This window comes from Camellia sinensis, chromosome 3, assembly GCF_055761805.1.
Source record: "Camellia sinensis isolate YWXY chromosome 3, ASM5576180v1, whole genome shotgun sequence".
In the NCBI taxonomy this organism is placed as follows: Eukaryota; Viridiplantae; Streptophyta; class Magnoliopsida; order Ericales; family Theaceae; genus Camellia; species Camellia sinensis.
The window spans coordinates 178,508,912-178,581,000 of record NC_138963.1 but is presented as its reverse complement, the minus strand read 5'-3'; the positions used below and the strand labels follow the sequence as shown (position 1 = coordinate 178,581,000).

Below are 72,089 nucleotides of genomic sequence, written 5' to 3'. Positions count from 1 at the left end.
TGGCTACCAAATGGTTTTAGTCGCCAAAAACCCTAACCTTTGGCTACTAAAATTTTTTTTGTCACTAAAACCCCTATATTTGGCGACTAAACTGCCTTTTAGTCGCTAAAACCATTGCATTTGGCGACTAAACTCTTTTAGTCGGCAAAAGTGACCAATTTTGGCGACTAATTCCATTTTAGTCGCCAATTCTACGACTTTCAGCGACGAAAATTCCCATTTTAGTTGCCAATAGTGTTTTTTGTGATAGTGGTTATACAAAAGTACCCAAAATTATATATAAAAAACAATATATGATTTATATTCAATTTTTATATGGTAAAATTCACACTTAATCTCAACCACACATTAGTTTTCTAAATCAATTCATCACCTAAACTATCTATTATTCTTTTAATATTTATATTTTCAAAATCCACCAAAACAATGCTCTGGCCGAGCTTATCATCATCCTCGTTGTTGCCATATTCACCACCTCCATTAACCATTATGCAATTCTAGTCTAGTTTTTTATCTTTGTAAATATAAAAGACAATGTTGTAGAAATAAAAAGGTACCGTTAGAGTTTTAAAGAGTTAAAAATGAAAAATAAAAAAATGTGTGATTTTAGGATTTCTTATTCCATATATGGGTGTTAATTTGTTTTTTAAATCCATAAATTATGGAACAGTGTTATTATTTAAAATTTTATTTATTGATGGGTAAGTCAATTAAATATTTTTAATTTTTTACAAATAAAAAATTTGAAAATTTTGTTTAAGAAATTTAAAAAATGGCCAAATCATAAATAACAATATGAGACGCATTATATATATATATATATATAACTCATATCTATATTATCAATTCACATATATCAAAAGAAATAATAACAACAATATGAAAAATACACAAACATCCACCAAAAAACAAAAAAAAAAAAAAACTTCAAATCAACTCCCAAAACAAAGATAGTTAACAGATGTATATTTATTATCAATTTAGTTGAAAAAAAATACATTGGAAACAAAGTCATATAAAGAAGAAAAAAAATAAAAAATACTCACACGAAAATATAAATTTACAAAAAAAAATAAAAATAAAATTACAAACAAACAAACAAACTTGAAATAAGTTTGGACTATTGGCAAAGAGAGAGAATAACCATTGCATCATTACATTTGGAGAGGAGTTAACTAGGCTGGAAAAAAAGATCAAATGTTGAGTATTTTAAAAAGAGAATTGTATTAAATTTTGAATTTGATTGGGTTTTTAAAATTTTAGATTTATATTATTTTCGGAAAATGTGAGAGGGGGTTGAAGGTGACTTACTTTGAAATTCAAAATCATAGATAATTTTAATGTCTTTATTTATTTATTTTTTATTTGAATTGTTTTGATCAACATTATTTTTGGAAAGAGTAAGGGTGACTTATCATATTGTTTTGAATTTTTAAAATTCAAAATTGGAGATGATTAGAACTTTTTTTGTTTGTAAATTTTTGACTTAAGGAACTAACCAATAGATTTTTTTTTTTATTTCTTTAAAAATTAACAAATTAACAAAATTAGTTTAAGAGTTTGGAGCTTCCACAATCATTGTTCTTAAAAAGACATTATCCTTATATATATAGATTTGGTTAAAATTTATTTTTGACTTCTCATCTACAAAAATTAACAATAAACATAAATTAATTTTTTAAACACTGTAAAAAGGTAAATAAAGAATTACATTATCAATAATAATAATAACAAAACATATTTTTATTTATCATGTGACATCTCACCACTGCATTGATGATAAACATTAATAATAAAATTCATTACAATAATACAATAATAATATATCAAATGATAAGTAACATGTGATCACAATAATTTTTGATAGTTATGCAAAAATACCCAAAATTATATATAAAAAATAATATATGTTCCATATTCAATTTTTATGTGGTAAAATTCATATTTAATCTCAACCACACATTAGTTTTCTAAATCAATTCATCACCAAACTATCTACTATTCTTTTAATATTCACATTTTCAAAATCTACCTAGACAATGCTCTGGCCGAGCTGCTCATCACCTTTGTTGTTGCTATGCTCACCACCCCCACTAACCATTATGCAACTCCGGTCTAGTTTGCTTTTTTTTTAATTTTTTATTTTATTTTATTTTATCTTTGTAAATGTAAAAAGACAATGTTGTAGAAATAAAAAGGTACCGCTATAGTTTTAAAGAGTTAAAAATGAAAAATAAAAAAATGCGTGATTTTAGGTTTTCTTATTCCATATATGAATGTTAAATTTTTTTTTAATTCCATAAATTATGGAATAGTGTTCATTATTTAAAATTTTATTTATTAATGGGTAAGTCAATTAAATGTTTTTAATTTTTTACAAATAAAAAATTTGAAAATTTTGTTTAAGAAATTTAAAAAATGGCCAAATCATAAAGAACAATATAAGATTCCTTATTCTATAAAAAAAAAAAAAAACTCATAACTATATTATCAATTCACATATATCAAAAGAAATAATAACAACAATATAAAAAATACACAAACATCCACCAAAAAAAAAAAAAAACAAAACAAAACAAAAAACTTCAAATCAACTCTCAAAACAAAGATAGTTAATATATTTATTTATTTATTTATTTATTTATTACCAATTTAGTTGGAAAAAAAATACATTGGAAAAAAAAGTTATATAGAGAAAAAAAAAATACTCACACGAAAATATAAATTTACACCAAAAAAATAAAATAAAAATCACAAACAAACAAATTTGAAATAAGTTTGGACTATTGACAAAGAGAGAGAATAACCATTGCATCATTACATTTGGAGAGGAGTTGGCCGGGCTGAAAAAAGATCAAATATTGAGTATTTTAAAATGGGAATTGTATTGAATTTTTAATTTGATTGTGATTTTAAAATATTAGATTTATATTATTTTCGTAAAGGTGACTTACCATATTATTTTAATAAAAGTGACTTACCATATTATTTTGAATTCGAAATTCAAAATCACAGATAATTAGTATATTTATTTGTTTTTTATTTGAATTGTTTTGATCAACATTATTTTTGGAAAGAGTGAATATGACTTATTATATTGTTTTGAATTTAAAAAAAAATTAATAAATTAACAAAATTAATTTGGGAGTTTGTAACTTCCACAATCATTGTTCTTAAAAAGATATTTTTCCTAATATATATAGATTACCCGTAAAAAAAAAAAAAAAAAAAAAAAAAAAAAAAAAAAAACGTACTGTAAGCATCGTCATAAAGGTGATTGATAAATGGATTCTATTGTGTGCAGTTAGATGCTCATATCATATCACAATGAAGATCATCTGTTGGTTGAAATGCCCACATATGCCACTGCAATCATCTTGACTCTTGATGCCGATCGACTTGGTACAAGTGGGATTTACCTTCCATTAATTAACCACTTTGAGGGGCTTGGATATTTTATTAATAATAATAATAATAATAAAAGTTAATTACGCTTAGTATTCATATATTTTTACAATAATCTTATTTTAGACTCTTCACTTTTAATTGTGAGACTCAATCTTTTATAATTTAAATCAAATTGTAATATCACTTTTTTATTTATCTATTGTTAATGAAATTAGTGAAAATTAAAAATGAAGTGAACAAAAATTAATGTGATATGAATCACACCAAAAAAAAAAAAAATGTTGCATTAATGTAGTTTATTGAGTACTTTTCCAAATAGTTTGTTGGTAAAGTTCATGCCAACTTTAGCTATCCCTGAACTTAAACTCATTACATTTTGTTTAAAACTTTTCAATCCTTAGTGATTTTTTTTAAGAAAATCTAAAAAAGAAACCATTGTCTTTTTGTCTTCAGGAATTTTTTTCCCTTAATTTCTTAATTTTTTTTTCTTTTCAAGTTTGTTTGGTCAAATAAAACCTATATGTGTAAATGTTTTTTAAAAAATTATTAAAAACAAAACTAAAATTAACAAAAAGTCAATCTCAAACACTCATAATAGATATATTATTTAATTACAAAAGTCACATTATGATATTATGCTAGTGATAAACTCATATAAAATTTCTATTCCTAAATCATTTTCCTTTTCCTTTAGGATAGGTATATATAATTTTGGTAGAAAAGATAAAATTTATAATTTTATATTGAGTGATTGATGAATATTAAGAGACATAATGATTTATAATTAATAAAGGATATGACAACGTCATAGACAACGAAATAATTTTTCATATATGTATAGATGTATGTGTGTGCGCCTGTGCAAGGAATGTGAGAGTGAAACCCATAGAAAAAAAGAGAGAGAGAGAGACTAGCAGTAGAAGTTGGAGAAGGATCAAAATGGCAACAGCACATTCAACAAGAAGTCACCCACTCCTATGCTTTTGTATCTTCCTCAGTTCTATGCTCTCTCTTTCTCATGGGAGGCTTACTCCCAATTTCAAAATCCGAGCCGTTAATCTTGGAGGTTGGTTGGTCACAGAAGGATGGATCAAACCATCTCTCTTCGATGGCATCCCAAACAAAGATTTCTTGGTTTGTACACAAACAAAAACATCCAAAATTTCTTGGTTTTGATTCTCATCTTCTAAATCTTGTTTTGAATTTTGACGATTAGGATGGCACTGGGCTGCAGTTTAAATCGGTAACGGCCGGAAAATACCTTTGCGCCGAAACAGGCGGAGGTTCAATCATAGTTGCCAACAGGACTGTTGCTTCTAGTTGGGAAACATTCAAAGTAATTTTTTTTTTTTGTCGAAAAACACAGATGACTTTATGTTTTCTTTGCTGGGTCTGAATTAAATTTTGTAAAATTACTTTAATTTCTCTGTTTGTTGTCATTGTTGTGGTGAAGTTGTGGAGGATCAATGAGACGAGCTATCAATTAAGGGTGTTCAACAAACAGTTTGTTGGAGTAGATAGTGGTGGAAATGGGATCGACCTGGTAGCTATGGTTGCAGACACTCCAGGTAGATTCGAAACGTTTGAGATTGTCAGAAATTCTGATGATTTGAACCGTGTTCGGATAAAAACTCCTAATGGCTTCTTCTTACAGGTTTCCCTTTATTTCTTCAATAATTTAAGCTTTGCATTCATTTTTAAACTCAGGGTAAATTCAAATTATAGTTTGGTCAGAAGTGTAAAAGGTTGATAGTCACAATTTTAAAAAGATAATACAAGCAAAACGAATAGTGTAATTTGTCTTTGTTGCTTTAATCAAAATTATAAATTATATTATCTATATATATATATATATATTTTTTTGTGTGTGTGTAATTTTATGTAATTAACTATATGGATCCACTTCAAACAAGATAATTCTATGGAGTTACAGAAAAGCATAAAGTTAAAGCCTATGTTATTGGTTGTCAGCATCACTGGGGCAACCAGATAAGAATCAGATTCAGCAACTTCCGCGAATGGGTCTCATTCAATGTATGTGTCAACTGAAAATTCATAAAGTTAGTGGCATTTGAAAGGGATTTTCTTTCCTCTGTACTTTAAAAAAAATAAAAAATAATAATAATAATAAAGTCTCGTTTGGTAAGTAATTTTTTTAATTAAAAAGTTAAAAAATTATTAAAAAAATTTAAAAGTCAACAATTTATATTTAAAAGTCAAATATTTCATTTCTCTTTACTTTTTGCATATCTTTTTGTAAAAAATTAAAAAATCATTCCAGACATACTAATTTTTTTTACATCATATTTTAGTCGAAAAGCCAAAAAATTACTGAAAAAGTCTGTTTCCAAACGAGGCCTGAGTGCTTGCTTGGGCATAACTAAAAAAATGTATTTTTTTTATATACATACATTTATTTGCGTCACATCAATCAATATCTCTTCTCTATTTTTCTAATCACTTTCTATACTTTTCTGTATAATTTTTTTTTTAAAAATCAAAAAATATACTTATTTAGAAATCCCAAACCATCCTTAAATAAGTCAGTGTATTTTGAAAAGTAAGAATTGTGCTATAAACACAGAAAATTTTCATAGAATTGTTCACAGATGAGAGACAGAAGACTAAAATGTCTCATCTATGAATAATTCTATAAATTTTTTTTTGTATTTATAGCTTTTTCAAAAGAAAAATGTTAAGGATTACAATATTTTATTAATATTTCTACCAAATATTTTACATGAGTGTGAGACTCACACCATATAGATCCTACAGTCATATGAAATATTTGGTAAAAATATTAATAAAATATTTAAAATATTTAAGATTACAAAAATCTTCCCAAACTAACGTGACAACAAAAATTTTATAACTAAAAGTTTTTTTATTTTTTTAAAGAGAACATAACTAAAAGTTATGTGACTTAAAATATTCATACAATTTTTATTATATATATATATATATTAAATGTATAAATATTTTAATTTTTTTAGAAAAAAGTTATATGCACCAATTGATATACTACTTAGTGATGTGATATAAAAATATTTTTGTTTTTTTTTTGTTTTGTTCTATTATTATTATTTTTTTGGTTTGTTTTGTTTTAGAGAACATAACTAAAAGTTATGTGACTTAAAATATTCATACAATTATTATATATATATATATATTTATATAAAATGTATAAATATTTTAATTTTTTTAGAATAAAGTTATATGTACCGATTGATATATTAATTAGTGATGTGATACAAAAATATTTTTGTTTTGTTTTGTTTTTTTGTTTTTAGTTTGTTTTGTTGTAGAGAACATAACTAAAAGTTATGTGACTTGAAATATTCATACAATTTTTATTATATATATTTTTATATAAAATGTATAAATATTTTAATTTTTTTAGAATAAAGTTATATGCACTAATTGGTATACTAATTAGTGATGTGATATAATTTTAAAAGTTTTGAATTTTTATAATTTGTATAATGGGTGAGTCCATAGTTTTGAAGTGACAATATTCAAGCATATATTAGTATACTAATTGGTGTATGTAGCACCACTAATTTTTTTAACATGTGTTTAAGAACACGCGTTAATAGAATCGTTGAAAAAAAAAAAAGGAATCGTTTTGATAAATATAAATTCATATTATTTTCATTAAAAGGAGGATTCTCTCAAATCTAAAATCTAAATTGGAGGAGAATGTTTGGGTCTGTGAGTCACGGATCTTATTTCGATGATCCGAACAGTTCATTTTGTCGGACACCTTATATATTTCATTCATAAAAAAATTAGATTATTATGATAATTACAACTTGTTCAATTTATTATTTTTATCATAAAAAAATGTATGATTTATTTTTTAAAAATACAATTATTGTCCATTTTTTTAATGAAAAACACGATAAAGTGAATAAGTTACAATTATCAGATTAACCTAATTTTTTTTGTAGATGAAATACATGAAATGCTCAACAAAATCAATAGTTCAGATTATCAAAACAGAACCGTAAGGGTCCACAAGCCCAAATAGCCCCATCCTCCTTTTCGTTATCCTAACCACCTAAACAGCCTCCATCCTCCTTTTTGTTATCCTAACCCAATCAGAAATGGAAAAAATAGTTTTTTGCACTTTATTTTATTTGTTTATTCATAAATTATCTAAACATACCTTAGAAGGCCAAACTTCATAAAATAGCGAGGGCAATGGATTGTGATGATTTCCAAAAACAACCCCGCTAGGTAGTTCGAAGAATTAGAGGCTCGAGTGGCCTGTAATCACAAAACGACGTCGTTTTGCCTCTTTTTTTTTTTTGTCTTTCCTTTCTTTTCTTCTTCCTTTCCATTACTCGCAGAAGAAGAAGAAGAAGAGAAGAGGAGAGGAGAGGAAAGAAATAGAGCAGAGAGATTCAAACCCACAAATCCATGAAACACACACACACACACACACATATAGATTTGGAAAATCAAAAGCCAAATCCATAAAATACACACACACACACACACACACACATTTATACCTATATATACTTATCCATTTATACTTATTTATAAGGAACATAAAATTATTAAAAATAAAAAAATTCCAGACAGATTGGGTCATCCATCTCCTCTTTGAGCAAGAGCACAGAGATGACAAAACTCAAAAGAGAAAGAACATATTAATTTATAACACATACTAGTAGGAAGTTGTATAGTATTAGACAATTGGCATAGCACAGCAAAATGTTTATAGCCTTCTCTCAGTAGAGCTTGCTAATCAATGCTCTCACTCCATCCCACAAACCCAACAACAAGAAGATCTTGATTCCTCTGAATTCCATACCCATCTATGAAACACACACACACACACACAAACACACACAAACACACACATATCTATATATAAAAAGAGAAGAGGAGAAGAGAGAGGGCGGCGACGGAAGTGGTGTAGCGGCGATAGTGCAGCAGTGATGAAAGAGGAAGGGTAGGGTGACGATGACGGCGATGACGTGCGAAGATCAGCTCCCCCTCCCTCTTTTTTCTTTAACTCTCTCTCTCTCTCTCTCTCTCTCTCTCTTCCTTCCTCCTTTTGTTTCACAGATAAAAGAGAGGAAAAAAAAATCAAAACAACGTCGTTTTGATTTCGGGCCACTCGAACCTCAAAAATTTCGAGCTCTGAAGCATTTTTCTAAAAAAATTGCCAGTTTGTCTAAGAGTTTAGGAGAGGGAAAAAAAATGTTAAAAATGTAAGAATAATGACACGGTTTTATTTTAACATTGATAAATTACGATGGACTACAATGGCATTTTCAAACACATAGCCACATAAATCTCATTATCTACAAAAATTGTTACTTATTGACTTTCTCAATAAGAATTTGTAGGTAAAGACAGAGAATCTCGTGACAGCTGATTCAATAGGAGATGGTAGTTGGGGAAATGACGATCAATCTGTTTTCATTGTTACAAACACTGGGGGGCTACATGGTGAATTTCAATTAACGAATGGTTATGGTCCAGTGAATGCACCACAAGTTATGACAGTAAGTAGTACGTTATTCATTTAATTAAATAATTAGTTTGTTATTAAGGCAGGGTAAAAATGCCACTAAAAAGTGGTTTATTACTTGGAAGGAGGTGTATTTAAAAATAAAAAAAAAAAGAAAAAGAACTGATTAGAGGGATGTATATAATTTCCATCATAATTATATGTCAAGAAAATTTTATGAGTTGTGTACATCTCAGGAGCATTGGAATACATTCATAGTTGAAGATGACTTCAATTTCATATCAAGCAACGGAATAAATGCAGTAAGAATTCCTGTAGGGTGGTGGATAGCTTGTGATCCAACCCCTCCACAGCCTTATGTTGGGGGATCCTTGCAAGCCTTGGATAATGCTTTCATTTGGGCACAGTATGTCTCTTAACTCTCGATTGATCTAAAACTAAAAAACTGCAAGTCACAACAAATGAATCTTTGTACAAAATTTCATGTTGCCCTATCCCCAACACATTCGCAATCGTGGTGCGAATTTTGAAACACAATGGGCTTAGCTAAGCATCAATTTTGAGTGTTTCAATACTGACTTGTCCAAAAAATTATTTGTTTCCGCATTAGACATTGTAAAATTAAATTAGGCATATTTCTAAGCATGATAGGCTAGCCATGGACAAATCAACACCCTAAATATATATATATATATATCTCTGGTGATATTTGATTCATAAAGGTCTTCTGTTTGTAGAAAATATGGAATTAATGTCATTATTGATCTACACGCTGCACCTGGTTCTCAAAATGGCAATGAGCATAGCTCTTCTAGAGATGGGTCTCAAGAATGGGGGCTATCGGATCAAAACATACAAGAAACAGTTAATGTTATAGATTTTCTGACCTCCAGGTACAACCATTCTTAATTACTTGCTTTTTGGACCATACTTGACTTTCATAGAACAATATGGTAACAATTGGTCTCTTATAATTTTTTGTTTTGCACACATATAGGTATGCTAATAATCCAAGCCTTTATGCGGTTGAGCTGATCAATGAGCCTCTCTCACCTGGAGCATCTCTCGATAGCCTGAACAAGTACTATAGTGCTGGTTACAACGTTGTTCGAAAGTACTCCTCCACGGCTTATGTGATCATGTCAAACCGTCTAGGAGCAATCGACCCACAAGAACTTTTTCCTATTGCCAGCAGCTTAGAGGGCTCGGTCATTGATATCCATTTCTACAATCTCTTCTCCAATAGCTTTAACAACATGAGTGTTCAACAAAACATTGATTTTATCTACAACAATCGATCAGCACAGTTGAATCAAGTTACTACATCGAATGGACCCCTCACTTTTATAGGTATACAATCCCAAAATGCCAAAATAATCTGTTTTGTTTTTTGTTTCCATTTTTTTTCATATTTGTATGATTTGAATTTGCAGGGGAATGGGTTGCTGAGTGGAAAGTAAGTGGGGTAGCAAAAAAGGGTTACCAAAGTTTTGGTAAGGCCCAGTTGGAAGTGTATGGGAGGGCTTCGTTTGGGTGGGCTTATTGGACCCTGAAGAATGTGAACAATCACTGGAGTCTGAAATGGATGATCAACAATGGTTATATCAAGCTTTAATTGTGTGTGTGTGTGTGTGTGTGTGTGTGTGTGTGTGTGGGGGGGGGGGGGGGGGGGGGGGGGGGGGGGGTGGGTGTGGGTGAAATGATTGTAATTTGGGTGAATTTGACTTTTTCATGGTGGGCTTGGCCCATTGGTTATTTGCGTTTTGTTAGAGTTAAATGTAGCAGTAATGCTTTTACTTTATTTTATTTTTTCAGTGAAAGCAAAATTCAATCCTAACAATTAGTAACAAATAATAGCAGTTTATTATGAATGTTAAATAACAATAATTATTATTATAATAAGAGCATACAAAATTGGCATTTTTATAGCACAATTAATAACACAAATTGACAAAAATTCAATACTATTCCTTGTTTGACTACTCTTAAAATAGGCAACAAAACAAAGCATCTTCCTCTCACAATCAATTAAAACAAATACAAATGATCCTCGTATATTTAATGAACTGATATCAAGAATGTTACAACACTAAAGCATCACATCCTATAAAGACATATATGTACACATATATACATATGTGGTAGTTCTTGCCACTCCATTAACAAAGAGCTAGGAGTGGTTTTTAAATAAAAATGACAAAAATATGGTCGACAAGGAAGCTATTAATTAGCATTTTTGCTTCTTGTTTGGTATATGTTGCCTGCAGGAAGGCCGATCCCCATTTTCGTGTCCGAGGTGTTAACCTTGGAGGCTGGCTCCTTGTAGGAGGATGGATTAAACCATCTCTTATTCATGGCATCCCAAACAAAGACTTAGGCATCGTTTGGGAACAGACAATTTTAGTAATTTTTTGACTTTTTAGTTAAAATATGAGGTAAAAAATTAGTATATTTGGAATGAGTTTTTAATTTTTTTACGAAAAGATGTACAAAAAGTAGATAGAAAAGAGAATTTTTAATTTTTTGGTATAGGTTATAGACTTTTTGACTTTTAAGCTAAGATGATAACATGCCAAACAAGGCCTTATTGATTTGTATATCTATATCTGTAGAAGTTATTATATATAATCATATGATTTTTTTAATTTTTATTATTGTTTACCTCCTATATGAGGCCACACATCTTGTGTCCCAAATTGTCTCTGTCGTAATGCATTTCTTAGCATAATGTGAGAATCTCAAAACATAAAATTTTCATGGTATAATTATATATGACTTAAGATATATAGAGATAAAGTAACAGAAAATTTCATATCTTTAGGAATCCACACATAAGAAATATATTACTAGATGAATTTTATAATTTTCTTTTTCACTTTTCTATGTTGATTAACACAGTAAATGATATGCACATGTTTGTTGTGTAAACTTACGTTAAAAAAATTAAAGAAAAAAAAAAAAAAAACACTTGTTGATAAATTTTAAATAGTTGTACATTTAAATTTTTTTGATACATTTATTATTGTTACATCATTTTCGTAACAAATTTTGTATAAATATTTTGATAATTTATTATTTTTTTCTTCTAAGTTGAATAAATATATGAAATAAGCAAAATGATCCACAATAAAATTTATACATAATTTTATAAAAATTGATACGCTTACAGAATTTATATATAGAATTTTATGACAACAATTATTTGACAATGACATTGTTAAAATAGAAGTCATCTTAATGAACTTTTTAGTTTTAAAGACAATAACATTCTCGAAAATACAATTTATTTATAAAATGATAGGTCCCGAAGACTATCCCACCATTCTAATTAAAAATTAGACATGCTAATAATAATTTATCCCCTTAATTTTGTTACCTTAATTTCACCTTCAATAATGTGAAATTAGAGATACTAAAGATGAGAAAGAGAGAGAGAAGTGTGAGACTATTTTATATAGGAATAAACCACGTCATTAAGGGTAAATTAGAGGGACAAAATTAAGAAGGTAGTAGTACTGTATATATTTATAAAGGAGAAATTTACAATGTGCATCCTTTCAAATGGTGCACATTGTAAAAAAGTTAAGATTTTTATGATAAACGCTATGATTGCTTGTGATGTATGTTATGACATTTTATAATAAAGTTATAATATTTTGTTGTAAAGTTATGAATAGTAAATTTATAATGTGTATCCTAAAATTAGGAATAATAATATTATAACATTTTGTGATTTTTGTTATGACACTTTAAGATTTTGTTATGATATTTTTTAGTGAAAAAAAGTTATATTTTTATAGTGAAAAAGTTATGATATTTTGGATTTAAGTTATGAAATTTTGTAAAAAAATTATGAAAGACATATTATAAGCACCTTTCCCGTTTATAAAACACTGTTGATGAAAGAAATCCAAAACAATGCATCATTTCAAAGTCACCAATTAACAACACCTAACAACACCACCTCCCAAGTGGGTGGAGGTTGTGTTTTGATATTAACATTATTTCTTTGCTATTAAAGTTTGGCAACCAACTTGTAAACGCACGCCCCCAACTAACCTAACTTCCCTCCCACACTACCGGATGAGTCCTTATATACCACATCATCAATTTTTCATACACTTTTTTTTTTTTTTTTTTAACGATCAGAATGTTTTATTAATGTCTTTCTTAATTCGATTAAAGATAGATCATCCACATTGGAACTAATAATTTATTTATTTATTTTCTTTTCACACACTGCTACTATATATTATTAACAACAGTATTTTGGAAATTTTCTCCTTCTCTTGTGCAAATTTTTTTGAATAATAAAACCTATATATACATATATTGTACAAATGTTATTTTTTGTTTTCAGATAATCTGTTTTTACTTGAGGGATGTTATGTATGTTTTGGATTCCAGACAAATTTTACTGATATTTTCACCTCTTATATACGAATTTACACAATAAATATTATGTGTATATGCAAGATTCATCAATAATTTTTGTTTCATTGTATTTTTTTCTTCTGTGAATTTAGGTATAGACTACAAGTTTTGAAGAAGAAGAAAAAAATCAAGGCTGTGTTTGGTGTGAGTTTCTAATTAATTTTTCACTCTTATATTTGAATGTTATGTTTGGTTTAAGTTTTTAAATCATATTCCAAAATCAAGTTAAAAACACATTTTGAAAACATGTTTAGTAAACTAGACAGTTTTTGAATTTTTGGTCTATCCGATTATCCGCCCGGACATTCTCCTGGATGCTCGGCCGGTTGACTATAACAGTAACTTCCTTTTTTTTTTTTTTTTTTTTTTGCAATTGTCAATCGCCACTTGTTATTTGGAAAAAAAAATTATATTTGTTTTTGATATTTTTTAAATATAGAAATTATTTTTTTAGACCAAAATGACAAATTATTTTTTTGAATTGAATTTTAAAAAGAGTTTGGTTATGAGTTTTGAATAGAATTTTTAATGGAGTTTTGAATTGTGTATTTGATAGAAAACTTTGCGGAACATAAATTAAAAATCATTAAGGATTCAATTTTATACATGAAAACTATATGAATTTCTACTATCAAAATAAGCAAATACATACCTTGATCCATGATAGTATGAAATCCTCTTGCAAGAAAGAGAAATCTTAAATGAAAGACCTTAATCTTTAAGTTCTTTACTTGTCTAAGATCTTCAAACCACTTCTCTCTCTAGGCTATGGGAGTTTTCTTGTGGTGACAACTTGAGTTTTTGATGGAGAGTGTGGTTTGGCACCTTACACTATTTATACTAGTATTCTTCTCAACAAAGAATCCATTCATTCAATGAATTTCATTACATAGATTAATGTATTTTATACATTCATAATACATAATGCATCTTCTATATTAATGAATTCATTAGATAGATTAATGTATCTTATATATTCATAATAGATAAATAATGCATCTTTAAGATTTATTGATAATGAATCTATCACATTCAATGCATTATCATTAGTCTTCTATACATTATGTATATATAGGTGCATTCATCCATAATTAGTCACTATCTAATTGATGTACATGTATCTTATTTAATGAGATGAATCTAGTATAATCATGCATAAGCCACATTAAGCCATATTTAGGAAAAATTCTTACAGTATTTGGTTTTGAGTTATAAGTTTTTCAATTAAGTTTTGAAATTTTTTTCAAAACTCATAACCAAACAACTTTTCTAATTTCATATGTCATATAAAAAATTCAAAACTCTTTTTAAAACTCATAATCAAACAAATTTTTTTTTTTCAAATCATAATTCTGAAACTCATAAACTCAAAATACAACTTTATTATCAAATCATGATTCTAAAACATTACCAAACGTTATCCAACATTTTCCTTTCGTACTTCAAAGCAAAAAAAAAAAAAAAAAAGAACACGTGGGACAAACTCAAGGCCGGCCTTGAGATTTATAGGGCCTTAGGCGGGCTTTGAAAGTGGGGCTCTTATACATATAATTTTTATAAAAAAAATTATGGATAAAATAAAAAGTTACCCATAATTGTTTTATTATTTAATTTTTACAAAAAGTTTCCTTATACATATAATCATTAAAATTTATTTTCATATATTAAGATATAAAAAAATATTACAAAGACTCAAGAAAGATAAAATAGGGTCTTATTGTATTATAGTTTAACATTGATATTTGATAATGAAATGATAATATTATTGTAATATGATATCTGATAACACAATTATAATCTACACAAATCACAATCCACTAATTATTTGATAACAAAAAACAAATTATTGGAAAAAAAAATTGGGAGAAAAAATTAAGGTAAAATTGTTCAATTAAATTATGATAAAGAGAGAGGGTAAAAAAATCAAGGCAAACAAAATTAAGGAAAAGAAATTAGGATAAAATTATTAAATTAAAATATGATAAAGAAAGATGGTAAAAAAATTAAGATAAAATTATTTGTTCTATTAAATACTTGACATTAAATTCTATTTAGACTCATTACATCATATTTATTTGTCTAGATTAATTATATTAAATTTTAATTGTACCTCACAATGATTATATATATTTTTAATTTGACCCAACAGATTTTTTTAAGGGGCCTTTTAGAGTGGGTCTCAAACAATAAAAAAAGATTAGACTTTAAACTTTTAATCTAATATAAAACAAATAAATTTGGGACCTTATTTTGGGCCAAAATTTGGGGGCCTTAGGCGCAGGCCTTAGTGGCCTTAGCCAGGGCTGGCCCTGGACAGACTAGTTATTGGGAGTAGGTAGGTAAGAGTGTAAAAATGCCTCGGGGTGGGCCCGGCCCGTTTGGGCCCGAGCTGAGACATTGGGCCATCTTTTTGAAGTCTGCCTTGGCCCGTGGACCTGGTCTATTGACCTGCTTAAGGCCCACTCAAGGCTCGGCCCAGCTCGAGGTCCAACGCCTTTTTTAGTGAAAAATAATAAAATTTTAGTTAAAAAAACAAAAAAAACAAAAAAAATTGTTCAGGCCCGCCCAAGCCTTAACCCAAGCCTAGGCCAACTGGCCCGGCCAATCGACCCGCTCAAGGCCCAAATACTCCCTGGGCATGGGCCTAATTTTTTAGTTGGTGGGCTAGCCCGGCTTAGCCCGAATTTTGGCAAGAACCCAAAAAGTTCGACAGAGGCCGAGTTGAATGAAATTTACACCCCTACAGACAAGCTACTAATCAAATGCACAAGGTGTCGCATAAGAATATGCTTTGGCATTTTTCTCCTTTTTCTTTGGACAAACCCTGCCGCGGGGGGGGGATGGTGTTGAGATGCAAAATATATCTTCTTCTCTCATTTGAGTAGTAATATATAAATAAAAAATTATCTAAAATAATGTGATAGTCTTTAAATTCTTTTATTTTAAAATCAAAAAATTTAATTAGAATAATTTTTATTTTCTAAAATATCATTCATTATATCATTCTTATATAAAATTTTATATGATATTTTTATTTGTAAATTATTTTTCTTAACGTTTGTAATTGTATTAATTTCTCTTATCCTTACGGGCATTGGTCACATTTCGTGTAATTTATTAAGTCTTTTTATAATATATATATATATATTGGATAAATTATAAATGCACATTCTAAATTCTTTTTAAGATACGATTTGTCTATTATCATTTTGAAAATTACATCCCGCTCTTAAAATTTCTAATTTCATAACAAATGACATATTTTATTAATAAATCATCAAATCAATTAATAGTTTTAATGATGTCCGCAATTTATTTCAAATAATAATTTAGGTAATTTTATCATTATATAGGAGAACAATTACGAATTTCATTTTTTCAATAAATTTTACCAAATAAAAAATTCTAACAAAGAAATATTTATAATTTTTTAAACCACAAGAGATAATTTGTATTTTAAATAAATTTCAAAGGATGTATTTATAATTTATCCATTATAATTTGTAATTGCTGCCCTTCCAATAGTGAAGGCGCAACACCCACTAAAAAAATAGTATAGTGAAGGCTTAAAAGGGTTGCGTAAAAAACAATTAGGTTTCATAATTCGTGTTCAAATATATATATATATATATATATATTATGAAAAAGAGCTCTCCATCCGTAAACGTCGCAATTACATATTTTTCGCTTTTACATGTTTCTTATATTACATATTATTCATGAATTAAGGTTTATGAGATCACCCACCTCTATCACTACTCATCCATCTTTCCCAAATCTCATTTTCAAAATCTTGAAAATCTTTTGGCGGCAATAATCCGACAATGACGTTGACAATCATTTGATTACCTACACTTCTCCGACAATGACAATGAGTGAAAGTTTTTCCGGCAATTACAATTCCATGAGATGAGAGGAGTATAATAATAAAAATTCAAAGGAGATTCATAGTTTTGATAGTGTTCTTAGTTCAGAGGAGATTGGCCTTGTAAGAGTAAGTTTCTTGAAAAAAAAGACAAAAATAATAAAAAATATTAGTCATTTTTTCAGGATTGAACTCCCGAACATATGACCGAAATTTGTGAACACATGCTCAAACATTGTTCATTTGTTTGGGAACAGGTGATCGAATATTTCTTATTTGTTCGGGAACAGATAACCGAAACTCGTGGAGATTGCAGAATTCACAAAAGGAGAATTTTGAATCAACAACAAAAAAATCCTACATTTATTTGCTCAAGTCATGAACAAGTATGTAGAGATGAAGTAATTACCTTCGTGGATTTGTTAGGATTTTGGAAGAGAGAGGCTTTTTGGGGTGTGGGGGTGTGCATTCAATTGAATGGGTGAAATGTTTTCACAAGAATAATTTTGATATTATTTGAGAGGAAAAAAGAAATTTTAAGAGTTTTAAAATTTATTAATAGAAGTCCAAAAAAATTTGAAATTTAAAATAATTAATGGAGTGTTAATAGCAACACTCTTATGAAAAAGAACTCTCCATCCGCAAACGTCACAATTACAGATTTTTCGATTTTACATGTTTCTGATGTTGCATATTATTTATTTTGTAAGCATATGAAACTCTTTAGAAGAGGGGCAAATATCTCGTATAAATGGAAAAAAAGAAAGTGTTGGACCATTTTAATATCTTATATTTATTTATTGATTTATCTTTTTAATAAATGAGATTTCATTACTTTGGTAACCTCTTGGTCATAAATGGAGGTTAAATAGAATTCATGAACTTGGTTAATAGTCATTATTTTGGTGTAACAATTTTCTCTTATTTAATGGTCATTATTTTTTGATGTAACTGTAAGGTCTTAATGGCCTATAAATAGTCCATCTCATCTACTCTTTTCTACACCACTAACACATCAACTATTTTCTATACAAGAGAGATTACTAGCAAAGAAAGGTGTTTTATTGGTGGAGCTTTGGGTTCACCTTCTTGTGCAGAGTTGGCCTGAATCATACGACAAGTGGTCGAGCTGTTGTATCCTAGAGGGGACAAGTCATAATTTTGTGACTACTGCATCGGTATTTGGATTCTTCCTACTACAGTGGGCATGATCTCCTTAAAAAAAAACGAGATATCCGTGCCTCAGCCTGATCTATTTGTATCTCATTTTCTTTGCATCATTTATCAATAAAATATAATTTTTTCTGGTATTTTCACCAACAATTTTAAGGAGATCAACCATGGAACAAGTACCAGAAAAAATCAATGATGGAATTGGAGATCTCAACAAGCTTTTCAAGTTCAAAGGAGTTCATTTTAAGATGTGGAAATGAAAAATTCTTTTTTACCTTAGCCTTTTGAAAGTTACATATGTTCTTACCGAAAAGAATCCAAACAAAATCCCAACTGAGGAGATGAATGATGAAGACTACGAAGCACATAAAGCAAAAGTGGCTTCCTACAAACAGATAAGTATAAATGTCATTTTTATCTCTTAAATTGCCTTGCTGATCAATTTTTTCACCACCAGAAAGTAATTGTAAATCAATGGATTATCAGTAAGAAATGTGTCTTCCGATCACAGTTCTTACTTATATTAAAATACACTTCTCACTTCCATTTTATTGATTTGCATTTATTTTTCTCATTTCTCATTTATTTATTTATTTCTTGAAGTTATATTTGAATCGTATATTTAAATAAAAATAATCTCTCCGCAAATTTCAAGGAAATATATAGACAAGACAAGCGCAAATAAACATGCAAAGTTTAATCAATTTACTCCAGTTACTTTATAATCAATTCACTCCAGTTGCTTTATATAAATAAATAAATAAAAAAAATCATCAAAATAAATATAACAATATCATAGAGTACGCGTAGCAAAGATCAATGTTGAGAACCATAAACAATATTTTACTCTTCAGACTCCTGCTCGTATTGCTGGAGCAGTTGCTTGCACCCGGACATGCGCTGATCCCTCACAAAACCCATTGCATTGGCGAAACGGTTGTTTGAAGCAATCCCATTGTTTCGGGTAAGTATCACACGAGCACGGTCACGCCCTGGATCTGCCGTTGCACAGTCTCTCTGTGGGCTGCTAACTAGCATGGCATCACAGAGCTGGTCGCCATGGTCCTCTTTGATCATGATCTTGTACTTTCCTGTTGAGTCTGTTGTTCCATCAATGCTGTATAAGAGTTTGTGTGTGTCCCTGTCTTTGCGTTCGATTTTAACCTTGGCACCTATTTGACAGATGTAACAAGAATCATTACCTTGGCACCTATCCATGGCTTCTGAGAATACATTGACAGCAATGACTAATTCTCATGACAAATAGGCTTTCCCTTATTCTCATAAAAACCTATGCCCTTGTTTGTTTTGGGAGATAGAATGGAGAGGATTGATAGTGAGGGGATTAATAGTAAGGGGATTAATATTGAGGAATTGTTAAATTATTTTTATATAAAATAATAAAACAAATAAAAAAATATAAAAAAATAAACATTATATTTAAAAAAAATTCCCAATATATAAAAAATAAAAAAATTTCTAATCCCCTTACTATTTTTCTAATACCATCTGTACCTCCTCCTTACCAATCCCCCTTCCTCCTCCTTACTAAAATCAAGGGATTACTGATCCCCTCCATATCTTTCCAAACAAACACCTCATTTTCAATCCCCTCCTCACTATCAAACCTAATCCCCTCCCTATAACCCCAAACAAACAGGCCTATGGGTTCACAATATGTTTCAATCATATTATTACTTTTCTAGTCAGAACATCTGAAAATCATACGTATGCAACCACCCTAGTCCTTACCCTGCATAATCTCTACCTCCATTGTTTTATTATCAATTTCTCTCTCAATAAAGAATTTGGTGATACCGTTAAAAAGACTCAATGACACAATTTGAATTATTTAGTAGTCAAATCTAAATACGTCAGTTCAGTAGATAATTTTATCCTAATTCTTGTAAGAAAAATGATATACAGGCCTACTTCTTAGATCCATTTTATAGAATGAATGATGTGTTAAAAAGGTGATTAGTTGACAAATTGAGAATATTTAATTATCAACCAATTATCTTCTTGACATGTCCCTACATCTAGAAAGTAAATATAATTTTTGAACCTGAATAGCAACGCTCTTTTTGTAATTATTTGGGTTGGTTTTGAAAAATCACTTTAATCAGATATCGATAACTATGTGATCAAAATAGTTTTGTATGAAATTAATGGATGGTGAAAAATAAACGACTGAAAAAAATTTGATTTGACCACATAGCTATCCATATCCGATCAACGTGAATTTTTATAGGCATATAGTACTCGACGAGTTTTACACATTGAACGGTTCGGATTATCAAAACGAGACCTGTGGTGCGGCCTCACGAGCCCAACATTACCATCCAACTTAATGAATATATATATATATCTAATTTTCTTTTTTGTTCCTTTTTTTGACATCAATTCAGTACCTATCAACTCGTTGGTTTTTGTATTAAAATATTGTGTAAATTAATTTTTTTTATGTTTTTAATTTGTGAATAGTGATAACTTTTTAATTTTTTTAATAATTTTTTGACTTTTTAAATTTTTTCTGATATGCCAAACCAAACCTAAATTTATTAGATATGAAATTCAATCTAATACCTCAATCACATCACATGAAACAAACACCACCCTCACGGTACCCGTCAATTAGGCCAGTTAGGCCACCGGACTTTTAATAATGCAATAATACTTGAGACCACTAATTAGTGCTGTCACTAATGATGTGGCAGTGGGTCCCCACAGTGTGTGCTGTGCCTTTTTTTTTATTTTTTTTTTATTTTCCACCTCACTAGTGGTAGATTTAGAGCTCATTATTTAGAGCTCTAAATCATTTATGTTAATAATGTTATTTTAATCAAACGCTTTTACTAAACAAAAATCAAAAAATAAAAAATAAAAAAAATCGTTACTTATATAGGCCTAAAAATAAAGCTGCTTTGAGTTCATATGTTTAAATCATAATTAAAAATAAAAATAATAAAAAAAAGTGAAGCCTCATATACTTGTTTGTTTGTTCTTGTTTTTGTGTTTGTTTTTATTTTTATTTTTTTTATCTCCTATATTTGTACTGGGATCAAATAAAAAAATATTTGTACCTGTGCTAGAATGTTCTAAATAAAAAAGTATATTAGAAAAACATCATCGTAAAATATTACTGTAATTAATTAGTACTTTGGCATTTTGAAAATTAAGAAAAATCAAAATTAAATAAAAAATTTATTACTATTTAAAAATTTAAACAAACAGTAGTTAGTAATTGGGATGCCCCTTTAAACACACACATATATGCATGAATTTATACTAGGATCAATGATGAATGTATGCAGATTTGGTGATGTTATATGTACCAATTGATATATTAATTAATGTATTAATATATATTATAGACTATTTTGAAAAGATGATTAAAAGCCATCTTCCAACTTTTACCTATTTTGAGTCATATTATCTTGCACAACTTTCACACATTTTTTCAGAAAAAATAAAAAAAAATCAACTTTTAACAATCTTCCCCAAACAACTCATATTATTACTGATCTCACCGATTTTATAGTAATTGATATACTAATTGATGCATATAGCATTATTCATGCAGATTAGGGGTGGACATTTGTTAGGCCGGGCCGGGTTTGGGTTGGTCTAATATTACATAATAAGAGATTTTGTGATCGGGTCTCTATATTTGCCCAAACTCAGTTCAAAAAATAATTATAAATCCCAAGTCCACCCATTATGCTATATGTTAAATTTTTTTTCAAAACATTCCATAATTAAATTTAATTATAAATTATATTTTTTACATATATATATTAATAATATTATAAATTAAAGAATTTTGCATATAAATTAAAAATTTTCTTAAATAAATTCAATCAAATATCACCACAAACGTGGAATTCAATAAATTAATAAAAATAAAATTTAGATCTTAACAAATATATATATATATATATTAATATATTATAATTAATTAATGTAATAATGACGGAGCTAGAATAGATTAAAAATATAAATTTCAAGTCCAATCCATTAATATATTGAGTTGAAAATGTCCATCCAACTCGAGATGAGCTAAAATAATCTTTTTATGCCTTAAAAAAAATTAGACTGATGAGCACTCCATTGAAGATTCATTCCCAAGAGTACGAAAATTAATGGAAAACGAGCAGAAGAGAAATGAAAAGGCTGTTAGGATTGGGAATTCCGCCCAAGACTTTCCAGAAAATATACCAAGTAGTAAAACACACCCACATTCTAGGAGACACTATATTTAACGTGGTTCGACCTCAATGTCTACGTCTACGGGAGAGTAACAGGTTATCACTATAAAATGGAGAGATTACAGAAAGATTACAATAGAGGAGGAGCTCACACTATCCTCACTCAGCCACTCTCCCGTCTCCTTCGCTCACACCGAGAGAGACGGTCTCTCCGCTTCACATCTCTCACTCTCTTTGGTTTGCTTAGTTTGTTCTCTCGGTTCTCTCTCTCTCTCTCCAACCCCTTCTCCTCACCTCAATTTATACACAATTGAGGGAGGATGTAATTGGTCACCACCTACCTGCTTCTACTCTCTAGTGGGTTGGAGTTGGTGAGCCATCCCCACTCTTTCCAAGTGGGTTCTTCAAGTGGTGCATTATCACCCACTCAACACGGGGTGATATATTCAACAAATCACCCCCTCAACCCATGTGAGGTGATCCACTGCACATATTGTTGCTAATCTTGTCATGCCCAAATTTTAACAGAATTTTCATCTCCTCATTGAGACGCTACATCCCCTGAAGCTAGAGATAATACACCAGAGATACAAGAGGAGGAGGGAAACCTACATCTTCAACTCAACTCACACAACTCTCTGATTTGGAGAGAGCCTCTGCTCCTATCTCCTACAGATCTCTTCCATACTTCCTGTCTCGGATGTCTTCACCTACTATGGTTGAACTGGCGTAACCAAGATATCCTGCACCCCCTGATTGGATGCCTTTAACTGACATGCATCACCTCGCACGACCAGTCATTGAAGCAACAGAAAACTCATCGTTTGTTCCATCAACGTCCTCGATTTTCTTTGCTCAGAGCTTTTCCGCTAAACTATTAGCCTTTGCCCTCTGCACTTCTGAACAACCTCCTAGCATTTCCATATACGCTCGTTGTTTGTGCTTTTGCAATCCCTGATTTGCTGTCCAGCAGATTGATGGTTGACAATAGCTCCATTTGTCAAAGTATCGTCAGCTATGCAATTTCTTGCATAGTGCTCGCACCTATGGCTTCTAGTCTCCCTGCATCGAGCTCGCTTAAAAGATCTGCATCAACTCTATCCTCCGCTGCCATGGAACTAAATAAACCACCATAGAGAAAAAAAGACTTGCCACGCGCGTACTTTTGCGTTTTACCCGTCTCAATTTCTCTATCTGGAAGTTCCTGTGAACTGTCAACAACCCGTTGCTACACACTCTTCTTGCGCCTCTGTATGATACTCTAGCGTACCCTTGCACTGTTGCACGTCTGCATTTGTGCTTCTGTGCTTAGTATGCTCCTCTACAACTATTGTTCTACATGTCCACATACCATCAGTACCTACTCATATACAGTAGCTCCAATAGCCACAGCATTTCCTTGAGCCTGTACTTGTTGCCAAATCATTTATCCGTCGATGAATGGACTTTTTGATTGAACCAGATCTTCCGATCAACTCCGGAGATAATCATCTCTACAATCCTCTGATCACTCTCTAACCAATCCTGATCTCATTGGATTTGCTATTTGATCAAGCCTGATCTTCTTTGGTCTCCAATGATCTATCTCGATCTGTATCTGGTTGTCCAACCTGGTTAGAATCTGCCCATTCTAACCTCTTCAATGAATCCGCAGCGTTCCATAATATTCGGCAACCTTCCTTCGATTATTAAAGATGACAAACTCCTATGTTTTGATAATCTTTAAAAAACCGTTTAGAATTTCACTATTCTGACCTCGCGGTTGCGTTTGGAACGGTCCGTTTAGCTAGGACCACCCTTCGCTGCACTTCCGAGGACCGTACTAAAAACTTTTCCCAAAAGTTGGGCCACACCACAATTTTCTGAAAATTCTGGGCCACATTACAATTTTCAGAAGTTCAAGGAATATTCCATGTTCCAACAGAATATTCCATCCACTGCACCTGACGCCGTCTGCCACTTTAATCTTCTTTCCTTTTAGAGAAACTCCAATTCCAAAATTTGACTATATCGATGTGTCCGGAATACTCCAAATAGTTGAAAAATACTATTGGATCGTCAGAAACAGACTTCGAATGGCTTAGATCAAGCCAAAACATTTTGGACGCCTCAGATCTACAGCTAAAACCTTAGCCGTGAAACACTGGATCCTTTCTTCTGCGGTTGTACCTTAGCCGCGCAACACTGGATCATTCCTCCGCATACTAACGTGGTAGATGACGCAACGCTGACTGGCTGCTGGCGTGGCAGACGCATGGCAGTCGTTGGCTAATGACGGTGCCATGTGGTGATGACGTGGCGGGCTGACGTGGCGCTGACGTCACGCGCACGCGCGCCACACTCTCTTTCTTCCTTCCGCCGTGCGTGGGGCGCGTGTTTGAGAGTGTACTGACGCGTCGGTTCATTGAACGGCGCGTGAAGCCCGTGCTTAAGACTAGGCCTCACGCGCCATATTCAGGTGGCGCGTAAGGGCGTGTTCAGTGTCCTCTGGGGCTCTTCTTTGCATTTTTGGACTCTTCTCGTCGAGACCTTGCTCTTGGGATGCTCAAAAATAGATTTTGAGCATTTTCATTTTTGGGCAGTTTCGAAAAATACACTGTTTTTGTTCCGAAAATGACCGACGAGGCTCTGATACCACTTGTTCGGATCGGGGATCCCGCCCAAGACCTTCCAGAAAATATACCAAGCAGTAAAACACACCCATACCCTAGGAGACACCATATTTAACGTGGTTCGGCCTCAATGCCTACGTCTACGGGAGAGTAACAGGTTATCACTATAAAATGGAGAGATTACAGAAATATTATAATAGAGGAGGAGCTCACACTATCCTTACTCAGCCACTCTCCCGTCTCCTTCGATCACGCCGAGAGAGACTGTCTCTTTGCCTCACATCTCTCACTCTCTTTGGTTTGCTCGGTTTGCTCTCTCGGTTTTCTCTCTCACCAACCCCTCCTCCTCACCTCAATTTATACACAATTGAGGGAGGATGTGATTGGTCACCACCTACCTCCTTTCACTCTTTAGTGGGTTAGAGTTGGTGAGCCACCCCCACTCTTTCCAAGTGGGTTCTTCAAGTGGTGTATTATCACCCACTCAACATGGGGTGATATATTCAACAAAGGCAATAAGGAAAGGAGTTGGGTCTCAGCACGCGTCCAACTTAGCTTTCTTGAAGTTGCATTATTCCAATCAGGAGTCACCGCGTCAATCAAGAGTCAACGAAAGGAGTGCGGTGGTGCTTTGTTTGGAAAGAGTTAATGTGGTTTGTTTCTAGAGGTAGAATGAAAGAAATTGATAGTGAGGAGATTAGTAAAACTATATTTGTTTTGATTACAGTTGTTAGTGTAGGAATTATTAAATTATTTTTATATAAAATAAATATAAAATAATAAAATAAATAAAATTTTTATTTTTATTTAATAAAAAATACAAACACATTAAACATTAATGTTAAAAAAAATGCCCAATAAGTAAAAAAAAAATTACAGTTGACCAATTGACCGGCCGGACTTTCGGGTAGACGTTCGGTAACACCCTAAGTCGAACGGACTAACTTTTAATACCACCTCCTCGCCTGGATTGTTAATCTGCTCGCCAAAGCCTTTCACAATCTGAACGGAATACCAATCTGGAGCACCATAAATGAAACAAACATGATATATGGTTATTGTTTATCATTGTTTGTCTGCTCCAAATTGCTATAGTGACAAACAAATGAACCTTAAGGCAATTGTAGATAATGTAAAGAAATGGATCTCAAAAATTTTCTTAAAATTTTTACTAAATATTTCATATGGATGTAAGACCATGAGTCTTGTGTGTATCTTACATTTATGTGAGATATTTATTAAATTTTTTGAGATTTTTAATATTTTTTTTTAAACTTAAATAAATATGACAACTGTAGAGGAGCTAATATGTGTACAGCTGGCAAGGCAATGCCGGAGGTAGGGGTGGGCACGGGTCGGTTGCGGCCACTGAACCTCCAATCCACTATCTGTCTGCCAGATTGGTTGATTGAAGCAAATCAATCCGCATCCGTTCGCCAATCCGACGGATATAGATTGAGCGGATTAGCGGATGGATGCAAACCGATTTGGCCGTTTAAAATTTTATAAATTTTCAACATAATTCAACTGGTGCACTTTTTCAAAAAAAGAAGAAGAAAGTATTACCGTCAATGACTTAAAAAAGTATTACAATCACTGCATGCCTCATTCAAAGGAAGAAAAACTTTAGAATATTACAATTACTGCATGCCTCATCCACATAAAGTATTACATGAAGTATTACAATTTGCGGTTATTAAAATACAAAAACAATTCAAACCATCAAAACCATGAACAGAGCTGCAGTAGAAATTGTATGCATTTATATTGTTACATCTATATCTATTTTTTGAAAACAAAAACTAACCAGCATATATTATCTTTTTTATTTATTATTTTTAGAGTTTGGATTTAAAAACCAAAAAATATAGATCAATAATACATTTATTTTTTTCAATTAAAAAAATATATTAAAGTTGAAAACTCTTTTTCAATAGAATATATTCAACAGAATATTTAAACTTTTTTTGAATTAAAAACACAAACAAAATATCTAAATAAATTCAAAACACAAAGTCTTACAAATTACTAGGGGTGCTCACGGTTTGGCGGTTCGGTTGCGGCTAAAGAGACCTAAAATCCGCCATCCGTCCAAAATTTGGCGGATCAATTTGGTTCGGTCAATTTGGACTGATCGGTATATACGCTACTCACCCCTAGTCCGAGGAGGTTTCATTGGGATTTGAAAAGGTTGCATAAAGTGACAATTGTAAGGATCGGACGTGCTCCGTTCTACCGCTTTGGTTTAATGCGCATTTTCTGAACATCGCGTAGTTGGTTAATTTTTTTGTTTTAAAAATGTTATTCAAAATTAAGATTTTAATTTAATTTTTAAGTTCAATAATGCAGTAATTAATTAAACTATTAAAGGTAATACTCTTTTATATATTTTTTAATTATGAATCAATCATATTATTTAAATATTTGAGTCTAAGAAGTAAGTTTATATATTATTTTTTTGGGCAAATTACAAATAAAATTCCAAAGTTTAGCGTGTTTTGCAAATTAAACCCCAAGTTTTTAATTTTGACAATTAAAATCCTAAAGTTTATTCCGTGTCACAATGTAAGCCCCCCGTTTATCTCTGTTTCATGAAATAACGGAGAAAGCCATTTTTGGCTCCTAAACCAACCCAAAACGATGTCGTTCCTTATTACACCCATATAAAAGGCCCCAAATCCTTCATTTTACCGATTAGGGCTACCATTTGCCTTAATTTCTTCGATTTTGTTGATTTAGGGGCATATGAACGACAAATCCACTACTGAACAAAGCTCCATTTTCAACCATTGCGAAATATGAGTGAAGGAAACAGTTGGGGTGGAAACAATTGGGGTGAATCGACTCGTTGTAGCTATGGAATGAGAGCAAAAATCCGAACTTCATGGACCCATGAGAACTCAGCTAGGAGGTTTCTTGGTTGTCCAAATTATGGAGTAAGTTTCCCACTCCCGTAAATAATATGAAATTTGTGTATATTGTTGTTCCCTAAAACCTGACTTTGATTTGTATTTTGTAATTTATTTACGTATATATATATATATATATATATATTTTTGGATTTTTCAAAAAAAGGGGCTTGTGGCTTCTTCTCTTGGTATGATCGACCACTTGTTCTCGTGGTAGACAAGTGTTGCCGAAATTGGTGGACAAGGTTGCAAGCTTAGAGGAAATGGTAACTGAGATTGCAAGATTGGAGGAAGATGTTCAAACTTATCATCGTAGACAAAAATGGATTGTAGGTGGATTGATTGTTGCAGTGATTGTAATTGGAATGTTAACAGTGAGTAATTAGGAAATGTAGGTTACTTAGTTAGTTAGTTAGCATTTTTGGTTTAGGAAATGTAATGCAACTATGCAGTTGCCAATTGAACTTAATGTATAATTTTGAATGAAATGATAAATCATTGTTTTGTTTTTAATGTGTGTTTAGATTGTGGTAATGTTTGTTTGGTTGTATACATTTTGTAATGAATTTGATGCATTTGTTTGCCAATGCTCTGAATGTGTTTGACAAAATATCCAAGTGAAAGAAAAACAAATTACAAGCATGTAAAAAATGGATTACAAGCCATTGTTTACCTTGTTTCAAACCAATATATAGCACAATCCAAGCATGTATACTAACCATTCAATTAGTCAACCTGTTCCACCTGTTCAACTTGTTCCAAGCATGTAAAAAACCAAGTACGTAAAAACAGATTAGAAGTCATTGTTCAACCTATTCCAAACCAATATACAACACATTCCAAGCATGTATAATAACCATCCAATTGCGTACATCATTGATGTCAAGCATGTATAATAACCATCCATATATTGCTCCAAACCACTATACATCTTTCACCATTACAAAAATAAGTAGTTCACCACAAAAATAAGCAGTTCACCATCCATAATTTGTCTTCACGTCATATGACCATTACATAAAAAAGCAATTCATAATTACAACATTCAGTTCACTATGTCTCTATTAACACTAGCTTGACTACCTAAGACTTGTTCAACTTCATCCCTTCTCATGGTTGCTACTGGTGTTGATGTCCTCTTTGTTGATGCCCTTTGTGGTGGCTGTTGCTGTTGTCTACTAGTTGATGCTTCCCCAGATATTGCATCTGATCTGAATCTTATGAAAGTTTGTCGACTCCTCACCTGTTAACAAAAAATTGTTAAACCACAGTTTGAGCATACATGGAGATCAATTACAAGTAGAGTATACCAATACATTACTTACATTCTTTGATGAACTTGCAGTTCCATCGTTTTTACCCTTGACAGGCCCCATTGTATGTTCTTTGATTATGACCATGTACACCACACTTGGAGCATTTCAAGCTGGTACACTTCCTCTACAACTTGAATTAGTTCTGAGGCTTATCTAGGTCTCTAATTCTTTGATTTTGAGGCCTACTAATTGGCTTTTTCAACTTAGGAGGAAGTAAAGGGTCATAACCTATCTTAGACCATTGATCTTGGCCATTTAGTGGATTTATCAGTGCCTCATAAGTTTTCAAGTAGGTCTCTTTTTTGAAAGCCACATGCACATAATCCTTAACTCTCTTTTTGAAAGAAAATAGCAACCACAACATGAGGACAAGGGATTCCAGTTAGATCTCACTTGAAACAAATGCATGTCCTATTATCTAAGTTGACAACATAACCACTTACTTCATATCTAACTTCAAGTAGAGCACCCCCTGACCAAGAAGGTATCCATACTCCAGATTTTACCTTTGACCTCTCAATCTTAGTTTGTATATTTGCACATATTGGCCCTTGGTACTTGATCATTTTGCCCCTACATTCATGTAGCCTCACCATCAAAGCCCTCTTGATCCACTCTAACATGGTGAGGATGGATCTGTCTCTAGCTAGTAAGACCCAATTGTTAAAAGACTTTGAAATATTGTTCAACAATCTATTACACTTTGTTTTGGGATTCAATGCATGCCTACAACACTACAAGAAAAAACACTTTTGGAGACCACCTATTTTGAGTTGGTCGCAAATAGTCCACTTCCTGCGACTAAAATTTTTTTGGTCGTTAATGGATATGTTTTCGCGACCCACAATTTTTGGGTGGCTAATAGCTAATTTTTGGCGACCAAATACAAATTTAGTCACAGACGGTCGTCTTTTGGTAACCAAAAAATAAGTTGGTCGCGAATGACTTAACTATTGGCGACCAACTACAAATTTGGTTATGGAAGATCACCTTTTGGCGACCAAAAAATAAGTTGGTCGCGAATGACTTAACTATTGGTGACCAACTACAAATTTGGTCGCGGAAGATCACCTTTTGGTGACCAAAAAATAAGTTGGTTGTGGAAAGTTATGGTGGGATAAATTAAAAAAAATGGGTACTACTGTAATTACATTCTATTTTTCTATTTAGGCATTGAAGGTTTTATGAAATAATATATAACCCAATTTTTATGGGTTATATATTTTCTCTGCCAAATGTGAATAATAAGCATGTTATTGGTAGAGTGGATTGGACGCATGGAGAGTGACTTCTTGGTCAGGAGTTCAACTCTCCCAGGTAGCGCAAAAGAATATTTTTCTTTGGGTGAAGGCGCTGACTTTTGGCGACCAACTATAACTTCGGTCACTAAAAGTTACCTTTTGGCTAATATAGATTGGACTTTTCGTGACCAATTATTTGGTCGCCAATGGTCCCTTTTAGCGACCAACTATAACTTTGGTCGCAGAAAACTATCTGTGACGAGGCTTTAGTGACCAACTCGCCACCAACACATTTTGGTCACGAAAAGATTTTAGCGACCAAATATGGTACTTTTCGCGACCAAAACGTTAGTCGCGAAAAGTGTAATTTCTTGTAGTACTGAGCTAGATTAAGTCTTATCATCTAATCATATGCTCTACTATCTACACTATGCAACTTAGTCATATGCTTTTTCCAATCAACCCTTATATATGCCTTTGCAGCTTTCCATACACAACTCTTTAGCTCCTTCCCTCTAAACTCCTTTTTAAAATTTGCATAAAGATGTCTGAAACAAAACCTATAATTGCCTTTAGGGCACAATTCTTCAAGAGTTAGAATCAGTCCCTGCAAAACATAAATGTCAAAACCATGACTAATGAAAAACATTAAGGAACATAACAGAGTAACGAAAAAACCATTAAACATAAATATACCTTTTGTTGATCAGTGGTGAAAGTCCATCTATGCTCTGTACTTGTGCGAATACATTCAAACAAATTCTCTACAAACCAAGTCCAACTTTCTTTATTCTCACTCTCAGCCACTATATAAGTAATTGGATAAATCATGTTACCTCCATCCCATCCCACAGCAGCAAACAATTGTCCTTGACAAGGTCCTTTCAAATGACAAGCATCCAAGCCAATCAATGGCCTTACACCAACTAAAAACCCTTTTTTGATTCCATTAAGGCACACAAACTTTCTTTGGAACCTAGGCTTAATTTCAAGTTGAGGCCTCCATATATTGATGTCAACTCTTGAACCTGGATTGGTCCTTATCAACTCAGCAGCATAATCCCACAATTTTGTATATTGTTTAGAATTTGTTCCCTCAAGTTGCACCAATGCTTGTTTCCTAGCTCTGTAACATTTCATTTCGGGTACTTCTACAACACAATCATCTTTCATAGTGTCCTTAAACTCATTTATTTTCTAGGTAGGGGTGGACCTGAATTTATTCACATATTTAGATACTAAAAATGCACTAGTTACTTGTCTGTTCTTGTAACTTCTGTTGCAAGTATGTGTAGGTTTATATGTCTTAATCTGCAATGTGTTCTCTTTACTCATCTTAGAGCCATAAAACCTCCACTCACACCCATCACTACAGTTGATTTGAACCTTCCATGTCTCATTTTCTGTGAATTTGACATCATAACCCCTTTTCACTGTATATTTCCTCACAGTATCTCTAAATTCAATGGCATTATTAAACAACATTCCAATTTTAAATTCAAACTTAGCCATATCAACCTCAAGCCTAAATTCAAGGTACTTTGGCTTCTCATTACCCTCCTCACTATATCCTTCAGGGGTTAGTAATTCTTCCTTAGATGAATCCCCATCATTCATAACACATTTCTCAAATGCATTGCCTCCTTCTCCATTTGGTTCCTTCTCTACATTACCATCAAACATGATCCTCAGTAGGGTCATCCTTATCCTCATTACTAGCTAAGAAATCACTATCTGATGAGTCATCATTTTCCTTATTTTCACTGTTTGTTTCATCTTCATAATCATGATACTGAGGATGTTGAGCATTTTCATCCTCATTTACAGGGACATCAGTAAGGAACAAAACAGGATAAGAGGTGTCTATATTGTGTGGCACAAATGCTTAGCAAATAATTCTAAGGTGTTTGCAGAGCCCAGATATTGAAACATTTCTAAAAAACCTTAGTCAGTACCTAATCTTCTTAATACTCTAACCAGATCTTCTGTGGGAATCCTTTAAAAAAAACTGTTTGTAATCACATATCCCAACCTCTTGATCATAAATATCAGCTCAGGCACAGAAAATGTATCAACATCAATAGTATCAAACACATGTACTTTACCCCCAAAGTAACTCCTAGGCCCACCATCACTATCTATAAAGTACCCACTATCATGTAAAACCAATTTCAAATTTATATATCATCCATTGCTGCATTCACAAATAAACAAATATATCACAAACAACCAAAAATGCATAAAAAATCAATGGACTGAACATGTGGCATGGGACCAACAATGGAGATAAAAATTTGATAATTCAGTGGTCCATCACTTAGTCAATGTAGTGGTCCAACCACTCAGTCAATGTAGTGGTCCATTAATGGAGATAAAAAATTTGACAAAGCATCCAAGACAATAAAGTAACCAACACACACACATATCCATGCAATAAAGTAAGATACAAACACAGAGTTTGCCATTACTTTATTCACAGAATCAGAAAAAGAAAAAGAAAAAACTTCATATACAAATTACAAGTAGAAAGAATCAAAAGAAATCGTATAAATCATCACTCCAAATAACAGTAAGCAGCAGTACTTCAACCTTGGTCCATATTTTCTTCTAAATTGCAACAACCCCCTTTGCCCTAAATCGATGAAATAAAAGAAATTAGGGCTTGTAGCCCTAATTAGTGAAATTAAGGATTTGGGGCCTTTTATATGGGTCTAATAAGGAGCGACGTCGTTTTGGGTTGGTTTAGGTGCCAAAAATGGCTTTTTCCGTTACTTCATGAAACGGAGATGGGCGAGGGGGCTTACACTGTGAGACATAATAAACTCCAGGGTTTTAATTGTCAAAATTAAAAACCTGAAATTTAATTTGCAAAACACGCTAAATATTGGGGTTTTATTTGCAATTTGCCCTTTTATAAATAGAATATTCTAGATCAATTTACACCATATTAATGATAGTTTTTTTTTTTTTTTTTTTACACCATATTAAGTTTCACCTTGCAAAGTGTCTATGACCCTAAGGTTATGTTTGTCTGACAGATTAAGTTGGATGAGATTGTTAGTGAGAGGATGGTTAATAAATAAATTATTAATGTGGGGATTGTTAGTGAGGGAATTAAGTAAAAGTATGTTTGTTTTGATGGTAGTGTAGCAGATGGTTAGTGATGAGATTGCTAAATTATTTTTATATAAAATAAATAAAAAAATATTTTTATATTAAAAAAAACTAAAACAAATATTAAAATAAACAGGTGCACTTGATAAAAAAAATATAATTAAAAAAATAATTTTTTTTTAATATAAAATAGACTCAATCAACTTAGTGTTTTTCTAATCCTACTTAAAATCTAACCAAATTAATCCCTCTCTCGAGGGAGATTACTAAGCCCCTCACACTATTAATCGCTCTCTCAAATTATCACCAAACAATGTGTAGGTGGGACCCACGCTCATACTAATCCAATCCGACCCCTTACCTTGCTAAACAAACATGACCTAAAAGTTTTTGTATACTAACAAGGGCAGTCAAACATAAAACCTTATAAAACCTTAAAGATAACAAATCTTCAAATCCCAGCCTTATTCACCTGGCAAAAACTTGAGGTTAGTATTGGTTAAGTTGATGGTAAAAAATGTCTAAGTGCTTTCTAAAGTATTATTTAGTGCAGTACTGTTACACCTATCAAATTTTGTTTAGTTTGAATTGAATAAATATCTCGTATGCAAGATATTTATTTTGACTAGGTAAAAATAAATATCTTACATGTAAGATATTCATTTGGGTAATTGGGTAATTCGGACAGAGTAAAATTTGGTGGATCAAACATTATTTTATTTGGAGTTTGTTTGGCATTCTCTAAATAAGTGCACATATTTGAATCACATCAAATCTTTACTTTTCTAAATATCTTTTCGTAAAAAGTAAAAAATTACACTTATTTAAATCATTCTAAACAATCTCTTAATATTGTAATTTAAAATAATTTTAATAGTAATAAAAATGTTTAAAAAAATTAATTAACAAAAAATATATTATGTTTCTTTTATTTTCTTAATGATACCTGTTATCAGATCATTTAAAAAAAAACAAAAAAATGGCCACTACATCTTGAATACCATCATCGTTTCACTTTTTATATTTTTACACTAGGTTTTGCTATAAAAATAAAAATAAAAAAAAATCCAAAAAGGATAACAATAGAAAAATTCTATTCATATATAAAATTTATACAAAAAATTTAATAAGAGTAAATAGTAATACTATTGTTATAAATAAATACATCTTCAATAATATTTTATCATAAAATAAAATGTTTATAATAAGTCAAATTATTATGTATAAATTTTGTATTTATAACATTATTCTAATAAATATATAGCTTTTTTTCACATTTCGCACATTAAAGTCCAAAATTCCAGGCAAATATGAACTGTTTTAGCGCCGCTGATTGATTTGTAAAATGAAAGACCTACTGAATGGATCACTCTGGGTCCGGGGGCATCAGTCATCGCCACTCCATTTTAGTTATGGGGATGAATTGATTGGACTAAAGTTAAAAATAAGAATCAAGTGGAACTTTGACAGCTATACTTTAGAGTCAGTCATAGAGCTTCTCTCTCTAACCCTTTTTCTTGCTTCTAGAATTTTCATTTTTTGAGCATCGTTGGGGTGGAGGAGGGAGGCTCAGGCCTCCGGCCGCCTCTCTCCTCCTCTCTACCCCTTTCTTTCTTCCATTCCCTCTGCCATCTCTGGTCAATAAGCTTTGGAAGCTTTGCTTTCCATCTTCTTCCTCCTTGTGAGGTATTTTTCCCTTATGGTGGATTTTCTTCTGTTTTTCTCTTATGGTGGATTTTCTTCTGTTTTTCTTCACTTCCTCTTCCCCTCTGCCTTACCCCAGCCGAAGCCTTTACCAGATCCGTCGTCCCCCTCCTCTTAGCTTCACATTGGCGCCGCCATCACCATATCGTCACCATACCTTCCACCTCTCGCCGGATCTACCGCCTCCACCATTTGGCCTCCTGGGTTCTCCTCCTCCAACTTTTTTGGTGTAGATCTGGGATAGATCTACTACCAATCCGGTTTGCGGTTGAGTTATGGTATTCTTTTTGTATATGTTTTATTTTGGTTTGATTTTGTTTCTGAAATCCATCTGTGCTTAGTGTTGCTTACCCACATTGTGGTTGTAATCTATGATATGTCATTGGCATGCTCTACGGCCATTTGTTGGCCTCTGCTTGCAGTATGAGCACAAGCACTTGTTGTGCAGTTGGGTATTCTTCATAGGTTTACTCCTGTTTTTTCTTTGATTTTCATCCTTCCTTTGATGGTGTAAGATTATGTTGGATGGATTCATATCTTTGTAAGTGCCATTTGGCTACTTTAATGGAAATTACTCTTTTGATAAAAAAAAAAGTCATCGCCACTCATTCTAGTCCAATAGCAACAATTTGTGCCTTTGTGAAAAGAGTATTACTATTCAACTCTAAAAATTTATTATAAATTCATCCTATCAATTCATAAATTATTAAAAAAAAATTAATCTCTATCACATTTTATTTTACATAGATTATACATAAATTTCACATTACATAAGTTAATTTTCACCATACAATTACTCACCCAAAAAATTATAGATGGGTAAGTCTGAGTTAGTAGACTTTTTCAAAAATTAGACTCATTTTTCAAGCCTAATAATGTACCAAATGATGTGCCAATCAATTAGAATATTTAAGTCAATACTCTCTCATATCTCTAATCATCAACCGATCATATAACTTACACATCATTAGGTCTAGAAAATGTCTAAAATATGGACTTGTATATCATTTTTCTTGTGGAAATGGTGAAAAACAATTTAGAATTTAATTTATTTCTAAGAGTGTAAAAATGACTTGCGGCCCGTAGATGGCTTGAGGTGGGCCCAGATCGTTTAAGCTCGGGCCCAAGCCCAGCCCAAGACCTTGGGCCAGGCCTTGGGGCATCATTTTGAAGCTTGTTCAGCCTGTCCAACCCATCCCGTGGGCCCGACCCATCGGCCCACTCAAGGCCTGGCCCACCTGAGGCCCAGTGTTTTTTATAGTGGAAAATAATAAACTTTTGGTAGAAAAAATAAAAAAAAACAAAAAAATTGTTCAAGCCTGCCCAATAGGATTGACAACGGGCCAGGGAGGGGTCGGGGATCACACTCCCCATCCCCAATCCCCGATTGTGAAAACCTCTCCGTTCCTGGCCCTGATCCCCGACGGGGAACCTATTAACGTCCCCATTCCCGCTCCCTAATCGGGATCGGGTTTCCTTGACCCCGAAAATTCCCCAGTCCAAAAACATCATCATCAACAACAGATCCACTATCAACAACATCATTAACAACAACAACAACATCGCAATAGAGACATATACATACATACACCATCTGCATCTCCGATCAAAAAAAAAATGGAGACATATACATACATACACTATCAACAGATCCATTATCATTATCAATTGTTTCATTTTCAACATCACAGATCAAAAAAAAAAAAAAAAAGGACAAACAGAGACATATACATACATACACCAACAGGTTACAGATCTGAGATCCAAAAAATGGACAAATAGAGACATATATATACATACACCATCGGCATCTCCGATCTGACCATAACATTACGTCTTAGTTGTGCCGCTGAGGATGAAACGAAGTTTCTCACGCCAAACGGATTCATGATCGACGATCAGGAAAATGGCATTGACGGCGGCGGAAGACACAGATCTGGAAAAGCCACAAGCAGAACGAAACTTAAATTTTGGAAACACAGACCTAGGGGTTCTAAACCCTAGATCTAGAGAGGAAGGAGAGGGAGAATCTGGAGAGAGAAGCGAGAGAGTAGAGGGAAGACAGCGGCGGTGGTGTTGAGGATGGCGGTGGTCGCGAACAGTGGCGGTGGACGGCGACAGATCTGGCCCACTCTCTGCCTTCTTCTTCTCTGCAACTATCTCTCTTTAGAATTCTTCTCTCTAAGCGCAATTGATTGAATCTAGCTTTTCAAAGAGAGTGTGTATGTGTGTTAAAGAGTGTTTGATGATCTTTACAACGGAGGGAGGGAGATCGATCGATGGTGGTGATGAGAGGGTTAGAGAGATAGAGATAGAAAGAGAGAAATAGAGACCCAGAAAGAGATAAGAGAGAGACGATGAGGCTTGAGGGGTTGTGTTATGTTAGGGTTTGGTTTATATATATATAGAGGGGCATAACAGTAATTTCACATCGGGGAAATGGGGCCGGGGACGGGAACGGGCCGGACCGGGTCCGGGGCTGCGAAAGCTATCCCCGTCCTCGGCCCGAAACTGATCAGGGATTCAATTTTGAATACCATCCCCGTCCCCACAGGGGTATTTTTCGGGGAGAAACCATTCTATTCAAGGTTGGGGGATCGGGTCCCTGCGGGCCGGGTTGAAATTGTCATCCCTACTGCCCAAGGCCCAAATACCCCTGGGCCTGGGCCTAATTTTTTGGCTCGTGACCCGGCCCGGCCCAAATTATGGCGGGAGCCAGTGAGGCCCAATATAGGTTGGCCTGAGCCTGAGTGAGCCGGGCTGGGCCAAATTTACACCCCTATTTATCTTATGTTCATATTTCAATATTACAGAATTTTGAAGGTCTAGTGAGACTCATCATTTGTCCTTTTTCAATTATTCGAACCATTTTATTTTGTAAAACTCTCAATGTATATTTGTGACTTTGTTTAATATAGAAGAGATGATAATTATTTTTCTATTTTATTACATGTAAAAATGAAAATTATAATCAAACACTAGAAAGCAGTAGTGAACCCCATGGGTGAAAAATTATTGAATGCTAAGGGACATCACTTATTTTTGGCTAGTAGCCGATCACTATTTTTCATGCCTCCTTGTTTCTCATATCGTAATACAAAATCATAAATATCATCTTTTTCACTAATTACAACTTTTATAGAACACTACTTGATAATGCCTTAGGACCATCGAATAATTTCTTCTACTGGTGACGTTTATTTGGGATTATAATGTGCGTGAGTGTAAATTTGTTGATACAGAAATTAGGAAGTGATTGAAATTTGAAAGTTACTGTGGTGCGAAAAAACACATAAATTAAATTATATATATATATATATATTAGTTGATAAAAAATATAAAAGTAGAATTTCTGAGAATTTAGCGGCATAGAAATCTCGAAACATAAAAACATAGCTAAAAAAATGCACTAAGAAGATCTCGTGCTCGACTGTTTGATGAAATATTTGTATCCAATTACAATTATATTGATTTTTCATACCATTTAGAAAAAATTGAGTAGTGATATAAAAATAAAAAAAATATCATAAATTTGAAAACAATTTCAGGGTTTGAAATTCATTGTCTAAAAAAAAATTCATGTTATAGAAACAAAAAATTTTCCGTGAAGTTGGGGCATGAAATTTGTAATTAAATGCTGCAGACTTGATATCAATGGGGGCTCGGGGTCATTTTCTTAAATTTGATAAATTAGGGAATAGACAAATCATTCACTCCCCTTTTCGATATGGTGGATGGTAGAGGTGGCATGGTGGTGGACAAAACTCATGATGTGATCGAAGGATTAGAGTCGTCGATAGGTCGTCAAATCATGCCAAAATATTAGAAAAATTCACTAAAAATAAAAAAAATATAAAAAATAAAAATCTCAATTTTTTTGAAAAGTGGTTTAAATCAAAATGGAAACATAAAAACAATAATATATCAAAACAATTTTATTTTTTATTTATAAAAAAAAACAAAAACAAAAATAGTAGTATTAAGGAACGGCCAAAAATGTGTTTTTGCCCGTGTGGAGTTGCTAACCGGCAAGAAGGCACTTTCTTTCAACAGGCCTGAATTAGAGAGAAATTTAGCAGTGCATTTTGTATCATCAATGAATGAAGATCACTTGTTTGAAATTGTTGATGAACAGGTGATGAATGTATCAAACGCAGACCAACTAAAGGAAGTTGCTATTTTAGCAAAGAGATGCCTAAGAGTGAAAGGTGACGAAAGGCCAGCCACGAAGGAAGTGGCAATGGAGTTAGAGGGATTAAGAATGATGGAGAAACATTCATGGGTAAATGACAACAAAGATTTAGAAGAGACTCACTACTTGCTTGGAGATCAACTTTCAGATGCTTATGGTGATGGTGATAGTAGAAGCAATTCAGCAGCTTATGATAGCGCGGCAAACCATATCATTTCACCAATTGATGGTGGAAGATAAGGTTTTTTTATTTTTTATTTTATTTTATTATATATATATATTTTAAATATCCGGGTGTCTGGGCCAACTTACATGTACTTGGTCTAATGACTAAGCAAATCTCCAATGACCCCAAGGTTTAGAATGTTTGGCCTTCGTGAGATTCGAACCTGTGACCTCTTGGGTGATAAGCCCTTTGGTTGTTTTCTCCTCCTACTAAGCCAAACATTTTGGGGTTGGTGGATGATAAGGTGTTGCTTGTCATGGTCTGTGTTTATTAGATGTTATTTTGTAATGTTTCCATGTGGGCTTCGTCAAATAATCCTTGTCAAATGTTTTGAATCTTTTGGTTATTTATGCTGAGATTCAATTGGTTGTGATTTTCGATATTGAGCATCAAAATGTTTTCTAGAATCATAGTTATTGATGCAAACCCTTTCTTTATGTGTCAAACAAACTACTAATAGTAGTTAATTTTCTTAATTGGAACACATCTACCTGTAGTAAATATGAAGTAGCATCCATATCTCTTTACAATTTCATTTCTTCGTCACCAACTAATTAATGAATTGAATAAACTATCAATTTAAAATAGGTACTACAAATTTAGTCTTCAATTTTCACAATTTTATTTGTTTATTTATTTTAGCATGGTCTTCACTTTGAATCTATAAATTCTTGAGTAAATTACACAAACCTCTCTTGAGGTTTGATAAAATCACAGAACCTGAAGGTTTTTAAAATGACATTAATCTGCCTAGAGGTTCACTTTTGCATTTCAATTTACCCCTTCAGTTGACAGTTAAATAGACTAACAGGGTTGGCTGAGTGATCAAATTATTTTACATAATTTCTTATTTTGCCCCCCTTGTTTTTGTATGATGAAGTCATTATATCACTATTTCCTCTTCCCCTACCCACAGCACCAGCCTCCTCCCCACTCCCCAAAATCACACACAAAACCTTAAAAATATCATATAAACAAGAAGGGAAAAAAGAAATCTAAGGATTCAAAAAGATGATGAGGGATTTGTAATGATGGTTGGTTCCAAACAATGTAAGTGACTATAAAATAATGAAAAAAATCAACAATACTACTAACATAGAGTCATCACAGAATTAATCATGGAAACTAATTTTCACCATACATATCATATTGCAGAGCTCACTATAAAAGAGACAATTTCACTTCAGATTATTCTATTTATGGTTTATGAGATTAGTTTTGTGTTTTTAAACTTATTGTGAAGGGTTGATTGTAAAAGGATTAAAAAGATCAGGGGAATGTAATCGTTTCTTTACGAGTAGCTTTTTACGTTCCAAAACATACACTTGTATAAGAATTCCAAAAAATTGGATAAAAAAAAGTCAATTCTCATCACCATTTCCGAATTAACATTTTAAAAGACATTGGTTAACAGGAATAAACTGTTACCAGAGTCCAAAACACTGCTTCCTCTTCCGCTGTAGATATGTGAGATAATCCACGCATTGCAAAATGTGAGAGAGAGAGAGAGAGAGAGAGAGAGAGAGAGAGAGAGAGAGAGAGAGAGAGACTCCGCATCACCTTCGTCCTTCAGCACACCCCTTCGTGAGATAACGAGGCAATAGGTTCTATGAGCGATTAGGACTGCCTTTGTTTAGTTTTGAGACTGAATTTTGGAAGGAAATTTTGTGAACATAGTTTTGAAAATTTAAAGAAAAAAAAACTTTGATTATGAGTTTTTTAATTAATTTTGAATTATATATTTTGAAAATAGTTTTTAGAAATTAGAAATTTTAAAATTTATTTGGTTATGAATTTTCAAAATTAGTTTTTGAGTTTTTTTGGACTGTGTTGTCTTATAGTTAAAATGTTTTTATAATATTATAGTCAAATTTGTTTACTTCTTTCATATACCTAATCTAAATTTATATTTTGGATATATCTAATCTAATCTAAATTTATATTTTAGATATATCTAATCTAATCTAATCTATAAGATAAAGTTTCACTCCATATTTTATTTTTATTTTTCATGAACGTTTTAAAATTTTAATATTTCTTTTCTCATTTTACATCCACTCAATTTACATACATTTAAAATGTTTCATATTTAAATGTAACTTTTAATAAAATTACTAAATAATGAGAAATATACTAAAACAAAAAATTAAAAAATGGCCCAATTTAAAAATTAATGCAATTTTAATATTTTATCTATTTTGTTTACTGTTTAAGTCTATCTCAATCATATACATCTAAAATATAAAAAATGATTCAGCCAATACTTGAAAACAAAACAAAATTAATTTTGTGAAAATCCTAAACCAAATAGGTTTTAGGTTTTAGAATGAGTTTTCAAAACCAAATAGGCTTCGGGTTTTAGAATGAGATTTCAAAAAACCCTAAACCAAATAGGTTTTGGGTTTTGGATTTTGAAAATTTGATTCGAAAATTTAACCAAACGCACCCTCATTTTGTGAAAAAAGTTTTGAAAATTCAAAAATTGTTTTGTTATGAGTTTTAAAAACTAATTTCTGAGTTGTATAGTTTGAAAATAGTTTTTAGAAATTTGAAAATTTAAAACTTGTTTGATTATTAGTTTTCAAAACTAATTTTTGAGTCTTTTTGGGTCTTGTGTTTTTTTTATCTTGTAGTCAATTTTTTTTTTGGCAATATTGTAATGAAATTTGTTTACTTTTTTTTTATATACCTAATCTAAATATACTTTTTAGATGTGTCTAATCTATTTCATTTTATGTTTTATATTTTTTTATTTTTTATGAAAGTTTTGAAAATTTTAGCACTTTGTTTCTGGTTTATATCTACTCAATTTACATACATTTAAAACGTTTCACATTTATGAATTTGTTTTATAAAATCTATCTATCTATATATATTATATGAGTAAAAGGGGTTTTAGTGAGGAGCATTGTAAGAGTTTTAATATCTTATACTAATTTTCTTAATTTTAAACAACTAAAAAAAAATCTCCGTTGGCTACCTTCCATTTAACCATATAAAAATAAAACTCTAATTAGTCTGTGATTTATTTAATAATCCTACATTAGGAAAAGAAGGAAAAAGTGAGTTGTTTCACTTATATAAAATGAATCTTATACTCATATTTAATATTGTAGTATTGTGCATGTTTCAATTCAATATAGTTTAAATTTTAAAATAAAATTTAAAAGTCTTAATTAATTAATTTTTGTATAAGTTGATTGGTTTTTTGACCTAGCCGATTAGGCTCAATCATTTTTGGTTTGATTGATTCATTGGCTTAACTGCAATTTTAACAGTTTTATCAAAATATATTAGTTAGATTTGTTTAATTCAAAATAAACTAAAGATTGATTTGATTAATGATTAAACAACTATGATTGCTTGATTAGAAATAAACTTCCCATCCAAACAATTGTTAAATTTTATTTTATAATCTCACATCGCGAAAAGGATGAAAAAGTGAGTTGTTTCACTTATGTAAAGTAAACCTTATGCTCCCATTAATATAAGCGAGTTATTTCACTTATATAAAGTGAATCTTATGCTCCCATTTAATATTGTACTGTTATGCATGCTTTAATTCGAGATAATTTAAATTTTAAAATTAAAATAACACTTAAAAGTTTTAATTAAGTAGTTTTTATATAAGTTGGCTGGTCTTTTGACCTATCGATTAGGCTAAACCGTTTTCGGTTTGACTGATTCAATGGTTCAACCATAATTTCTCATGTTGATTTTCTTAATTTTAAATAATTAAAAAAATCTTTACTGGCTAACTTCCATTTAACCATATAAAAATAAAACTCTAGTTAGTTTATAATTTATTTTGTAATCCCACATCAGGAGAAGAAGAAAAAAGTGAGTTATTTCACTTATATAAAGTAAATCTTATACTCCCATTTAATATTATAGTATTGAGCATAGTTCAGTTCAAGACAGTTTAAATTTTAAAACAAAAACTCTTATTAGTCTATGATTTATTTTATAATCCCACATACATTTAATATTGTAGTGTTGTGCATGTTGTAGTTCAAGACAATTTAAATTTTAAAATAAAACTTGAAAGTTTTAATTAACTAACTTTTGTGTAAGTTGGTTAGTCTTTTGACCTAACTGATTAGGCTGAATCATTTTTTATTTGACTTATAACGCCCATAATTAATTAAATTAATACATTACTCGTAACATGATTAATCCGAAAGTCTTACCATACCAAACGATAACATTAATCACATTAATCCCAAAGGCCCTCTTTTCCATTGAACTACATATCAAATATTACAAATTTTTAGATTCTTGTCTTAGTTACAACAACATTAACATAGTTCAAGAAACTAAACACTACAAGAAAAGGGGGTAAAAAACACGGAAGCATTAGCGACGGCGGTTTTCCCGTCTCAAAAAATGGTTTTTTGCGACGGCAGCATAAACCGTCGCAAATGAAGGCTTTAGCGACGGCGTTATCCCTGTCGGTAATAAAAAATGCGCGGATAGGGAGTAAATGCATCAGTATTAGCGACAGATGTTTTTACCGTCACAAAAAAGAAATGTTTTGAGACGGCGTACGTTTGCTGTCGCAAATAGTTTACTTATTGCGACGGCAATTTTCCGTCGCAAAAAAGTCTAATTTAAACGGCGCCGTTTTATGAATAAAATACTTGCCATTTGCGACGGTGTAAAACCTACCGTCGCAAAAAGTGAAATTTTTTTTGCCCCCTTCCCTATGCATCTTGCCGCTCGATCAAAAACGTAATCCAAATCCCTAAAAGTTTGAAACCAATTTCTTTGCCCCAAATCCCTACGAAGCCGAACGGCGAACGGCGAACGGTGGTGCGGTGGTGCGGTGCTGCTACGGCGAGGATGACAGGTATGCTCTCTCTCTCTCTCTCTCTCTCTCTCTGTATATATATATACAGATCTGTATCGTATATATGTATATATATATTGATAATATATACATTATTAAATCTGTATATATATAAATCTGTATCAATATATATATATATGTTGATAAATCTGTATCATATATATATATATATATATTGATAATATATACATTATTAAATCTGTATATATATATATATATATAAATCTGTATCAATATATATATGTTGATAAATCTGTATCATCTATATATATATATTGATAATATATACATTATTAAATCTGTATATATATATATATATATATAAATCTGTATCAATATATATAAATCTGTATCATCTATATATATATTGATAAATCTGTATCATCTATATATATATATTGATATATATATAAAAATATGTAAATTATATATAAATATATATATATACATTATAATTCTAATTACATTGATATTATAAAATCTGTATATTTAAATAAATAATAATAACATTTATGGAAATCTGTTTTCATTATTATATATAAATATATATATACATTATAAAACTAAAATCTGTTTTCATTGTTTTCCAATCATTTTATTTTTTTGAAAATAAATAATAACACTTAATTTGTATATTTAAATAAATAATAATAACATTTATGGAAACACTCATTATTTCCAATCATTTTATTTTTTTGAAAAATAATATACTTTTAAAAATTCACAACCTGTTTTTATATATTTAAAAAAAAAAAATTGTTAACGGGTCTCTTATTTGTGGCCACTTGCTAAAAATGTTGGAAATGAAAATATACATGACTTATAGAAGTGAATGATGTATAATCATTTTTAGCCTGATTAATCAATTGTTTTAGTAGGGGTGTTTACATACTAGTTTAATTTGTTTATGAGATGATCCAAGTACTAAACCTATCCTTAGAGAAATTTTGGAATCATAAATTCTGAAATTTTAGAAATCGAACCAAAACCAAACTGCAAAATTTGTTCAAATCCAGTTTAGTTCCACGATTGAAGAGTTTCAAAAAACTTCATTGGTATACTTCAAATTTCATAATATAACCCAACAAATTTCTCATATTATGTACACTACTTAATCACTAAAGTAATGCAATTCTCAATAATATAAGAAGTGTCCAATAAAAAATAATATGAAAAATTAGGAAAAAAAAAAAACTCAAAGTTTAAGTCTTATAATAAAATAAATCATGAGTTTAATTTTGCTGATACTGTTATTGATGTACCTATCATTTGTTCTGTTTTTCTTCCAGGCAACTGTATCGAAAAGTAGTCTTTTTGATCATTTGATAAACTTTTGGGAATTTAGGCCGGGACTTGATCCAGGAACTTGAAGCCTTTATTTTTTGGTGGATTTTAAGTTCCAGTCACCACTCTATCGACAAGTAATGGTTCTGTGCTTAATTTGGTTCTACTGTACATCTATCTAGTTTGTGAACTTCATAACCATAGCTAATGCAGTTTTGCTATCATTTCATTATATGTAGTTTTTGCATTTTCTTTCAAGGAGAGCATATCTTACAATGTTCCCAACATGTAGCGTGCAAGGCATTTAAGTATTTACGTTACCTGGTTGATCTTTGCTGGTGTGTTTGTGGAAGTAATTTGTAGTATGGAAAGTAATTGGGCCTCCATATATATAGATAGAAAAGAAACTTGGACTGGGCTTTCTTATTCTACTTTGTTACATAAGATTATGTATGTGATGTTCAAAATTATAATATACAGAATAATGATCCTTTTTTATTAAATAATTTTTGAGACAATATACTTGATTAGTGTGTTTTTGTATAACTCATCTATCAAGTTCATAAATAATGCCGCATAGTATTATGGAATACTAATAATTTGGAGAATTCTACCATACACATCCATTTATCATATGCATCATTAGTTATGTCATTTTTTTTTCTTTAGTTATGATGAATTATCTTCGTTAATTATGATATTGTTTTAGTTAAGACTTATAAGATCTTTGGTTGTGCCTCATGTGGTGTTTGGTTATGATTTATTTATTTTTTAAGTTATGACTCAGAAAGTATGAAATTATATCATTTTTTTCTTCAATTAATTGATCTCACGTGTTGTTGCATAAGTATTTCATTTTTTATGTTCTCCTATTAAATCGGTAAGTAACTAACTAGGATAAGACTACCTACCTATTTGAGAGAAATTGGATGGATAGGTATCATGGTACATGAATACGTAGGTATTATATTTAGAGTTACTTTGATGAGATATTTTTGTGGATGTGTACAGATGATGGATAAGACTTGGATCGATTTTCCAAATATGATGTCGAGCGAATACATTAATGGGATTGATGAATTCCTTGTGTTTGCCTACACCAATAGGGTTGAAGGTTCGATGATCAGTTGTCCGTGTAGGAAGTGTGAGAATCGATACTATTTTGTACAAGAGGGTGTACAGGAGCATCTGATTTTGAATGGTTTTTTTAAAAAATACAAACATTGGATTAATCATGGGGAATCTTACGTATCTCTGCATGGTAATCGAGAGAATGAAACATTAGCTAATTCAGACATTGGGGATGGTATGATTGGAATGATACAAGTGGCTATGGGAAATCCACATGCCAATACAAGTGTTGAGGGTGATGAACCACAGGGCCTTGATCCCCATGCATTTGAACCCCAACTCGGTCCAAATGCAGAGACTGCAAAGTATTTCAAACTGCTTCAAGATGCACAAAGTGAATTGTATCCGGGTTGTCAGAAGTTCACATCTTTGTCATTCATTGTTCGACTTTTACATTTGAAGGTGCTTAATCAGTGGACAGACAAGTCTGTTGACATGTTGCTTGAGTTATTGAATGAGGCGTTCCCGTTGGGTGTGAAACTCCCGGACTCATATTATAAAGCTCAAAAGGTCACAACAGATTTGGGCTTCACGTATGAGACGTGGGATGCATGTCCCAACAGTTGCATTTTGTTTCGAAACGAGGACGCCAATCTTGATAAATGTGTCATATGCAACAGTTGTAGATGGAAATCAAATGGTGATGGTGGTTCAAATGGTCCTAATAAAGGTGACAAACGAATAGCTGCAAAACAGATGAGGTATTTTCCTTTAAAGCCAAGGTTGCAGAGGTTGTTTATGTCATCCAAGACGGCCAAGTTAATGAGATGGCATGCAGAGGAACGAGCTGATAATGGTGTCTTCAGGCATCCTGCTGACTCCCTTGCATGGAAAGATTTTGACCGTCGGAATATTAACTTTAGTAATGATTGCCGAAGTGTAAGGCTTGGCTTAGCATCTGATGGTTTTAACCCATTCAGAACGATGAACATAGTTCATAGCACTTGGCCTGTTGTGCTCGTTCCATACAACTTGCCGCCATGGATGTGCATGAAGCAACCATTTCTAATTTTAGCCGTGCTTATTGACGGCCCAAAAGGACCTGGTGACAAGATTGATTTGTACATGCAACCGTTGATTGAGGAGTTGAAAGAACTATGGAATGAGGGTGTGTCAACATTTGATGCATCAACAAATCAAATGTTTCAAATGCATGCAGCTTTACTGTGGACAATTAGTGATTTTCCTGCATACGCAAACTTGTCAGGATGGAGCACTAAAGGCGAATATGCATGTCCTTGTTGCAATAAGGAAACTACATCGTGTTGGTTGAAGCATAGTAGGAAACAATCATACTTGGGTCATCGCAGATTTTTACCTACTGGCCATAAATTCCGGAAGGATAAAGTATCATTTGATGGTACTCGGGAAGTCCGACTCAAACCCAAATTGTTGTCTGGAACTGAGATGTTGCTACAATTAGAATCTGAGGGTATTTTAACCCAATACAAGAGGGATGACCTTAAGGAGAGGCATAGGAGACAGGTATAGAAGGAGAAAGCTGGACATCGCACCCACAGTTGGAAGAAAAAGAGTATCTTTTATGAATTGCCATATTGGGAGCACAATCTAATAAGACACAACCTCGATGTGATGCATATAGAGAAGAATGTTTGTGACAATGTGTTGTGGACAATATTAGGGGTTGCAGGAAAATCGAAGGATGGCGTTAATGCTCGGCGTGATTTACAAGATATGACTATTAGAAAACCCCCTACATTTGCAGTTAAGAGGGTCGAATAAAACCTATTTACCAGCAGCACAATTCACGATGACCAAGGATGAGAAAGATTTGTTCTTAAAAGTGTTGAAGGAAGTAAGAGTTCCCGACGGGTATTCATCCAATATATCACGTCGTGTGCGCTCACATGATAGAAGTATTGGGGGTCTTAAGAGCCACGATAGTCATATTTTGATGCAACAACTTATTCCATTGGCTATTCGAAGATCGTTACCGAAGAATGTAATTGAACCATTGATTGAATTGAGCAATTTCTTTAGACAATTGTGTTCAAAAGTGAATCGTGCGACGGATTTGCAATATATTCAAGATCGTATCGCTATAACACTTTGTCATCTAGAGAAAATATTTCCTCTGAGTTTTTTTGATATAATGGAGCACTTGCCTATACATCTAGCTGATGAAGCCTTATTGGGTGGAGCGATTCAGTTTCGATGAATGTATCCAATTGAGAGGTATCTTCTTACTTTGAAGCAATACGTGCGTAATAGAGCTCATCCTGAAGGATCAATTGCTAAAGGATATCTTATGGAAGAATGCATGAATTTTTGTGCACAATATCTCAATGATGTGGAAACCAAATCTAGTCGACCCGTGAGGAACTATAGTGGTGCTGATAATTTGGGTCATGCTATTGGTGAAAACACAAGCTTTTATCTTGATAATACTTCTTGGGTACAAGCTCATCGGTACATCTTATTCAATACAAGCGCGGTTCAACCATTCATAAAGTAGGTTAAGTCACTCACTCAATATTTTATTATGTTTTATTGAATTTTCTACAAAATATTTTGTATTGCTAAAATTTCAATCTACACAGCGAACACCTTGAAGTACTTAAGCTCAAAATGCCTCGTGTTGACGATCATCAGCTTCGGCGTGAACATTTTGAAACTTTTCACATTTGGTTCAAGGAACATGTATGTATTTAACTCTATAGATTCTAGTTACTTAAGTCGAACTACATTTTAAATTTTACATTTTCGTGTAAAATAGGTCCAAACTTTGCGAAGGACTATTGATGTCATATTTTCTGAAGAGATTATTCTATTGGCAAATGGTCCTCATAACTTGGCAAGGAGGTTCAACGGGTATATACTGAATGGGTTTCGGTATCGAGTAAAGGCCATGGATGATCGTCGAGCCACACAAAATTGTGGTGTAGCTTTGAAGGCAGATACCATAAGTTATGCTAGTCGAAAAGACAAGAATCCTCGTGTGGGGTCTGTGTACTATTATGGACAATTGAAAGATATTGTTGAGATTCGATATTCCAATGAGAAGAAACATGTGTTGTTTAAGTGTGATTGGATTTACCACATTATGTATTGACTATCATAGGTTCCTGATGCATCGAGTGGCCACCGGGCATTTAGGGAATCTGCAGAAGATGAGAATCCATATACACCACCACCAGAAGATCAGGTATAAAATGTATCTTTGCATTCTAAGCTAAAATGTATCTTTGCATAATTTTGAGTTAACGCCCCAAAATCACCAAACGACGTCGGTTTAGCATGAAACTTGGCACACACGACCGCCTAGGCACGAGAGACTAGTGAGAGAAGACGGGGCTCGAATCAGGTTCCCGGTTTGGGAGTTAGAGCCGGATTTCACTTTAGGCAAACTAGTTCCTTAAGAAACTTGAATTCGAGGAGTTAACGCCCCAAAATCACCAAACAGCGTCGGTTTAGCACGAAACTTGGCACACACGACCGTCTAGGCACGAGAGACTTGTGGGAGAAGACGGGGCTCGAATTGGGTTCCCGGTTTGGGAGTTAGAGCCGGATTTCACTTTAGGCAAACTAGTTCCTTAAGAAACTTGAATTCGAGGAGTTAACGCCCCAAAATCACCAAACGGCGTCGGTTTAGCACGAAACTTGGCACACACGACCGCCTAGGCACGAGAGACTTGTGGGAGAAGACGGGGCTCGAATCGGGTTCCCGGTTTGGGAGTTTGAGCCGGATTTCACTTTAGGCAAACTAGTTCCTTAAGAAACTTGAATTCGAGGAGTTAACGCCCCAAAATCACCAAACAGCGTCGGTTTAGCACGAAACGTGGCACACACGACCGCCTAGGCACAAGAGACTTGTGGGAGAAGACGGGGCTCGAATCGGGTTCCCGGTTTGGGAGTTAGAGCCGGATTTCACTTTAGGCAAACTAGTTCCTTAAGAAACTTGAATTCGAGGAGTTAACGCCCCAAAATCACCAAACGGTGTCGGTTTAGCATGAAACTTGGCACACACGACCGCCTAGGCACGAGAGACTTGTGGGAGAAGACGGGGCTCGAATCGGGTTCCCGGTTTGGGAGTTAGAGCCGGATTTCACTTTAGGCAAACTAGTTCCTTAAGAAACTTGAATTTGAGGAGTTAACGCCCCAAAATCACCAAACGGCGTCGGTTTAGCACGAAACTTGGCACACACGACCGCCTAGGCACGAGAGACTTGTGGGAGAAGACGGGGCTCGAATCGGGTTCCCGGTTTGGGAGTTAGAGCCGGATTTCACTTTAGGCAAACTAGTTCCTTAAGAAACTTGAATTCGAGGAGTTAACGCCCCAAAATCACCAAACGGCGTCGGTTTAGCACGGAACTTGGCACACACGACCGCCTAGGCACGAGAGACTTGTGGGAGAAGACGGGGCTCGAATCGGGTTCCCGGTTTGGGAGTTAGAGCCGGATTTCACTTTAGGCAAACTAGTTCCTTAAGAAACTTGAATTCGAGGAGTTAACGCCCCAAAATCACCAAACGGCGTCGGTTTAGCACGGAACTTGGCACACACGACCGCCTAGGCACGAGAGACTTGTGGGAGAAGACGGGGCTCGAATCGGGTTCCCGGTTTGGGAGTTAGAGCCGGATTTCACTTTAGGCAAACTAGTTCCTTAAGAAACTTGAATTCGAGGAGTTAACGCCCCAAAATCACCAAACGGCGTCGGTTTAGCACGAAACTTGGCACACACGACCGCCTAGGCACGAGAGACTTGTGGGAGAAGACGAGGCTCGAATCGGGTTCCCGGTTTGGGAGTTTGAGCCGAATTTCACTAAACTATCTTTCTAATTATATGGTAGTTAATTTTTTTATATTTTTCTGTAATTAAAATATTACCACCATTATATTGTTATTAATTATTTTTATTTTGTTTTTTTCAGATATTTTCTGAGTAGCAGTTTGCTTCGCGTGGAATGTGGGCGCGTAAAGATTATGACCAACTTCTGTTTTTGTAACTCATGAATGAATCAAGACGAAAACTTTTGGTTTTGATTTTGATTTATGTTATTTAAATTTGTGACCAACATTATGTATGTATTATGTGACCAACGTTAGGAATTTTTATCATTTGCCAACTTTTGTTTATGTATGGATTTATATTATTATGTCATTTTTTGATTTTTTTTAAGCTATTTTTCATTTGCCAACATTAGTTATTTTATTTATGTATTTATATTATTATATCATTTGCCAACATTACAGGTTATTTTTATATTTTAAATAATTGTAAAACAGGGATTTTTTTTTTGTGTAATATTTTTTGAGACGGCAGAACACCCCGTCGCAAAAAAAAAAAAAAAAAAAAGCTGTGCCAGGCTTTTTTGCGACGGCAGCCATACCGTCGCAAAAGGTGTTGAATTTATTTGAGAAACAAGGCTTTAGCGACGGTGAAATTGCCGTCGCCAATAGTCATAAACGCCACATTTTTTGCGGCGGCATTTTTTGCGACGGAATTTTGCCGTCGGCAAAATCTCATTAGCGACGGAAAGCTTGTGCCGTCGCAAAAAGCCCAGATCTTCATCCACTATCGGCGACAGATATTTGCCGTCGCAAAAAACAAATATTCCCGTCGCAAAAACAATGGCGACGGCAAGTGCTGTCGCTAAAGGTCTTTTGCAACCCCCCTGTTGCGACCCCACTTGCCGTCGCAAAAAAAAATTTTACCGTCGCAAATAGCTTTTGAGACGGCATTTGGATTATTTGCGACGGCGTTTTGCCGTCGCAAAAAACAATTTTTTTTGTAGTGAAAGGATAAAAATAATAATGCCTTAATGGCATACAAACACCAAGGCAAGACCTTGTTACAACAAAATAGACGCGCGGTTCCAAAACACGTAAGCTCGGAGTTGCCACATAACACGTCCATGAACCTTCGTGCCCCAACAAAACAAAAGAGTCCACTTCTTTCTCATAGGGGCGGTTGCACATCACCGATTCCTGAAATTGTTAGATAGGAATGAGTTAGATGCCCAGTAGAAATACTTTTAACAAAGTACCTAATTATTTGAAAATCCATATGGCATTATCACAACTAAAACATTTTCTTATTCAAGTCATGTTAAAGGTTTAAGCAACGAAACTTAGATATTATAATTTTCATGAAAAAAAATCACATTTCAACACCAGGGGGTAAATATGCCATGAAACCCTTAGGGAGAGTCCCAATACATACATATACATAGGTTTATATCCAAATTTCCCTACATTTGCCGGCTATTAATACACTAGGGAATGGGCATCCAAAATCATCTGTTTTTCCACTTTTACAAACTATAATACGGCGGGACTAGTAGATACCCCAAAACACTTTCCCACATTTGTTCGGCAATAAGCTCAAGACGGGGCATTGGACAGCTAAACTTTTCCCTGCGCAGGTACCAACAACACACAACTCTTTCCAAAAACCGACTCCCTACCCAGACTCACATGTTATTTACCACCCATTTAAACGACATTTCCAAGATTTCCAAATATTTATACATTATTTAGGCAAAGGGTAATGTACACCACTCAAGTAATTTAATGGAGTAATGAGTAACAATATTCATAAGAGTCGTGCTAAGGAGCTCGAAAGCCCCCCCGAATCCCCCGAATTTGAAAAAGGAAGAAGAAGAAGAGAAGAAAGAAGAAGAAGAAGAAGGACTGGATTGGAGGGGCCAACATCAACCGGGCTGGGCAGGGGCTGGAGGCAGAGGTGCAGGCGGGGCGGAGACGATCGGCCGACGAGCTACGGCGAGCTGAGAGCTGCGACGATCGGCCGCCGATCTGACTGGACTGGAGTGCTGCGATGATCGGCCTCTCTTCTCTCCCTCTCCGTCTCCCTCTCCCTCTTTCTTTTTCTCTCCCTCTCCCTCTCCCTCTGTCTCAGACCTGCACCTGTATGAAGAAGAAGAAGAAGAAGAAGAAAAAAAAAAAAGAATGCCCAAAACGACATTGTTTTGGGCATTTGGGGGATTGGGGGGACAAAATTTGGGGAAAAAATCATTTTCCTATTCATAATTCAAGAAAAAAAAAAATCTCAAGAGGTTCCAATTTCACAAGTCTCAATCAATACATATTCAAAATGTCATAATTTATTCATCAATTTTAAAGAATTAAAAATCAATTTCATATTTTCCCCAAATTTAACAACTAAAGTTTTCATAAATTTAGGGCTTTTACCCCTAAATCATGTTAAATGCTATTTGCCAACTAAAATCTTCATAATCCATAGCCATTAATTGAAATCTTAAGAAGATGTAGGGAAAATTTCATTTTTGAAACAAAATTCAATTTTGTAAACTCAAACATTAAATTGTAGCATCAATGTCATAATAGCACCGCATAAACATCCTCAAAATAAAGAGATACAAGATTCAAAGTAATCCTACCTCAAAGATAAAAGTAGAGAAGCTAGATCAAGAAGATTCCTTTGAAAAATTCAAAATCCAATCGGTCAAAATGTTGATCTTCACTTGTTCTTTATCTTTAATGCAAGATCTATGTTGGATTCTTGGTGAAAAATAAACAAAATCAAGGTTTAGAGATCTAGGATTTCGGGTATGGAGGAGAGGGAGAGAAGAGAAGAAGAAAGAAGGAAAAGTTTGAGCCAAAAAGTGACTTTAAAGTGCCTGACTTCAAACAAACCGCTCGAGCGGTCAAAGCTTGGCTCAAGTGGTGAAGTTAAGCTCCCAGAATCTCAAAATCCCGCGCAGACCGCCTGAGCGGTCAAAAGTTCGCTCAAGTGGACTTATTTCCAATACAAGTACTCAAATTTCAAATGGACATAACTCCCTCGTCCGGACTCTATTTTAGGTCGTTCTTGTATCCAAATCGAAGCCTCGGAAACGAGATTTCCAATGGTTCTAGCTTCATATCTACATTCAAAGTATGAAAAGAGAAAAAGGTAAAAGAGTGAAGACTGCTTATAGGACCATTATCCGAATCAATGTTTTTGGTTTAATCTTACTTTACCATTATGATACCACTCCAATCAATACCCTAAAAATAATAAAAGAGGCTCCAGGTACAATAATAAGAGTGTCACGAGCAATCCCACTAGTCCAAAGAATATGAAGTGTTACATGACTGATTCGTTGGTTTAACCACGATTTTTGCAGTTTTATCAAAATATATTGATTAGATTTATTTGATTCGAAATAAACTAAAGATTGATCTGATTAAAGATTGAACGACTAAGATCGCTTGATTAAAAATAAACTTCTCGCCTAAACAATTGTTAACTTTTATTTTATAATCTCACATTGGGAAAAGAACGAAAGGGTGAGTTGTTTCACTTATATAAAAGTAAACCTTATGCTCCCATTTAATATTGTAGTATTGTGCATGCTTTAATTCAAGATAGTTTAAATTTTAAAATTAAAATAACATTTAAAAGTTTTCATTGTTTAATTTTTATATAAATTGGTTGGTCTTTTGACCTAGCCGATTAGGCTGAATTATTTTCGGTTTGACTGATTCGCTGATTTAACTGTGATCTTAGTGGTTTTATCAAAATATATTGGTTAGATTTGTTTGATTTAGAAAAAAAACTAAAGATTGACCTTATTAAAGATTAAATGACTGATATTATATGATTCGAAATAAACTTCCTGTCCAAATAATTGTTAATTTTTATTTCACACAATTTCACATTAGGAAAAAGAAGGAAAAAGTGAGTTGTTTCACTTATATAAAGTAAATATATGCTCGCATTTAATATTGTAGTGTTGTGCATATTTCAATTGAAGACAGTTTAAATTTTAAAATAAAATAAAATTTAAAAGTTTTATTTATTTAATTTTTATGTAAGTTGGTTGGTCTTTTGACCGATTTTAATGATTTTATCAAAATATAGTTATTGTTTTATTTCTAAAAAGTATGTTTAGTTTTATGACAAACTTTAACATAGAATAAACTAAAATTAAAAAAATTTATAAAACGAAATTTATTTTTATTTTATCATAAGTATAATTTTTTTTTAATTTATTCTATTTTTCTCATCTTTACCAATTAAACTATGCCATTTATTTCTTATTGAGAATTTAGAATATACAATTAATGACATAACAATTGTAATATATATATATATATATTCCAATAAAATGTTTAAAATTTAATTCATTCTAAATTATTATTTTTTTAACATTTAAAATAAATTTAACACTATTATTTAATTATTTATTTAGTCTGTGTATCGCACGGTTCATATGTTAGTTATTGAATAATAAGAAATATACAACCAAAAAAAAAAATTACTCACAAGAAAGGGAAAAGCGGGACAATGGAAAAGATGAAAGATGAGAAGGGAGGAGAGAGAAAGAGAGGGTTGCTCATCGAGAGTGTGAGGGAGAGAGAGAGTTGAGAGTAGTGGGCTTGGGCAGTACCGACAGTAACTCAAAAGAATTTTGTGAAAACTTGAAAACAAAACAGGTTTTGGATTTTGGGTTGTTTGAAATGGGGTTTTGAAATGAATTTTATGAAAATTCTAAACAAAACATGTTTTGAGTTTTGGGCCTTGAAAAATTGAATGCAAAACTCAACCAAATGCACTCAAAGAAAAGTGGCTATCTTGTGAAGGAACTAGGAAGTAACTTACGCAAATTATATGATGTTTTTAATTTTCGTGGTGGGAGCTACCCTAGTCTTGGAAAAAAAATGTTGAATATAACCGTGATAAAAATAATATAGTATTACTATTGAATAATAATAATTATTATTTTTATTATATATTTATACAATAAGGTAGGAGGGTTTTTGAATTTTGTCTAATGTGGCAAATTTGTCATATGTGTCATTTGCTATTAATGGCTGAGAAATATGGTGGAAGATTCAACGGTTTATATTTGCTTCACCTAGACAAATTCCCGCCCACTAGTACTCCTCTCACTATCCCACCCCTAATCTCTCTCACCTCTAGCACCAGACCTCCTCTCTTTAGTTTCTTTCTTCCTCTAAGATGTACTTTTCCTCCCTCTTAAGCTCTCTTCTACTGCAGCTCACCTACGTCTTTCCCAACTCTAACCGTTACAAGCCTTCTCCTCCATTTCAACACCGCACCACCTATCTTCGATCGCCATAAGGGCTTTGTTCTCACTCTTCAAGTTAGATTTTGAAGAAGGTTAGTTTAGACAACAATGATGACATAGACCTTTTTTTTTTCTCTTTTTTTTATTCAGAAAATGGAAGAAAGAATGGAGACAAAAGTGTGAAAGCAGAGGCAAATGTGCAACAGAGGAAAACACAGAGTGAGGCATGACTGTGAAGAGCATTTGGAGAGGAATTTGAATGTACTGCCCTTTTTACTTACTAGAAAGAAGATAAGTAAATCTTTTTTGTAAATTAGTGTCAAGCATGAGATCTTTCAAATTATTTTAGGTACCAAAAATGGTTAAGATCTATCTCGCTAAAGTCACATATATCTTGTGCAGCTCGGTTGCCATTGTTCACTCCAGTAGCTCGGTTCACTCCGATCGTCAAGTATCAAAAGGTTTCATCATTTTACCTTATTTTGATTTTTTATTTAGGTATTTGTTTGGGTTTGTATTCAAGAAACTGATGGGTTTGGATTTGTGTTTGTGTTTCTAAGATTTGTTTTTCTAAACCTTAAATTGATACGTGTTTCTAAGAATTTTTGTTTGCGTTCTATTTCTAACCTTAAATGGATTTGTGTTTCTGGGTTTTTCATTTTTTTTCTTGGTTTCTGTGTTTGTGTTCTATTTTGTTTTGGTTCTAGGTTTGTGTTTCTAAGATTTTTATATGTAGCTTTCAACTAATCCTTCTGTTATTTTTCTTTGTTTCTATAACTTCAGTTCCTGGTTTTCTCCTTGTGATATCACTGTTTGTAGAGTTTTTTTAGTTGTTCATATCTTTTTATTGCCCTTAACATTAGATTCATAAGTCAGTAGAGTTTTGTTAGTTTTAGTTATAGATTTATTTATTTTTGTTGTTGTTGTTGAAATCTATATAAAATTAAGATGAATCTTCCTTTCAAATTCTGCAAACCCTTCAGCTCCTTGATTTGTGTTGGACACACCCACCTTTTATTGTTATATATATATATATTGTTGTTGCAGGGAATTAGTTTTAAGTATGAAAGATCTTTTCTCCTAAAATCAATGCACAATTTTTTTGTTGAGTTAGAGTGTTGCAGAGAAATTATCAATTCATGTATGGCTAATGTTTTTTATTGTTAATGCTTTGTACATGTGACGAAGGCATCGAAATTTGGTGAGGAGAATAGTTCTAAAGGCTCCATCAAATAGAGATTATCAAGATTCCATCCTCCTTTTTTTTGCTTCTATTTTTTAGTTTTTGTACATTCATGTTGTAAGTTGATGATTTGATCTTTCAATCGATTTCCATAGTTCAAAGACCAACTTCTTCATGTCACTTGGAATAAATTACAAATTATTTCTTGTTATTTTAATTAAATTTATTGTTATTCATTCCATTCTAAGGATTTGGGTATAATTTTGAAATAATTGACGTTCAAAACAATTGGTTTTACCACTACATAATTTCTGCTACTACAATGTTCACCAAATGCTTGATAAATTGTTTGATCAAAAAACCATTTTCATATGTTCGCTAAATGCTTGATAAATTGTTTCTCTATTTGATTTGTTTATGTGTTTATTAATTAACAGGGAATGGAAGGTGAAGGGAGATTAATCAAATGATCAAACTTTTGGTTGAGGAAAAAGTTCCCTTTTGCTAAACTTTTGATTGAGGTGAGGAAAAATTTCCCTTTGCTTGACTGGGTTGAGTTTATGAATTTATCTATTTTTTGGATGATGTTCTCTTTGCTAATTATTTTTATTATTATTCATTGTTTTTGGGAAAGACCAAAAATTTTGCAATTTTTTTGTTTTTTGTTTGCATTACTTCTAAATAGTTTGAATGCTCTCAATTGGATCTTAGTTGTGAGTTTATGAAACCTTTCTTTTGAGATTGCGGTTTGAAGATTTTTGAAATGGACGCTTCCTGCATTGTGGTGCCAAAGATATCCATAAAGGTTATCAAAAAAAGAGCCTTTTTCTTGGTTAGTAAATCTCTCTTTTCCTTCTATATGAATGTGTCTCTATTAAACATTTTTTTTGATATATAGTAGTTTCCTGGGTGGAGGCCACATGTGTCTGGGTGCATAAAATATTTGCTACATAGATTAAAAAACAGATAGGGTGTGTGGGTGTGGGATGAGGGGGAGTGGAGATCGAGGGAGGCAAAAAGTGCATGTAAATGAATAAAATGGTGTGAGATAAATTGCTTCTTGAAAAGTTATCTACCTAAGTGTTGAATTCCATGTCTCTAAAAGACCTGACATGCTCAATGTTAGAAATTAAATATATTTTTTGAATCATTAGTGCTTGATGACGAGGATAGGTTGTAACACCCCGAAATAATTACCATAATCCATCCACAATGTTAATAAACGACAACAATAATAAAGTAATTATCTTTAATTAAATCTAATTGAGATTACAAAAAGGAAAACATACGCGGTATACATTTATAATGCCTAGCCCTGAATCTATAGCATATATTTCAAATAAAAGAAAAGAATGGAAGTTAAACAGATAAGAAATGCCCTAAAGGCTTACAACTTTCCAAGATAGTTCTTGGTTACAACAAAAGTGGACTTTAGGTCCAATACATTTAAAGCCCTTGGCTATACAAAAATGATTACAACAAAAAGAAGCTCTTGCTTCAAATCCTCCCAAGCTATTGCCTTGGCGGAGACATATCATCAGCACTTGAAATGTTTTTCCCACATAGGGTAAGCCAAAACCCAATAGAAATAATCCAACATAGTATATAAATCTTAAGCAAGCTATAAGGTGAATGCATATGCAATGCTCTTGCCAAAATATTTTTATTTCTCTTTCCAAAACCATGCAATGCCAATTTAATATCATGGTTCATAGATCATTTCTTTTACAATAGAGAATAGGGCAGTGAATCATACTTTGAAAATTTCAAAATAATACAACATTTCCCGAAAATTTCGTCCAGAGAAAATTGTAAACAGGGACCCATGTCAACGCAAGCTATACAAGCACTACTATTGCCATTTCACCAAAATTTCATCTGCGAGATCGGCACCCATGTATACGCACGGTTTTCGGGACTTTCACCCTAGACACTCAGGCCAACTTAATTCAACATTTTAATTCATGCTTCCCAGATTCACCATTTTTCTCAAAATGATAAACATTTTCAATACATAAGTGTGAAATAATGCTCGATGCAAATGAATAAGAAAATAGTTTCAATTCTCCTAATTCACATGTAATTTCTACAACAATCATGGCTATCCTCCACCGATAGCCCAAAACAGATAGTTCTAAACAGATAGTTTATATTCCATAAAGATAGACTTTCCAAATCTCACGAGGTGAGTGGTCATACATATCCAACTTTACCATCCTCATTAATACCAATTCAATTTCATAATTTTAACATCAATTTCATTATTTCTATAAAACCAACACTTGAGATAATTAGGGCTAATTCCTTACTTCTTTCAAAATGAACCATTTCCACCCAACTCAACATTATTTCCAGCATAAAAATCATTTCCAAGAATCTCTTTAAAAAACCCTTTTTTTGATTTTTACCCAAAACCCTAGGTTATTCCAAATCTTCCAAAACTCTCAATGTTATTTAGAAATAACAAATAACTAAGTTAAAACATATAAAAAGTGTGGAAAGTATCCCTACCTCAAGCTAGAACACAAGAGAGAGAGAGAGAGAGAGAGAGAGAGAGAGAGAGAGAGAGAGAGAGAGAGAGTGAGTGAGGGAAACCCAAAGATGCCAAAAACCAACTTTGCTCCGGTTAAAACGACATCTACGTCGAGCTCTACCTTTTTAACAAAGGCACACGGGTGAAAAGATCGACGAATCTAAGTGTATTTGAGGGAAATAAGTGAGTTAGAGAGACATGGAGAAAATAGGGTTTTGGAATGTTTAGAGAGAGAGGGGTGAAAAAGTGACTCAGAAAAGTGATTTTACGAACTGATATATGCATAGTTCGCTCGAGCGCAAGACTTGTCACTCGAGGGACCAGACACAATAAGTTGTTCCGCTCGAGTGCAGAATACACACTCTTAGAAGCTTTGCAGACAGAGGTCATCGCTCGAACGCAGGAAACTTTGCTCGAGCGAAGAATACAAACTCCCAGTATTTTTTATAGACTTGTAAAAGTACTAGAGTTTCACAAAGACCACTCGAGCGCAAGAAGCTTTGCTCGAGTGAAGAGGCAAAAATCTGGGCAACAAAAGTTTGAAAAACAAGCTACCAACTTGTTCCAAACACAACCAACACGAACCAAAAGCCAAATTCAAAGAGGTATAAGTAGAAACGAGACATGAGTAACTATAAAAGACAATGAAACTCAGATTCAACACATACAATGGGTCAGGTCTGAACTAGAAATGCTATAACCTCTCCCTTTAAGGAATTTCGTCCCCAAAATTATAAATCAAATGTTAAAGCCACGTTTTGACCAATTACAACATTAATAATAATTTCAAATCATCACCATGATCCATCCACCGGTCATCCATTCTTATCAACAAGATAAATATCTGCTCATTACTGAATATACAATTCAAATTTTCTAAACATATCTAATGTTTATATTACATTAACATAACAAAGTTTCAATATATGTTCAAACATCACTAAATAAGTCCGGATATTTCTCACAGACTTCCACCTCACACTCCCAAGTGGCCTCCTTAGCCCCGTGGTGTCGCCACAACACTTTTACCAAAGGAATTGTCTTATCTCACAAGACTTGGTCTTGAGTATCTAGAACTCTAACAGGTCTCTCCGCATATGAGGCATCCTCGTCAACCTCTAACTCAGTCCAATTCAACACGTGTGAAGGATCTAGCTCATACTTTCAAAGAATACAAATATGAAATACGTCATGAACCCTGGAAAGCTATGGTAACAAGGCCAAGTGATAAGCTACCTCTCCAATCTGCTCTAGGATCTCAAAAGGCCAGATAAATCTAGGTGATAACTTCTCACTCTTCCCAAACCTCATCAAACTCCATGTAGGTGATATTTTCAAGAAGACGTGATTCTCTACTTGATAATGATCTCCTTTTATGATCAGCATAGCTCTTTTGACGACTCTAAGCCATAACCAACCTCTTACGGATAAGTGCAATTTTCTCCTTTGTTTTCAGGACTAACTTTGGACCTAACATTGGTGCATCACCCACCTCGGCCCAACACACAAGGGATCTACATGGTCAGCCATACAAGGCCTCAAACGGTGCCATACCAATACTCGATTGGAAGTTGTTGTTATAGGCAAACTCCACTAAGGGCAAGTGTCTCTCCCACGACCCCTTAAAATCAAGGACACAACCTTGAAGCATATCCTCAAGGATCTGAATAGTATGCTCGAATTGCTCTTCAGTCTGGGAATGATGAGTGGTGCTAAAAGTCAACCTAATGCCCAAGGCATTCTGTAGGCTTTGCCATAACCGAGCCGTAAAGCGCAGATCTCTATCCGAAACGATGGTCACAGGGACCCCATGGAGCCGAACAATGTCCCTAATGTAAAGGTTAGCTAGAAAATCTACCGAGTCATTCGTGCACATAGGTACAAAATGTGCTGACTTGGTTAATCGGTCAATTACCACCCAAATGGCATCATTATCCCGTTGAGTGCTCGGAAGACCCACAAAAAAATCCGTTATGACATGTTCCTGCTTCCACTCGACTATAGGCAAGGGTTGTAACAAACCCGCTGGCCTTTAATGCTCGGCCTTCACTTGCTAATAAGGAAGGCACTTCGACACAAACATGTCTACATCCTTTTTCATCTCCTTATACCAAAACTAATGACTAATGTCGTGATACATATTTGTGCCTCCTAGGTGCATCGCAAGGCGTGAATGGTAAAACTCTTGGAGTACTTCCTCTCGGCAAGACTCCGGTATGAAAAGACGGTACTCCCGGAGGGATTCTACCTCAAGGTCACCCCTTTGTGCTTCTATAACTCGGCTCACAAGTGTAGGTTGTGCAACTATCGAAAACAAAACTGCGGACTCAATGGACTCGCCAAGATAGAAGTCAAACCCACTAATAGCACCCAACATTTCCTATTCTCGGATGGCAATACAAGCTACACTGTTAATGGATTTTCTACTCAAGGCATCGACCACTACATTGGCTTTCCCTGGACGATAGTGCAACTCAAAGTCCTAATCCTCCATAAACTCCATCCACATCTTTTGCCTTAAATTTAGATCCTTTTGTGAAAAAAGGTACTTTAAACTCTTGTGATAAGAAAACACCTCAAACTTCTCACCATAAAGGTAATGCCTCCATATTTTCAAAGCGAAGATTATAGCTGCTAATTCGAAATCATGGGTAGGATAGTTCTTCTCATGTGTTTTTAACTGACGTGAGCCGTAAGCTACTAAATTTTCCTCTTGCATCAAAACACAACCCAAACCTTCTCGTGAAGAATTACAATACACAGAATAGCCCAAACTCCTCTTCGGAATAATCAACATTGGAGCAGTGGTAAGTCTAACCTTAAGTTATTGAAAAGACTTCTCATAAGTCTCACTCCACACAAATTTGATCCTATTTTTCATCAGTCTAGTCAACGGTGAGGCTAACGTAGAGACATTCACAAACTATCGGTAATACCAGGTTAACCCCAAGAAACTATGGATCTCAAAAGTATTCTTAGGTTGCTCCCAATCTTGTACTACTTCTATCTTGGATGAATCTAAAGTCATCCCTCTCTCGGATACCACATGGCCTAAGAACTTTATTTCTCTCAACCAGAATTCACACTTCCCGAACTTAGTATATAGTTTGTGGACTCTAAGCAACCCAAGCACAACCCGTAAGTGTTCTTCGTGTTCCTCATTGGAGGGTGAGTAAATCAAGATGTCATCGACAAAGACGACTATGAAACGGTCTAAAAACTCATGGAATATTTGATTCATTAGGTCCATAAACACGACTGGTGCATTGGTTAACCCAAAAGGCATCACTAGGAACTCATAATGGCTATATCACGCACAAAATGCTGTCTTCTAGATATCTTCCTTCCTTACCCTAAACTGGTGATAACCCGATCTCAAGTCTATCTTAGAGAAAAAACAAGACCACTTCAACTGGTCAAACAAATCATCTATATGAGGCATTGGGTATTTGTTCTTAACAGTTACCCGGTTCAACTTCCGGTAATCAATATAAAGTCGCAAGGCACCATCATTTTTCTCCCCAAGGCGAAGTACTAGTGTGATAACCCAACCCGTAATGTACTGAATTATGCATGTGATTATGTGTTTGATATGAATGTGTATGTTTAATTATGTGAGTTATTATGTGATTATGAATTTCTATCTGTTGAGTGTAGAAAAATCTATTGCAATTGGAACCTTGAACTGAAAAATTTATAGCCTTAGAGACGACATAAATCAAAACTGATTTCATATCTGTGTTTAGTATGATTTTTAGAACCTATGGTGAAATTTGGCAAAATTACGATTCGTAATGAATTAATTGAGCTTAATTAGCATAAACCTTAGATTAAGCCAACTTCATAATGTATGGGATTTTATGTTTAATTGATTAAGGGGATTTGGATTCTAATTGGTGATTACTCTAATGTAATTTGGGGTTTATGAGAATTTTGGAGTCTGATTTGCATTTTTAATAACAATTTATTTGGAATTAGAAATTAAGGTTCAAACGGCTTAAGGAAGTGAAATTAATTAGTTTGATTTCATATACAAACCCATTTGGGAGTTTAATTAATACTCGATCCAGTTTAGTAAAATTGAGATTTTATTAATTGGGTATGAATTGGAATTGATTGAGTTATGAAGATTGAGAATTAAGATTATTATGAATTAAATTTATTTATGAGGTGTTCAATTGATTATGTAAATTATTGACGAAAATTTTGAGTTTGATCTGAAATTGAAGACCTTAATGGAGATTGATGATGGAAATAAGTTTAATTTGATATTTAGAGGCTTTTGGAAGTTTAATTAAAAATCTGATGCAGAATGACAAAATTGAATGTAATTAATTGGGCTCTAAAGAAGTCAAATTAGACTAATTAAATTAAGTGGAATTTGTGATTAGCTATGATTAATTTAATTATGTGTTAATCAAAATTTATTAAGACTAAGTGTTACTAATTAATCTTAATTATAAATCAAATTGTAGAGAGTGTATGTAAATGTGGGTCTGGGTGTGCATAGAAAATTCTGTGTGTGTGCGCAAAGAAAGTGTAGACAAATCTAGAGAAGGTGTGTGTGTGTGAGTCTTACGTGCTGGAGCCTCAAAGAAGAGGTTGTGCACGTGTATATATTTGCTAGTGAACTCAAGGGGTAGATGTAATTCAGTTGACCCAAAACATTTTGTAAAGAAAAAGAGAGAGAGCCGAACGGACGAGAGAGGCCGAGAGAGAGAGAGAGAGAGAGTTCAACCAATGGAAGAAGAAGAAAAGAAGAGGGTTTTGTGGGATATCAAAATTCAAGCTAAAATTTTTGAAAAATTCATCATGAGGTAAGGAATTCCATCCTTTTTTTCTAGTATTGTTTAATTAATTTAGACAAAATTGATTCAAGGTGGATATTGAGAGGATTAAAAATAAAGATTTGAAGATCAATTATATAAATTGATAAATTTTTGGGTTTTGCATGTAGAATCAAGTTAGATTGAAGAATATGAGTAATGATTCTTAGGATTTGTTAAGTTTGAGTTTAATTTTAAGAATTATTCTTGAATTAAGTCTCATAAATTACATGCAACAAGGTTTATTTGAAGATTCGATCCATGCAATGGAATTAGGTTCAAATTCATGAAAATTAATTTAGAGATTAATCACTTTGGGTTAGAATTTAGTTGTCTTAACATGAAATTGAGTTTCAATTGTACATGCATTATGAATTTTTAAGAGTTTTGGAAGTTCAATTCATGATTTAAAGTTTGTGGGTTTGAAATTGGACTTGATATAAAGAAAATGAATTAAATTTGAATTTGGACAAATTTATAAATAAATTATAATTTATGTTTGAGAATCAAAATTAGTTTGATTTTGATTAAGATTCCATACATGCAAATATTTGTGAAAGGGCTTTATAGATTCAATTTTATGTTTCATAAACATGAAATCTGAGGTTTACATTTTAATTGAAATCATGGAATTTTGAAATATAAGTGGAATTTACTTTAAATATATGTAATTGGGAACATTTCTACACATTTGAGTGAGTCATGCATGAATTTAGAGCCTTAGTAATGTGTTTTGAAGTTTAAACAATATTCTGGAAAACCCAGAATTCGCCATCATCGCTCGAGTGAAGAAGTTGTCGCTCGAGTATAGAATGCAAGCAACCAGTATTTTTGCAAACCAAGGGGTCCGCTCGAGCGACCAATCTTGCGCTTGAGTGAAGAGCCCTGTTTCAGAAAATTTTGAAAAGCTATTTCATGTTCTGATTTCTGTTCTCTTTCATTTATGAACATTCTTAGGCACACATTAAGCATCCTAAATGAATTAAATGACACAAAAGAAGCCTAAGAAAATTAAATGAATTAAAGAACGAAATGAATTGTGTTGTGACCCAATTTCTATGTGTATTATGATTTGTGTAGGGTCAACTACAAGGGTGAACAAGGCATCTTGTTGGGTATACCTCCTTATTGGAGTGTGGGACCCAATTGGTTTTGGAAAAAGAGTTTTAATTTGGTTTGGTTTAGGTATAATATATTTTTATATATTATATCTAATTTTGTGGAGACCTAATTTAATTTGGATACAACTAGAGTTTTAATAAAACAAGCCCAAGTGTTAACAATATATATATGTGGCTTTGTGTTCCGTGTAATACAGAGGGGCGACTACAATATAATTTGGTATTCTTTTCTGAAGGTGAGCACCCAGCCTTTATGATCATTGTGACAAGCATGGGTGTGCGGTTTTGATTCGGTGGTGCGGTTTCGGTTGATATTTTGGTGAAGCTGATTTGGTTCGTTATTTTGGATCTTCTATAACTCTGATTCTGAAGATTTTGGTTCATCTATTTGGTGAGGTCTTTCCTCTTGTTTATTTGTGATTATTTGGAATTCACCTAAGGGTGGTTTTGTGAGACCATTGGTGTCTCGTTTGTAATCGTTTGGAACTTATTTGGTTGATAGTGGAATCGGATTTCGATCCCGTGGACGTACCTCACATTGAGGGAACCATGTAAAAATTTTTGTGTTGCTTTTGATTTAATTTTTCCGCATTAGTTTTTATTCCCATTGATTGATTTACTTGTGGGGAATCACATATTTTCCCTAACAACTGGTATCAGAGCTTACGGTTTATTTGGGTTTATTTATTTGTGTAAATCAATGGAGGGGAATGTGGGTCATATGTCTGGCTTCAATGGAAGCAATTGGGTAACTTGAAAAACTAAAATGGAGGACCTATTATTTTGTAAAGATTTGTATGGACCCACTGAGGGTGATAGTGGCAAACCCGAGGGTATGAAAGATGATGAATGGAATAGGCTTAGTCGAAAAGCCGTTGGTGTTATCCGTCAATGGATTGATGACAGTGTGTTTTATCATGTTGCTACTGAAACTTCAGCACATGATTTATGAAAAAAATTAGAGAGCCTTTATGATAGAAAATCAGCCACAAATAAAGCCTTTTTGTTTCGTAAGTTGGTTAATTTAAAATATATAGAGGGCAGCCCTATTCCGGAACATCTGAATGAAATAAAGAGTATTGTTAACCAACTTGCTTCTATGAAAATTGTTTTTGATGATGAGTTGCAGGCTTTGATGTTACTTAGTTCTTTGCCCGAAAGTTGGGAGACTTTGGTTGTGACCGTCAGTAATTCGGCGCCTGATTGAGTTGTCACAATGGGCCAAGTCACTAGTAGCCTGTTGAATGAAGAAACTAGAAGAAAATCAGCAGGTTCCTCTCATTCGGAAGCATTCGTTGTGAGAGGCCGAACCAAAACAAGAGGGAGGAGTAAAACTCCTCATGGTCGTGATCAAAGCCGTGATAAATCAAAAGATGGTTCTTTTTCAAAGAAAGACATTGAGTGCTATTATTGCCATGAGAAAGGGCACATGAAGCGGGAATGCCGAAAGCTCAAGAATAAGGAGAAAAGGCGTGACAAAAGTGTGGACAAGAAGCAAGAAGACACAACGGCAGTTACTACCAATGGTGATCTCATGGTCGTTTGTGAAGATGATTTTATCAATTTTGTGGGCCAAGAGAGCAATTAGGTGATTGATTCCGGTGCTTCTTTTCATGTGACTTCTCAAGTTGATTTCTTCACTACCTACACCGAAGGAGATTATGGTTCTATTCGAATGGGTAATGAAGGTTTGTCCAAGATTATTGGTATGGGTGATGTTTGCTTGGAAACAAATTTGGGCTACAAGTTGTTGCTTAAAGATGTGAGGCATGTTCCCAACATCCGCCTCAATTTGATCTCTACTGGGAAGCTAGATGATGAAGGCTTCAACAACAAATTTGGTGATGGAATATGGAAGCTCACAAAGGGTTCTTTAGTGGTGGCTAAGTGCAAGAAGACCCATACACTTTATTTAATGTAAGGAAAAATTTGTAAAGGTGTTGTCAATGCACTTCAAGATGATACTTCTACCGAATTGTGGCACAAGCGGCTTGGCCATATGAGTGAAAAGGGGCTGCAAGTTTTGTTCAAGAAAGAGCTTCTACCCGGTTTGAAAGGTACACATCTTAAAACTTGTGTTCATTGTTTGGCGGGTAAACAACATAGAGTTTCTTTTCATAAAAATGTTGCTTCTAGAAAAGAAAATGTGTTGGAGTTAATTCATTCGGATGTTTGTAGTCCTTTAAAAGTTAGAACACATAGTGGTGCACTTTATTTTGTTACTTTCATTGATGATTATTCAAGGAAAGTTTGGGCTTTTCTACTAAAAACTAAAGATCAAGTTCTAGAAGTATTTAAGCATTTTCAGGCCATGGTTGAAAGAGAAACAGGACATAAATTGAAGTGCATCCGATCAGATAATGGTGTTGAATACATTGGGCCATTTGATGAGTATTGTCGCAGCCAAGGTATTCGGCATCAAAAGACAGTTAAGAAGACTCCTCAACAAAATGGAGTTGCCGAGAGGATGAACCGCACCATTGTGGAAAGAACAAGGTGTTTGCTTTCACAAGCTAAATTGCCAAGACCCTTTTGGGGTGAGGCATTGAAGACAGCGGTTGACGTGATCAATTTGTCTCATTCCTATCTTTTGAATGGTGATGTTCCAAAAAGAGTTTGGACCGGCAAAGATGTGTCTTATGAGCACTTGAGAGTGTTTGGTTGCCGAGCCTTTGTTCACATTCCAAAAGATGAGAGGTCCAAGCTTGATAGCAAGTCAAGACAATGTATTTTTCTTGGCTATGGGCGTGATGAATTTGGTTATAGATTGTGGGATCCGGTCGATAAGAAAGTCATTCGAAGCCGTGATGTTGTGTTTCTTGAAGACCAAACAATTGAAGACTTTGGCAAAGGTGATCAACCGGAGCCAAAAACTAGTGATCTCATTGACATAGATCCATCTCCTTCATCTTCAGTTGATGATGAAAATGGGGGAGATGTGCAGCCACCTATTGAAGATATAGAGGATGATGCTAATTCTAATGAAGTTGAGCCAGAAATTGAGGAAGAGCATCTAACTCAAGAACCACCACCACAATTTGAGTTGAGGAAATCTACAAGGGACCGAGAACCTTCAAGAAAGTATCCTCCTAATGAATTTGTGTTGGTTTCTGATCAAGGGGAGCCTGAGAGTTACCAAGAAGCAATTGAGCATGTAAAGAAAGGTGATTGGAAAAAGGCCACGAACGAGGAGATGAATTCCTTGCTTGAAAACCAGACTTATGATTTAGTGAAGTTGCCTAAAGGGAGGAAAATTTTGAAAAATAAGTGGGTTTTCAAATTGAAGAATGATGACAAGAATCTGAGGTACAAGGCACGTCTTGTTGTGAAAGGTTTTGGGCAAAAGAAAGGTATTGACTTTGATGAGATTTTCTCGCCAGTTGTGAAGATGTCTTCTATTCGGGTTGTACTTGGCATGGCTGCAAGTATGAACCTTGAAGTTGAGCAACTTGATGTGAAGACCGCATTTCTGCATGGTGATCTTGAAGAAGAAATTTACATGGAGCAACCAGAAGGTTTTGTGGAGAAAGGGAAAGAGAAATTTGTTTGCAAATTGAAAAAAAGTTTGTATGGTCTCAAGCAAGCCCCACAGCAATGGTACAAAAAATTTGACTCTTTCATGATGAGTAACGGTTTTTCTAAAACCACTTCGGACCATTGTGTGTTTGTGAAAAAATTTTCGGATGGTAAATTTATTATTCTTTTGCTTTATGTTGATGACATGTTAATTGTGGGTCAAGATTCTACCATGACAAACAGGTTGAAATTGGAGTTGAGCAAGTCTTTTGCTATGAAAGATTTGGGACTGGCAAAGCAAATACTTGGTATGAAAATTGTTCGTGATCGCAAAGAGGGGCTGATTTGGTTGTCTCAAGAAAGCTACATTGAGAAAGTTCTTGAGAGATTCAATATGGATAAAGCGAAGCCGGTTGGTTGTCCACTTGCTGGTCACTTCAAGCTTAGTTCGAATCAATGTCCTACAAGTGAGAAAGACAAAGAAGAAATGTTGAAAATTCCTTATGCTTCAGCAGTTGGTTCTTTGATGTACACCATGGTTTGTACAAGGCCGGATATTGCTCACGCCGTTGGTGTGGTGAGTCGTTTTCTCTCTAATCCGGGTAAAGAACATTGGGCAGCGGTAAAATGGATTCTAAGGTATCTTCGAGGGACTTCGAAGGTGTGTTTGTGTTTTGGGGATGGTAAGCCAATGCTTGATGGGTTCACAGATTCTGACATAGCCGGTGATATTGATTCTAGGAAATCTACTTCAGGGTATTTGATGACTTTTGCAGGGGGAGCTGTGGCATGGCAATCTAAATTACAAAAATGTGTTGCTCTCTCAACTACCGAAGCTGAATTTATTGCCATTACGGAAGCTTGCAAAGAAGAGTTATGGTTGAATTTTTTTTTGCAAGAGTTGGGTTTAAAGGAAGAAAAATATGTGCTTTATTGTGATAGTCAAAGTGCTATTCACTTGAGTAAAAATTCTACTTTTCATTCGAGATCAAAACACATTGATGTGAGATACCACTGGATTCGTGATGTGTTAGATTCGAAATTGTTGCAACTCGAAAAGGTTCACACAGATGATAATATTTCGGATATGTTGACAAAAACTTTGTCGAGGGACAAACATTTGAAGTGTCGAACTTTGGCGGGTATAGTTGATATCTCCACCTAAGTCGGTAGGGGGAGAATTGTTGGGTATACCTCCTTATTGGAGTGTGGGACCCAATTGGTTTTGGAAAAAGAGTTTTAATTTGGTTTGGTTTAGGTATAATATATTTTTATATATTATATCTAATTTTGTGGAGACCTAATTTAATTTGGATACAACTAGAGTTTTAATAAAACAAACCCAAGTGTTAACAATATATATATGTGGCTTTGTGTTCCGTGTAATACAGAGGGGCGGCTACAATATAATTTGGTATTCTTTTCTGAAGGTGTGCACCCAGCCTTTATGATCATTGTGACAAGCATGGGTGTGCGGTTTTGATTCGGTTGTGCGGTTTCGGTTGATATTTTGGTGAAGCTGATTTGGTTCGTTATTTTGGATCTTCTATAACTCTGATTCTGAAGATTTTGGTTCATCTATTTGGTGAGGTCTTTCCTCTTGTTTATTTGTGATTATTTGGAATTCACCTAAGGGTGGTTTTGTGAGACCATTGGTGTCTCGTTTGTAATCGTTTGGAACTTATTTGGTTGATAGTGGAATCGGATTTCGATCCCGTGGACGTACCTCACATTAAGGG

The 72,089-nt window shown here is 33.4% G+C and overlaps 5 protein-coding genes across 5 annotated transcripts; 3 read left to right on the top strand and 2 right to left on the bottom strand.

Moving 5' to 3' along the window:
• The first annotated feature begins 4,223 nt into the window (after positions 1-4,223).
• Positions 4,224-10,750, top strand: LOC114293152 (putative glucan 1,3-beta-glucosidase A). The gene is made up of 8 exons (XM_082921557.1): positions 4,224-4,542; positions 4,625-4,744; positions 4,862-5,062; positions 8,772-8,930; positions 9,133-9,302; positions 9,634-9,789; positions 9,894-10,246; positions 10,330-10,750. Exons 1-8 carry the CDS (start codon positions 4,348-4,350, stop codon positions 10,509-10,511), a joined length of 1,536 nt encoding a protein of 511 aa, XP_082777683.1. The 5' UTR covers positions 4,224-4,347; the 3' UTR covers positions 10,512-10,750.
• Positions 10,751-19,211: 8,461 nt separating this feature from the next.
• Positions 19,212-19,586, bottom strand: LOC114293141 (pollen-specific protein C13-like). Its single transcript, XM_028237172.2, has one exon. The coding sequence runs from the start codon at positions 19,584-19,586 to the stop codon at positions 19,212-19,214; it is 375 nt and encodes a 124-aa protein (XP_028092973.2).
• An 11,471-nt stretch (positions 19,587-31,057) lies between these two features.
• Positions 31,058-32,355, bottom strand: LOC114293142 (uncharacterized). The gene is made up of 3 exons (XM_082918639.1): positions 31,868-32,355; positions 31,351-31,780; positions 31,058-31,261 (listed from the first exon to the last, which is right to left on the bottom strand). Exons 1-3 carry the CDS (start codon positions 32,353-32,355, stop codon positions 31,058-31,060), a joined length of 1,122 nt encoding a protein of 373 aa, XP_082774765.1.
• Positions 32,356-39,568: 7,213 nt separating this feature from the next.
• On the top strand, positions 39,569-39,904 carry LOC145822056 (wall-associated receptor kinase 4-like). The gene has a single exon (XM_082918638.1). The coding sequence runs from the start codon at positions 39,569-39,571 to the stop codon at positions 39,902-39,904; it is 336 nt and encodes a 111-aa protein (XP_082774764.1).
• Positions 39,905-48,964: 9,060 nt separating this feature from the next.
• LOC145822055 (uncharacterized) lies at positions 48,965-58,824 on the top strand. Its single transcript, XM_082918637.1, has 4 exons — positions 48,965-49,626; positions 49,716-49,815; positions 49,892-50,185; positions 58,792-58,824. Exons 1-4 carry the CDS (start codon positions 49,334-49,336, stop codon positions 58,822-58,824), a joined length of 720 nt encoding a protein of 239 aa, XP_082774763.1. The 5' UTR covers positions 48,965-49,333.
• Positions 58,825-72,089: the final 13,265 nt, after the last annotated feature.

Bases quoted from the DNA above. Each gene is read 5' to 3' on its own strand.
- LOC114293141 (XM_028237172.2), bottom strand. From the start codon at position 19,586: ATGGATAGGTGCCAAGGTAATGATTCTTGTTACATCTGTCAAATAGGT.
- LOC114293142 (XM_082918639.1), bottom strand. From the start codon at position 32,355: ATGACCCTACTGAGGATCATGTTTGATGGTAATGTAGAGAAGGAACCA. The intron at 31,781-31,867 runs GTCCACCCCTAC...GAAATGTTACAG, and splicing joins AAATATGTGAATAAATTCAG to AGCTAGGAAACAAGCATTGG. The intron at 31,262-31,350 runs GTATATTTATGT...TATGTTTTGCAG, and splicing joins TCACCACTGATCAACAAAAG to GGACTGATTCTAACTCTTGA.
- LOC145822055 (XM_082918637.1), top strand. From the start codon at position 49,334: ATGTATCCAATTGAGAGGTATCTTCTTACTTTGAAGCAATACGTGCGT. The intron at 49,627-49,715 runs GTAGGTTAAGTC...CAATCTACACAG, and splicing joins GCGGTTCAACCATTCATAAA to CGAACACCTTGAAGTACTTA. The intron at 50,186-58,791 runs GTGTTGTTTAAG...ATTAATTAACAG, and splicing joins ATTCCAATGAGAAGAAACAT to GGAATGGAAGGTGAAGGGAG.
- LOC145822056 (XM_082918638.1), top strand. From the start codon at position 39,569: ATGAATGAAGATCACTTGTTTGAAATTGTTGATGAACAGGTGATGAAT.
- LOC114293152 (XM_082921557.1), top strand. From the start codon at position 4,348: ATGGCAACAGCACATTCAACAAGAAGTCACCCACTCCTATGCTTTTGT. The intron at 5,063-8,771 runs GTTTCCCTTTAT...AAGAATTTGTAG, and splicing joins CTAATGGCTTCTTCTTACAG to GTAAAGACAGAGAATCTCGT. The intron at 8,931-9,132 runs GTAAGTAGTACG...TGTACATCTCAG, and splicing joins ATGCACCACAAGTTATGACA to GAGCATTGGAATACATTCAT.